Source organism: Patella vulgata, chromosome 9, assembly GCF_932274485.2.
Source record: "Patella vulgata chromosome 9, xgPatVulg1.2, whole genome shotgun sequence".
NCBI classification, from domain to species: domain Eukaryota; kingdom Metazoa; phylum Mollusca; class Gastropoda; family Patellidae; genus Patella; species Patella vulgata.
In genome coordinates this window covers 5294240-5345992 of record NC_065887.2, presented here as the reverse complement: position 1 = coordinate 5345992, position 51753 = coordinate 5294240, and the positions used below count along the sequence as shown (strand labels likewise).

General features: G+C 34.6%; 2 protein-coding genes and 1 long non-coding RNA gene across 5 annotated transcripts in view; 2 read left to right on the top strand and 1 right to left on the bottom strand.

The window, feature by feature from the left end:
• Positions 1-3004, top strand: part of LOC126832217 (carbohydrate sulfotransferase 13) — a 13512-nt gene extending 10508 nt beyond the window's left edge. For both annotated transcript variants that reach the window (XM_050562939.2, XM_050562936.2), the window contains exon 4: positions 305-3004. In XM_050562939.2, the coding sequence (XP_050418896.1) occupies positions 305-1429 (1125 nt within the window). In that variant the 3' untranslated portion in view covers positions 1430-3004. The remainder of the gene's footprint in view (positions 1-304) is intronic.
• An 11358-nt stretch (positions 3005-14362) lies between these two features.
• LOC130014331 (carbohydrate sulfotransferase 11-like) lies at positions 14363-21049 on the top strand. Its single transcript, XM_056103378.1, has one exon. The coding sequence runs from the start codon at positions 15662-15664 to the stop codon at positions 16733-16735; it is 1074 nt and encodes a 357-aa protein (XP_055959353.1). The 5' UTR covers positions 14363-15661; the 3' UTR covers positions 16736-21049.
• A 2438-nt stretch (positions 21050-23487) lies between these two features.
• Positions 23488-30984, bottom strand: LOC126832224 (uncharacterized). 2 transcript variants are annotated; one of them, XR_008789289.1, is made up of 6 exons: positions 30805-30984; positions 28001-28631; positions 27180-27252; positions 25076-25199; positions 24210-24816; positions 23488-23773 (listed from the first exon to the last, which is right to left on the bottom strand). It is a non-coding gene; the product is annotated as an uncharacterized LOC126832224 (long non-coding RNA). The 2 variants fall into 2 exon arrangements; XR_008789290.1 differs by lacking the exon at positions 28001-28631 and having other exon boundaries at positions 24729-24816; positions 30805-30967.
• Positions 30985-51753: the final 20769 nt, after the last annotated feature.

The following is a 51753-nucleotide window of genomic DNA, read 5'->3' as shown; positions in this document are numbered from 1 at the left end:
GTGTTTTTTCAGTGTATAAGAGTAGGCCGTAGTGCCGCTGTCCGGGCAAAATTTCCCTTATAGCACACTACTGTATGGCGTATCCCCGTCTTCATTAGCCTAGTTTGGAGCAGAACAGTAGGACGTTAAACCCAAATCATTTCAATTTCAGAAATATGGGTCCCGATTAACTCATATGAAATGGTAGCATTCTTCCTGATCAACATAGACACCATTATGATTTTTCACATTTTCTTTTCCGTTGTGATTTTACATCAATTTTCTTCCCGAAATTAAAAAAAATATGATTTTTCTTTTCATTTAGTCCAAACCAACAGATTACATACAGCTGGAATTGTCAGAAAGAAGGAATAATATGAGTAATTTCTGCCATCGACAAGTTTCGCAAAACACCACGAAGCGCACAATGGAAAATATCAAAAAGAAATTACTGTATTCTCCAGAGAAGAAGTTTTTATATTGTCCAGTGGAAAAAGTTGGATCCACATTTTGGCGACGTTTGTTCTTAATTGTGAATGGCGTCTCTAAAACAAATAACCCATTTAATGTTTCAACATATATGCTTTACAGTAACCGTTACAGCGCAATAAAAGCGGAAACAACAGCAATACGAAATTCTTTAAAGTTTGTTATTGTCCGTGAGCCATATTCTCGTCTTTTGTCCGCTTACGCCAATAAACTGTTTGACATAAATCCAGTTTATTGGTCAATGTACGGACGAAAGGTTATCAAAGCTGTACGGAAAAACCCGAGTAATAAAAGTTTATCTTGTGGTCATGATGTCACATTTCCAGAGTTAGTTCGTTACGTCGTAAAACCACTTGCCATGAAGGATATTCATTTTAATCCTATTTCAGACAAGTGTAGTCCTTGTGACGTAAAATATGACATCATAGGTAAAATGGAAACATTTAAACGGGACACTTTGCATGTTCTAAAGAAACTAAACTTGACCCACTTAGTAATGTCTAGGGCACTTCAAGAAATGGAAGAAGGGGTGGACATTGATACTATCAAAAGCAATACGAACAGTTTGATGAATTACCTCTCGCAAAAAAGAACACTGAAATGTGTAACCCATGAAGAGGCGTTTAAAAGAAAATGGCGGAATTTGCAACTTAGGGGAATTATAGGAAGTGACGTCGAATACCCTTTCAAAGACGGCGAAGAGGAGACAACAACTCACAGTCAATTATTAGCAGTGTTTCTAAATGCTTCTAGACGTTCCGGAAGTCGAAAATCGCGTCGTAAAAACCGGGAACTGTCTTTTTTAGAAGCTTACAGCAAAGTTGAAAAGAAGTATTTAATCCAGTTGAGCAAATACTTTAAAAATGATTGTTCAAGTTTTAGTTATGACTGTAGACCCACAAACATCTTTGAAAAGAACCAAAAACCACACACTAAGTTTTTTGATACAGGGGGTTTATAGGTTCCATATGGAAAGGTTTTAGTTTTGATATATCCCACAGGTTTGAAGTGATTAAAGAAGTGATGGTTTGTTTTGATTTTTGTTTGGAGGCGGGGGAGAGGGTGCGGGTATTTTGCTATTTAGGTTGGTATTATTTATTTTATTGGTCGTTTTCCTGTACAGTACTGAAAGCAAATTGAAGAAACCCCGGAGAACGCTAGATCGGCGACGGTCCTGCACATATGACGTCATATCCCTGTTTCCATCTCTAGACTTTGACGACATCTGCAGGTCCTAACCCGTAGCCTAACCCACAATCCACATATGACGTCATATGTTCTAAAATGTACAGGACCGTCGCCAATCTAGCGTTCTCCAGAAACACCGCGCGGTGGAAGGGTACTTAGCTCTGTATGAGTGTTTGTCAGGTGATTTCGTTTACGCCTGTTTTAATCCATATAAACGTTTTGGTGTTTTCTTCACTATTATTTCCTTTCGTTTGTCTTCTGTGATATATTTATATTAGTTCATTACAAAGAAAGCTCATTATGTTCTAAATATTGGATATTGGGATCCCACATTTTCACGGTAAAATAACAACAATATTGATTGGAATGGACCAATATTGTAGCAAAGGCTACATCTGCCTATTACAGATGCCATCAGATATATCCGATATTATGTAGACTAATGCGGTTCAGTTATATTTCGATTTAATTTTAAACTGGAGGAGCCAGATTTAGCTTCGAACAACCGGTACGTTGGTTGCAATTAAGGCACACGTATTGTCAAACCTTCAAAGGCTGATATATTCACTTGCAATAGAGTAATGTGAATGAAATTTTCAAATTATTGATTTTACATTATCTATTTTCGAACTATTATAGCACGAATGGCCAGCTCTTTATCTAAATCTTACACAATGTATCTTTAATTTAGAATATTATTGAGTTGGGGGTTTAGTTCCTCTATGTTTTGGAAACTTGAAATAAACAAAAATGGCTCTAAGACCCCATATTAATGTAATATCAAGTAGTAAAATAGGGCACTTGGAGGGGGTATTTCCGGTAGGGTTATCTTCCCCTGTTTTGTTTACCTTATCAACGTCAGAAGAGTTATCCCCCTTTTATTATGGGCGTGGTTGTTGACCCTAGTTACGATAGAATCACGTGACAACGACGTAATATGAACACCATGTCCGTTTAAATTTGAATTGTTGGGTGTGTTTGTGTTTGTAATGTTGTCCGCCTTTTTTTTAAAAAGTGGGGTTAACGGTTAATTGTAGTGATGATGGAAACCCGTGGCAACTAGGTAATATGAAGTTGTGAGTTTAAATTTGAATTGTGGATATGGGGGGGAGGGGGGTCACCGTAATGAGCGTGCGAAGTTCACCTCGAACCCACGCACCGCCCGCCCAGTCCAGCGCGCCCGCCCGCGGACGCTATGATCTTATTTTTATTCAATGTATTATTGGTGGTGTGAAACAAAATGTTTTATTTGTACCGCGCATGGGCCCCGCCTCGCCACGCCCCAACGTCTTTTTCGTCGTCGCTTCAACCCAAAGACCAAAACATGTCCTAAAAGACATTCCCGTCAATTGTATGGTTAATTGTATTTGTTAATTGTATTTGTTAATTGTATTTGTTAATTGTATTTGTTAATTGTATTTGTTAATTGTATTTGTTAATTGTATTTTTTCATTTAGTCTTGTTATTTCCTCATTTAGTTGATTATTTATAATCTAATTATTCATAATCTAATTATTTTTTTTTTCATGAATTCTTTTTCATGAATTCTTTTTCATGAATTTCTTTTCATGAATTATTCATAATTCAGTTATTTTTTTTCATTATTTTGTTTTATTAATTAATTTCTTTTCATTAATTTTTTTTTTCATTTATTCTTTTTTTTTCATTAATTTTTTTTTTTTCATTAATTCATTTTTTTTTTTTAAATTTATTTTTATTTATTTAAATTTGGTGAAATTATTTACTGGTCTGGCGGTAGTTCTCAATTTGATCTTTTGAATTTCACGACCAAAATTTGGTTTTAAATAAGAGAAATGAAACGAGTTTTAACGTCCATACTGACTAATAGGGACTAGATTAATATTTTGGAACTTGAATATTCTCAGATGTCACCAATCAAATAATTGTAGTCATTTGTAGTATTAAGTAATATATTAATTAGTATATTAATTGTTTATATTAATTGAGGTTAATCAAACTCGTGTACTTGTTTTAAAAAATACAAATTGTACATCGTTAAGGTATGAGAAATGTTTTAAAATGATAATTGTAGTCATTATCGCATTAATTAATATGTTAATTAGTATATTAATTGTTTTATATTAATTTAGGTTACTCTAACCCTAACGTACTTAAATGTTTTTATTTTAGCATTTGATAAAATATTTAAGAAAAATAAAAGTGGTTAGTTCTTTAAAAACCAGGTTAATAATATTAATATTACATTATGTATTTAACAGATGTTTTTCGGGGTAGTAGGTGAACTTTTGACCGATATTCTAAAAAATGCCATGAACCTTTTTAAATAAACCAATAACCTATATTCCTTCTATGCCAGTTTTTTTGGGGTTTTTTTTTCCGAGTTGTTAAAAAAAAACTACAAGCTGTATGCTGTTAACGCGTAAGAAAATGGCCTTAAAAAAACAAAAATGACCGGATAATTGTAGTAATTAACGTATTAATTAATGTGCGAATTAGTATATTAATTGTTTTATATTAATCGAGGTTAATTAAACTCACGTACTTGTTAAAATATTACAAGCTGTATGTCGTTAACAGATGAGAAAATGTTTTAAAAGTAAAAGTAGTATTAAGTAATATGTTAATTAGTATATTAATTGTTTATATTAATTGCGGTTAATTAAACTCATGTACTTGTTTAAATAAATACAAGCTGTACATCGTTAAGGTATGAGAAATGTTTTAAAATGACAATTGTAGTCATTATCGTATTAATTAATATGTTAATTAGTATATTAATTGTTTTATATTAATTTAGGTTAGTCTAACCCTAACTTACTTAAATGTTTTTATTTTAGCATTTGAAATATATTTAAGAAAAATAAAAGTGGTTAGTTCTTTAAAAACCAGGTTAATAATATTAATATTACATTATGTATTTAACAGATGTTTTTCGGGGTAGTAGGTGAACTTTTGACCGATATTCTAAAAAATGCAATGGACCTTTTTAAATATGCCAATAACCTCTATATTCCTTCTAGGCCAGTTATTTTTATTTATTTATTTTTTTTGCCGAGTTGTTAAAAAATTACAATCTCTATGCTGTTGACGCGTAAGAAAATGGCTTTAAAAAAACAAAAATGACCAGATAATTGTAGTAATTATGGTATAAATTAATATGCGAATTAATTATATTGTTTTATATTGATTAAGGTTAGTTAAAACCGACATACTTCAGTAAGATTTTTATTTTTTTATTTTAGCCTTTGAAATATATTTAACAAAAAATATAATAGGTGACCTCTTTTAAAACAAACTGACGGCTAACACTAGATAATGTACTTAACAGATGTTCTAACCGATGGCTTTTGATTTTAAACTAGATAAAACATAATATCGTGCAGTAAAACATTCCATCCACATATATGTGTGTTACATACAGTTGTGATCATGTGATCTGTTTAAAAAAAGGAGCGGCTTATTTAAAAGCTGATGACGAAGCACCATTCCTTTGTTCAATGCCAATCTTTCAGTCTTTCGCGTGGTGGGTGACCTTTGGACCGATATACTAAAACTTAATCTGGAACTATTTAAAATATGTCTATGAACTTTTGTAAACTTTTCCATTGACCTGAATTCGTCTAAAATGCAAATGACTTGCGAAATACACAATTGTGATTGGTTTTCTAGGTCTTGCATGAAATGGAAATTCACCGAACATGCAAATAATTTGTGACATACACTCCCTCATTGGTTCTGTTAGATGAACTTTATGCCGTCTGAACCGTATATGTAAATGACTTTGTTTCTGTGGTATATAACCACGATTCCATAAGACCTTCTTACCATTTTTCAAACTTGTGTATCAAAGGAATCCCTTCTATCCTTATAGATTTTTCATTCATTAGTTGTTTTTTTTCAATAAGTGATGTACATATGATTTATTTTAATTTGTTAAAATCATTTACCGATTATTTGTAGATATTGTTTTTTAATTTGATGGAAAGTTTGCATCTGTAGTCAAATGTTTGAAATTTGAACAATATTTCATCTGCTGATAGTTTTATATTTAATGAAAGGTTTTAATAAAATGTGGTGGTATGATGAATCTGTTCCAATATTTGAATTATGAAAATAGTATGACCAAGTTTCCATGACCGAAATATGTTCTTTATATAAATGGGTTTTATTTTCGTTACACAGTATTTTAGATTCGATTTATATATTATAGCGGTGGTCACAGTTATCTTGTATGGAGTTATGACATGTTTTAGCACCATGTAATTTAATATCTTTGAGAACTAAAGAAAATGTCTTCTGTAAAGGCAATTTGGTGACTATGTTTAATTAACTCCAGTCTTTTAGTTGTGACATATGTTTTAATCATCAAAATAAAAGTCAAGCAACTTGGTGTCATTTGATATTCTTGAGAACCAAAGAATATGTCTTTGGCGTGGGAAAGTTTGGCATGTGTTATATAACCAGTGTCTTAGCTGTGTCAGATGGTTTAGCTATCAAATTACAAGGCAACACGACTTTGGTGTCATCTGATATTCTTGAGAATTGAAGAATGCGTCTGTTGCGTGGCAAAGTTTGACAGGCGTTTTTATTGCCAGTGCCTTAGCTGTGCCAGATGTTTAAAATGTTTTCAAAGTATTTGCTTTTTTTTGACAAAAGATTTTGGACAAAGAAACTTTTACCTGTTTTTCTTTGTGTAGTACATATGCTAACATCAATGACTGGAAAAAAAATAACGAAACTGTAGAGAAACTTCTGAATCATTGAAAGTCTAATTATTAGGCCTACACATTGATGACATTGATATAAAAAAAAGGCTGATTTGTTTGTTGTTGTTTTTTTCTTTTACAGAAATATTAAGATTACATTTCAAATAAACAACTAACACAAAAGTTAGTATCTAGCTATAGTCCATGTCTGGATATACATTTCTCCTTTTTTTTGGCCCGAACGTCTATAAAAATCAAAGATGGCGGCCAATAATTGCAACCGGGCATTACTATAAAATCAAGACAGATTCTTACCTGCTGGTCCTAGTCGGGGGTTTCTTGCAATTATAAGTATTTGAACAACGGTGTAGCGCCGATTAGCTAATAATAATTAAGCACGATTTCAAAAAAATTAAGACAGATTCATTAGATTGCTGAATTAGCGGAACACTTTTAGAACACATCAAAAAAAATTTCTTTGTGGCGCCATTAATAAATAGAATTCCGGTGCAGTCAGTGGCAGTGGTTCTAAATCTGACTGTTTTAAACGAAACGAATTATTATATACATAGAAGCAATATATACATGCTAAATTAAATACACGGTTTTATTTTTTGTAAAAATTTACAAACCTGCGGTCTGGTATTCTATGTGACCATTATAATTTTTTTTTAAAAAATATCACGGCTAAAGCACTCTGTTGATGCTAACGTCACTACATCTAACTGAATGTCGCTGATATAATATCAAAGAAAGAATTTGTCGCAATGACTAAAGTATAGATACTTCTTCTTAGTTAGTTGTATTTTACGCCCGCTTCCACCGAAGTGATATCGCAGACAAAAAGTATAGATAACTTGGAGAACCATTATATCAATAAGTCGATTATGAGATACACGTGGATGATCAATTAAATTTGATTGGTTACTTTTCAGTTAACCAATACTGTCCAATTTCGATTACATCAACCAATTACATTATTAAGAGTTTTACTCATTTTTTTTGTTCATTGCACATTGAATCAATTTTCGAAAACACCAGGGTGCTGAAAATCACATGTACACTATATATTCATTTGGTCTATCAGTTTATTGGGTCAATAAAAAAAGACAGACATTTTAACTATATAGACCACTTAACACCAATTAACATTCAAGTCTGTCTGGCAATTGTCTGATTAATTGGTACTCACTCCCTTCCAGTGATTTTCGAGATGTGAATTAAGCCCTTTATTACTTTTCTTAAAACTTGACGACTCCCGAATTCAGACTTTGTATGGAGTTTTTTTCTTAAAAAGAAAACAAATCGTGGAAGGTACACATTACTTGTGTTAATGATATGAAAAAACACACAAGATTTTATAAATCGACACAAGTTTGTGTTAATGCAATGCAAAACAACACATAACTTGTGTAGTTTAGTTTTATCACAAGTACTTGTGTTGAGATCCAACACTAGTGTTTTTTCAGTGTATAAGAGTAGGCCGTAGTGCCGCTGTCCGGGCAAAATTTCCCTTATAGCACACTACTGTATGGCGTATCCCCGTCTTCATTAGCCTAGTTTGGAGCAGAACAGTAGGACGTTAAACCCAAATCATTTCAATTTCAGAAATATGGGTCCCGATTAACTCATATGAAATGGTAGCATTCTTCCTGATCAACATAGACACCATTATGATTTTTCACATTTTCTTTTCCGTTGTGATTTTACATCAATTTTCTTCCCGAAATTAAAAAAAATATGATTTTTCTTTTCATTTAGTCCAAACCAACAGATTACATACAGCTGGAATTGTCAGAAAGAAGGAATAATATGAGTAATTTCTGCCATCGACAAGTTTCGCAAAACACCACGAAGCGCACAATGGAAAATATCAAAAAGAAATTACTGTATTCTCCAGAGAAGAAGTTTTTATATTGTCCAGTGGAAAAAGTTGGATCCACATTTTGGCGACGTTTGTTCTTAATTGTGAATGGCGTCTCTAAAACAAATAACCCATTTAATGTTTCAACATATATGCTTTACAGTAACCGTTACAGCGCAATAAAAGCGGAAACAACAGCAATACGAAATTCTTTAAAGTTTGTTATTGTCCGTGAGCCATATTCTCGTCTTTTGTCCGCTTACGCCAATAAACTGTTTGACATAAATCCAGTTTATTGGTCAATGTACGGACGAAAGGTTATCAAAGCTGTACGGAAAAACCCGAGTAATAAAAGTTTATCTTGTGGTCATGATGTCACATTTCCAGAGTTAGTTCGTTACGTCGTAAAACCACTTGCCATGAAGGATATTCATTTTAATCCTATTTCAGACAAGTGTAGTCCTTGTGACGTAAAATATGACATCATAGGTAAAATGGAAACATTTAAACGGGACACTTTGCATGTTCTAAAGAAACTAAACTTGACCCACTTAGTAATGTCTAGGGCACTTCAAGAAATGGAAGAAGGGGTGGACATTGATACTATCAAAAGCAATACGAACAGTTTGATGAATTACCTCTCGCAAAAAAGAACACTGAAATGTGTAACCCATGAAGAGGCGTTTAAAAGAAAATGGCGGAATTTGCAACTTAGGGGAATTATAGGAAGTGACGTCGAATACCCTTTCAAAGACGGCGAAGAGGAGACAACAACTCACAGTCAATTATTAGCAGTGTTTCTAAATGCTTCTAGACGTTCCGGAAGTCGAAAATCGCGTCGTAAAAACCGGGAACTGTCTTTTTTAGAAGCTTACAGCAAAGTTGAAAAGAAGTATTTAATCCAGTTGAGCAAATACTTTAAAAATGATTGTTCAAGTTTTAGTTATGACTGTAGACCCACAAACATCTTTGAAAAGAACCAAAAACCACACACTAAGTTTTTTGATACAGGGGGTTTATAGGTTCCATATGGAAAGGTTTTAGTTTTGATATATCCCACAGGTTTGAAGTGATTAAAGAAGTGATGGTTTGTTTTGATTTTTGTTTGGAGGCGGGGGAGAGGGTGCGGGTATTTTGCTATTTAGGTTGGTATTATTTATTTTATTGGTCGTTTTCCTGTACAGTACTGAAAGCAAATTGAAGAAACCCCGGAGAACGCTAGATCGGCGACGGTCCTGCACATATGACGTCATATCCCTGTTTCCATCTCTAGACTTTGACGACATCTGCAGGTCCTAACCCGTAGCCTAACCCACAATCCACATATGACGTCATATGTTCTAAAATGTACAGGACCGTCGCCAATCTAGCGTTCTCCAGAAACACCGCGCGGTGGAAGGGTACTTAGCTCTGTATGAGTGTTTGTCAGGTGATTTCGTTTACGCCTGTTTTAATCCATATAAACGTTTTGGTGTTTTCTTCACTATTATTTCCTTTCGTTTGTCTTCTGTGATATATTTATATTAGTTCATTACAAAGAAAGCTCATTATGTTCTAAATATTGGATATTGGGATCCCACATTTTCACGGTAAAATAACAACAATATTGATTGGAATGGACCAATATTGTAGCAAAGGCTACATCTGCCTATTACAGATGCCATCAGATATATCCGATATTATGTAGACTAATGCGGTTCAGTTATATTTCGATTTAATTTTAAACTGGAGGAGCCAGATTTAGCTTCGAACAACCGGTACGTTGGTTGCAATTAAGGCACACGTATTGTCAAACCTTCAAAGGCTGATATATTCACTTGCAATAGAGTAATGTGAATGAAATTTTCAAATTATTGATTTTACATTATCTTTTTTCGAACTATTATAGCACGAATGGCCAGCTCTTTATCTAAATCTTACACAATGTATCTTTAATTTAGAATATTATTGAGTTGGGGGTTTAGTTCCTCTATGTTTTGGAAACTTGAAATAAACAAAAATGGCTCTAAGACCCCATATTAATGTAATATCAAGTAGTAAAATAGGGCACTTGGAGGGGGTATTTCCGGTAGGGTTATCTTCCGCTGTTTTGTTTACCTTATCAACGTCAGAAGAGTTATCCCCCTTTTATTATGGGCGTGGTTGTTGACCCTAGTTACGATAGAATCACGTGACAACGACGTAATATGAACACCATGTCCGTTTAAATTTGAATTGTTGGGTGTGTTTGTGTTTGTAATGTTGTCCGCCTTTTTTTTAAAAAGTGGGGTTAACGGTTAATTGTAGTGATGATGGAAACCCGTGGCAACTAGGTAATATGAAGTTGTGAGTTTAAATTTGAATTGTGGATATGGGGGGGAGGGGGGTCACCGTAATGAGCGTGCGAAGTTCACCTCGAACCCACGCACCGCCCGCCCAGTCCAGCGCGCCCGCGTCCGCCCGCGCCCGCCCGCGGACGCTATGATCTTATTTTTATTCAATGTATTATTGGTGGTGTGAAACAAAATGTTTTATTTGTACCGCGCATGGGCCCCGCCTCGCCACGCCCCAACGTCTTTTTCGTCGTCGCTTCAACCCAAAGACCAAAACATGTCCTAAAAGACATTCCCGTCAATTGTATGGTTAATTGTATTTGTTAATTGTATTTGTTAATTGTATTTGTTAATTGTATTTGTTAATTGTATTTGTTAATTGTATTTGTTAATTGTATTTTTTCATTTAGTCTTGTTATTTCCTCATTTAGTTGATTATTTATAATCTAAGAGAAATGAAACGAGTTTTAACGTCCATACTGACTAATAGGGACTAGATTAATATTTTGGAACTTGAATATTCTCAGATGTCACCAATCAAATAATTGTAGTCATTTGTAGTATTAAGTAATATATTAATTAGTATATTAATTGTTTATATTAATTGAGGTTAATCAAACTCGTGTACTTGTTTTAAAAAATACAAATTGTACATCGTTAAGGTATGAGAAATGTTTTAAAATGATAATTGTAGTCATTATCGCATTAATTAATATGTTAATTAGTATATTAATTGTTTTATATTAATTTAGGTTACTCTAACCCTAACGTACTTAAATGTTTTTATTTTAGCATTTGATAAAATATTTAAGAAAAATAAAAGTGGTTAGTTCTTTAAAAACCAGGTTAATAATATTAATATTACATTATGTATTTAACAGATGTTTTTCGGGGTAGTAGGTGAACTTTTGACCGATATTCTAAAAAATGCCATGAACCTTTTTAAATAAACCAATAACCTATATTCCTTCTATGCCAGTTTTTTTGGGGTTTTTTTTTCCGAGTTGTTAAAAAAAAACTACAAGCTGTATGCTGTTAACGCGTAAGAAAATGGCCTTAAAAAAACAAAAATGACCGGATAATTGTAGTAATTAACGTATTAATTAATGTGCGAATTAGTATATTAATTGTTTTATATTAATCGAGGTTAATTAAACTCACGTACTTGTTAAAATATTACAAGCTGTATGTCGTTAACAGATGAGAAAATGTTTTAAAAGTAAAAGTAGTATTAAGTAATATGTTAATTAGTATATTAATTGTTTATATTAATTGCGGTTAATTAAACTCATGTACTTGTTTAAATAAATACAAGCTGTACATCGTTAAGGTATGAGAAATGTTTTAAAATGACAATTGTAGTCATTATCGTATTAATTAATATGTTAATTAGTATATTAATTGTTTTATATTAATTTAGGTTAGTCTAACCCTAACTTACTTAAATGTTTTTATTTTAGCATTTGAAATATATTTAAGAAAAATAAAAGTGGTTAGTTCTTTAAAAACCAGGTTAATAATATTAATATTACATTATGTATTTAACAGATGTTTTTCGGGGTAGTAGGTGAACTTTTGACCGATATTCTAAAAAATGCAATGGACCTTTTTAAATATGCCAATAACCTCTATATTCCTTCTAGGCCAGTTATTTTTATTTATTTATTTTTTTTGCCGAGTTGTTAAAAAATTACAATCTCTATGCTGTTGACGCGTAAGAAAATGGCTTTAAAAAAACAAAAATGACCAGATAATTGTAGTAATTAAGGTATTAATTAATATGCGAATTAATTATATTGTTTTATATTGATTAAGGTTAGTTAAAACCGACATACTTCAGTAAGATTTTTATTTTTTTATTTTAGCCTTTGAAATATATTTAACAAAAAATATAATAGGTGACCTCTTTTAAAACAAACTGACGGCTAACACTAGATAATGTACTTAACAGATGTTCTAACCGATGGCTTTTGATTTTAAACTAGATAAAACATAATATCGTGCAGTAAAATATTCCATCCACATATATGTGTGTTACATACAGTTGTGATCATGTGATCTGTTTAAAAAAAGGAGCGGCTTATTTAAAAGCTGATGACGAAGCACCATTCCTTTGTTCAATGCCAATCTTTCAGTCTTTCGCGTGGTGGGTGACCTTTGGACCGATATACTAAAACTTAATCTGGAACTATTTAAAATATGTCTATGAACTTTTGTAAACTTTTCCATTGACCTGAATTCATCTAAAATGCAAATGACTTGCGAAATACACAATTGTGATTGGTTTTCTAGGTCTTGCATGAAATGGAAATTCACCGAACATGCAAATAATTTGTGACATACACTCCCTCATTGGTTCTGTTAGATGAACTTTATGCCGTCTGAACCGTATATGTAAATGACTTTGTTTCTGTGGTATATAACCACGATTCCATAAGACCTTCTTACCATTTTTCAAACTTGTGTATCAAAGGAATCCCTTCTATCCTTATAGATTTTTCATTCATTAGTTGTTTTTTTTCAATAAGTGATGTACATATGATTTATTTTAATTTGTTAAAATCATTTACCGATTATTTGTAGATATTGTTTTTTAATTTGATGGAAAGTTTGCATCTGTAGTCAAATGTTTGAAATTTGAACAATATTTCATCTGCTGATAGTTTTATATTTAATGAAAGGTTTTAATAAAATGTGGTGGTATGATGAATCTGTTCCAATATTTGAATTATGAAAATAGTATGACCAAGTTTCCATGACCGAAATATGTTCTTTATATAAATGGGTTTTATTTTCGTTACACAGTATTTTAGATTCGATTTATATATTATAGCGGTGGTCACAGTTATCTTGTATGGAGTTATGACATGTTTTAGCACCATGTAATTTAATATCTTTGAGAACTAAAGAAAATGTCTTCTGTAAAGGCAATTTGGTGACTATGTTTAATTAACTCCAGTCTTTTAGTTGTGACATATGTTTTAATCATCAAAATAAAAGTCAAGCAACTTGGTGTCATTTGATATTCTTGAGAACCAAAGAATATGTCTTTGGCGTGGGAAAGTTTGGCATGTGTTATATAACCAGTGTCTTAGCTGTGTCAGATGGTTTAGCTATCAAATTACAAGGCAACACGACTTTGGTGTCATCTGATATTCTTGAGAATTGAAGAATGCGTCTGTTGCGTGGCAAAGTTTGACAGGCGTTTTTATTGCCAGTGCCTTAGCTGTGCCAGATGTTTAAAATGTTTTCAAAGTATTTGCTTTTTTTTGACAAAAGATTTTGGACAAAGAAACTTTTACCTGTTTTTCTTTGTGTAGTACATATGCTAACATCAATGACTGGAAAAAAAATAACGAAACTGTAGAGAAACTTCTGAATCATTGAAAGTCTAATTATTAGGCCTACACATTGATGACATTGATATAAAAAAAAGGCTGATTTGTTTGTTGTTGTTTTTTTCTTTTACAGAAATATTAAGATTACATTTCAAATAAACAACTTACACAAAAGTTAGTATCTAGCTATAGTCCATGTCTGGATATACATTTCTCCTTTTTTTTGGCCCGAACGTCTATAAAAATCAAAGATGGCGGCCAATAATTGCAACCGGGCATTACTATAAAATCAAGACAGATTCTTACCTGCTGGTCCTAGTCGGGGGTTTCTTGCAATTATAAGTATTTGAACAACGGTGTAGCGCCGATTAGCTAATAATAATTAAGCACGATTTCAAAAAAATTAAGACAGATTCATTAGATTGCTGAATTAGCGGAACACTTTTAGAACACATCAAAAAAAATTTCTTTGTGGCGCCATTAATAAATAGAATTCCGGTGCAGTCAGTGGCAGTGGTTCTAAATCTGACTGTTTTAAACGAAACGAATTATTATATACATAGAAGCAATATATACATGCTAAATTAAATACACGGTTTTATTTTTTGTAAAAATTTACAAACCTGCGGTCTGGTATTCTATGTGACCATTATAATTTTTTTTTAAAAAATATCACGGCTAAAGCACTCTGTTGATGCTAACGTCACTACATCTAACTGAATGTCGCTGATATAATATCAAAGAAAGAATTTGTCGCAATGACTAAAGTATAGATACTTCTTCTTAGTTAGTTGTATTTTACGCCCGCTTCCACCGAAGTGATATCGCAGACAAAAAGTATAGATAACTTGGAGAACCATTATATCAATAAGTCGATTATGAGATACACGTGGATGATCAATTAAATTTGATTGGTTACTTTTCAGTTAACCAATACTGTCCAATTTCGATTACATCAACCAATTACATTATTAAGAGTTTTACTCATTTTTTTTGTTCATTGCACATTGAATCAATTTTCGAAAACACCAGGGTGCTGAAAATCACATGTACACTATATATTCATTTGGTCTATCAGTTTATTGGGTCAATAAAAAAAGACAGACATTTTAACTATATAGACCACTTAACACCAATTAACATTCAAGTCTGTCTGGCAATTGTCTGATTAATTGGTACTCACTCCCTTCCAGTGATTTTCGAGATGTGAATTAAGCCCTTTATTACTTTTCTTAAAACTTGACGACTCCCGAATTCAGACTTTGTATGGAGTTTTTTTCTTAAAAAGAAAACAAATCGTGGAAGGTACACATTACTTGTGTTAATGATATGAAAAAACACACAAGATTTTATAAATCGACACAAGTTTGTGTTAATGCAATGCAAAACAACACATAACTTGTGTAGTTTAGTTTTATCACAAGTACTTGTGTTGAGATCCAACACTAGTGTTTTTTCAGTGTATAAGAGTAGGCCGTAGTGCCGCTGTCCGGGCAAAATTTCCCTTATAGCACACTACTGTATGGCGTATCCCCGTCTTCATTAGCCTAGTTTGGAGCAGAACAGTAGGACGTTAAACCCAAATCATTTCAATTTCAGAAATATGGGTCCCGATTAACTCATATGAAATGGTAGCATTCTTCCTGATCAACATAGACACCATTATGATTTTTCACATTTTCTTTTCCGTTGTGATTTTACATCAATTTTCTTCCCGAAATTAAAAAAAATATGATTTTTCTTTTCATTTAGTCCAAACCAACAGATTACATACAGCTGGAATTGTCAGAAAGAAGGAATAATATGAGTAATTTCTGCCATCGACAAGTTTCGCAAAACACCACGAAGCGCACAATGGAAAATATCAAAAAGAAATTACTGTATTCTCCAGAGAAGAAGTTTTTATATTGTCCAGTGGAAAAAGTTGGATCCACATTTTGGCGACGTTTGTTCTTAATTGTGAATGGCGTCTCTAAAACAAATAACCCATTTAATGTTTCAACATATATGCTTTACAGTAACCGTTACAGCGCAATAAAAGCGGAAACAACAGCAATACGAAATTCTTTAAAGTTTGTTATTGTCCGTGAGCCATATTCTCGTCTTTTGTCCGCTTACGCCAATAAACTGTTTGACATAAATCCAGTTTATTGGTCAATGTACGGACGAAAGGTTATCAAAGCTGTACGGAAAAACCCGAGTAATAAAAGTTTATCTTGTGGTCATGATGTCACATTTCCAGAGTTAGTTCGTTACGTCGTAAAACCACTTGCCATGAAGGATATTCATTTTAATCCTATTTCAGACAAGTGTAGTCCTTGTGACGTAAAATATGACATCATAGGTAAAATGGAAACATTTAAACGGGACACTTTGCATGTTCTAAAGAAACTAAACTTGACCCACTTAGTAATGTCTAGGGCACTTCAAGAAATGGAAGAAGGGGTGGACATTGATACTATCAAAAGCAATACGAACAGTTTGATGAATTACCTCTCGCAAAAAAGAACACTGAAATGTGTAACCCATGAAGAGGCGTTTAAAAGAAAATGGCGGAATTTGCAACTTAGGGGAATTATAGGAAGTGACGTCGAATACCCTTTCAAAGACGGCGAAGAGGAGACAACAACTCACAGTCAATTATTAGCAGTGTTTCTAAATGCTTCTAGACGTTCCGGAAGTCGAAAATCGCGTCGTAAAAACCGGGAACTGTCTTTTTTAGAAGCTTACAGCAAAGTTGAAAAGAAGTATTTAATCCAGTTGAGCAAATACTTTAAAAATGATTGTTCAAGTTTTAGTTATGACTGTAGACCCACAAACATCTTTGAAAAGAACCAAAAACCACACACTAAGTTTTTTGATACAGGGGGTTTATAGGTTCCATATGGAAAGGTTTTAGTTTTGATATATCCCACAGGTTTGAAGTGATTAAAGAAGTGATGGTTTGTTTTGATTTTTGTTTGGAGGCGGGGGAGAGGGTGCGGGTATTTTGCTATTTAGGTTGGTATTATTTATTTTATTGGTCGTTTTCCTGTACAGTACTGAAAGCAAATTGAAGAAACCCCGGAGAACGCTAGATCGGCGACGGTCCTGCACATATGACGTCATATCCCTGTTTCCATCTCTAGACTTTGACGACATCTGCAGGTCCTAACCCGTAGCCTAACCCACAATCCACATATGACGTCATATGTTCTAAAATGTACAGGACCGTCGCCAATCTAGCGTTCTCCAGAAACACCGCGCGGTGGAAGGGTACTTAGCTCTGTATGAGTGTTTGTCAGGTGATTTCGTTTACGCCTGTTTTAATCCATATAAACGTTTTGGTGTTTTCTTCACTATTATTTCCTTTCGTTTGTCTTCTGTGATATATTTATATTAGTTCATTACAAAGAAAGCTCATTATGTTCTAAATATTGGATATTGGGATCCCACATTTTCACGGTAAAATAACAACAATATTGATTGGAATGGACCAATATTGTAGCAAAGGCTACATCTGCCTATTACAGATGCCATCAGATATATCCGATATTATGTAGACTAATGCGGTTCAGTTATATTTCGATTTAATTTTAAACTGGAGGAGCCAGATTTAGCTTCGAACAACCGGTACGTTGGTTGCAATTAAGGCACACGTATTGTCAAACCTTCAAAGGCTGATATATTCACTTGCAATAGAGTAATGTGAATGAAATTTTCAAATTATTGATTTTACATTATCTTTTTTCGAACTATTATAGCACGAATGGCCAGCTCTTTATCTAAATCTTACACAATGTATCTTTAATTTAGAATATTATTGAGTTGGGGGTTTAGTTCCTCTATGTTTTGGAAACTTGAAATAAACAAAAATGGCTCTAAGACCCCATATTAATGTAATATCAAGTAGTAAAATAGGGCACTTGGAGGGGGTATTTCCGGTAGGGTTATCTTCCGCTGTTTTGTTTACCTTATCAACGTCAGAAGAGTTATCCCCCTTTTATTATGGGCGTGGTTGTTGACCCTAGTTACGATAGAATCACGTGACAACGACGTAATATGAACACCATGTCCGTTTAAATTTGAATTGTTGGGTGTGTTTGTGTTTGTAATGTTGTCCGCCTTTTTTTTAAAAAGTGGGGTTAACGGTTAATTGTAGTGATGATGGAAACCCGTGGCAACTAGGTAATATGAAGTTGTGAGTTTAAATTTGAATTGTGGATATGGGGGGGAGGGGGGTCACCGTAATGAGCGTGCGAAGTTCACCTCGAACCCACGCACCGCCCGCCCAGTCCAGCGCGCCCGCGTCCGCCCGCGCCCGCCCGCGGACGCTATGATCTTATTTTTATTCAATGTATTATTGGTGGTGTGAAACAAAATGTTTTATTTGTACCGCGCATGGGCCCCGCCTCGCCACGCCCCAACGTCTTTTTCGTCGTCGCTTCAACCCAAAGACCAAAACATGTCCTAAAAGACATTCCCGTCAATTGTATGGTTAATTGTATTTGTTAATTGTATTTGTTAATTGTATTTGTTAATTGTATTTGTTAATTGTATTTGTTAATTGTATTTGTTAATTGTATTTGTTAATTGTATTTTTTCATTTAGTCTTGTTATTTCCTCATTTAGTTGATTATTTATAATCTAAGAGAAATGAAACGAGTTTTAACGTCCATACTGACTAATAGGGACTAGATTAATATTTTGGAACTTGAATATTCTCAGATGTCACCAATCAAATAATTGTAGTCATTTGTAGTATTAAGTAATATATTAATTAGTATATTAATTGTTTATATTAATTGAGGTTAATCAAACTCGTGTACTTGTTTTAAAAAATACAAATTGTACATCGTTAAGGTATGAGAAATGTTTTAAAATGATAATTGTAGTCATTATCGCATTAATTAATATGTTAATTAGTATATTAATTGTTTTATATTAATTTAGGTTACTCTAACCCTAACGTACTTAAATGTTTTTATTTTAGCATTTGATAAAATATTTAAGAAAAATAAAAGTGGTTAGTTCTTTAAAAACCAGGTTAATAATATTAATATTACATTATGTATTTAACAGATGTTTTTCGGGGTAGTAGGTGAACTTTTGACCGATATTCTAAAAAATGCCATGAACCTTTTTAAATAAACCAATAACCTATATTCCTTCTATGCCAGTTTTTTTGGGGTTTTTTTTTCCGAGTTGTTAAAAAAAAACTACAAGCTGTATGCTGTTAACGCGTAAGAAAATGGCCTTAAAAAAACAAAAATGACCGGATAATTGTAGTAATTAACGTATTAATTAATGTGCGAATTAGTATATTAATTGTTTTATATTAATCGAGGTTAATTAAACTCACGTACTTGTTAAAATATTACAAGCTGTATGTCGTTAACAGATGAGAAAATGTTTTAAAAGTAAAAGTAGTATTAAGTAATATGTTAATTAGTATATTAATTGTTTATATTAATTGCGGTTAATTAAACTCATGTACTTGTTTAAATAAATACAAGCTGTACATCGTTAAGGTATGAGAAATGTTTTAAAATGACAATTGTAGTCATTATCGTATTAATTAATATGTTAATTAGTATATTAATTGTTTTATATTAATTTAGGTTAGTCTAACCCTAACTTACTTAAATGTTTTTATTTTAGCATTTGAAATATATTTAAGAAAAATAAAAGTGGTTAGTTCTTTAAAAACCAGGTTAATAATATTAATATTACATTATGTATTTAACAGATGTTTTTCGGGGTAGTAGGTGAACTTTTGACCGATATTCTAAAAAATGCAATGGACCTTTTTAAATATGCCAATAACCTCTATATTCCTTCTAGGCCAGTTATTTTTATTTATTTATTTTTTTTGCCGAGTTGTTAAAAAATTACAATCTCTATGCTGTTGACGCGTAAGAAAATGGCTTTAAAAAAACAAAAATGACCAGATAATTGTAGTAATTAAGGTATTAATTAATATGCGAATTAATTATATTGTTTTATATTGATTAAGGTTAGTTAAAACCGACATACTTCAGTAAGATTTTTATTTTTTTATTTTAGCCTTTGAAATATATTTAACAAAAAATATAATAGGTGACCTCTTTTAAAACAAACTGACGGCTAACACTAGATAATGTACTTAACAGATGTTCTAACCGATGGCTTTTGATTTTAAACTAGATAAAACATAATATCGTGCAGTAAAATATTCCATCCACATATATGTGTGTTACATACAGTTGTGATCATGTGATCTGTTTAAAAAAAGGAGCGGCTTATTTAAAAGCTGATGACGAAGCACCATTCCTTTGTTCAATGCCAATCTTTCAGTCTTTCGCGTGGTGGGTGACCTTTGGACCGATATACTAAAACTTAATCTGGAACTATTTAAAATATGTCTATGAACTTTTGTAAACTTTTCCATTGACCTGAATTCATCTAAAATGCAAATGACTTGCGAAATACACAATTGTGATTGGTTTTCTAGGTCTTGCATGAAATGGAAATTCACCGAACATGCAAATAATTTGTGACATACACTCCCTCATTGGTTCTGTTAGATGAACTTTATGCCGTCTGAACCGTATATGTAAATGACTTTGTTTCTGTGGTATATAACCACGATTCCATAAGACCTTCTTACCATTTTTCAAACTTGTGTATCAAAGGAATCCCTTCTATCCTTATAGATTTTTCATTCATTAGTTGTTTTTTTTCAATAAGTGATGTACATATGATTTATTTTAATTTGTTAAAATCATTTACCGATTATTTGTAGATATTGTTTTTTAATTTGATGGAAAGTTTGCATCTGTAGTCAAATGTTTGAAATTTGAACAATATTTCATCTGCTGATAGTTTTATATTTAATGAAAGGTTTTAATAAAATGTGGTGGTATGATGAATCTGTTCCAATATTTGAATTATGAAAATAGTATGACCAAGTTTCCATGACCGAAATATGTTCTTTATATAAATGGGTTTTATTTTCGTTACACAGTATTTTAGATTCGATTTATATATTATAGCGGTGGTCACAGTTATCTTGTATGGAGTTATGACATGTTTTAGCACCATGTAATTTAATATCTTTGAGAACTAAAGAAAATGTCTTCTGTAAAGGCAATTTGGTGACTATGTTTAATTAACTCCAGTCTTTTAGTTGTGACATATGTTTTAATCATCAAAATAAAAGTCAAGCACCTTGGTGTCATTTGATATTCTTGAGAACCAAAGAATATGTCTTTGGCGTGGGAAAGTTTGGCATGTGTTATATAACCAGTGTCTTAGCTGTGTCAGATGGTTTAGCTATCAAATTACAAGGCAACACGACTTTGGTGTCATCTGATATTCTTGAGAATTGAAGAATGCGTCTGTTGCGTGGCAAAGTTTGACAGGCGTTTTTATTGCCAGTGCCTTAGCTGTGCCAGATGTTTAAAATGTTTTCAAAGTATTTGCTTTTTTTTGACAAAAGATTTTGGACAAAGAAACTTTGATTTTGCTTAAGTAAATCCATCTTAATAAATGATGACTCCCAACACACACACGCATGCACAAACACACACTCGGTTCCCAACATGCACACATACACAGATTCGCCAACCACACTCATAGGCTGCCACACCCACACACAACCCTCCCAACACACACACAGTGCTCAACATGCACACATACACAGACACACCCACTACACTCATGGACTGCCACACTTACACACAACCCTCCCACCACACACGCTCTAATTGACTGGGACACCGACACACAATCACCCACAAATCATCTTAACTGTCAAATATACACTGAAAAAAAACTTGTGTTGAAACAACACAAACTTGTGTTGTTTTCAACACAAGTAAGGTGTCTCTATTTAACAACACAAACTTGTGTTGAAACAACACAAAACTTGTGTTAAATGTTGAAACAACACAAAACTTGTGTTAAAATTTATCAAACAACACAAACTTGTGTTGAAACTTGTGTGAAAATCTACACAATACTTGTGTTGAAATTTTTGAAACTTGTGTTGAAATTTTTGAAACTTGTGTTGCAATTTCTGAACTTTGTGTTAAAATTTCTGAAACTTGTGTTGAGATTTCTGAAACTTGTGTGGTTTCATACAAACTTGTGTATAACCATCCACAAAAACTTGTGTTGTGTTTTTCCCCAATTTATATACAGTATAGCAACCTTTCTATGCAGGACCCATCTCTTTGCTCTGTTAGACCTGTAAAGTTTGATAAAAGAAGGAAACAAAATTTGTTTTTGTTTTTGTAAGATTATTATTTATTCATAAAATCATTGGAAAAAGTAAATTAATACATCAAAACTAAATAGATATTTGAAATGTTAACAGAAAAACAGAGAATTCTAATACTAATTATATTGTGTTATATATAATGACCCCCCTCCCCCCCCCCCCCCCCACACACACACACCCCACTTTACCCATCACAAAATATAACATAGCTATTTAAATTGTTCTTAACCCCACACACTTTACCTATCACAAAATATAAAATAGCTATATAAATTGTTCTTTACCCCAAAACAAGAACTGAGAATATAAAGATATGTACACAGTATCCCTACCCCATACTCCAAAATATATAATTCAAATAATATCTAAATTTAATAACATCCAAACCAAGCACTAAGATTAATTATGCACTAAATTGAAACAATTTCAAAAACTGAAAAGTGCTACAAAATCACACTACAAGTGATTTGTGAGACATATAGAAATAACTAATATACACAGAAAACTAACAAAAGAAAAATGCACTATTTTGCAGGAGTAATAAAATGATGTAAAACCTTTTCCTCATTAAAAAACCCCAAACAAAATGAATATTTTGTAAATAAAAGAAGCAAAGCATCAAGATTACAGGATTGAAATAAAAAAATATCATATGTACAAAAAATTTATATACAATCACAAGTCATAAGCCACAGTGGTTCAGTGAGTATAAGGTGTTGGCCGAGAAATTTCAACTGGATTTTCCGGCATAGTTCCCACTTGTCAGTAGTCTTGGATATGGCAAGGGATAATTGGGTACAAGCCCGGAATCGAAAGAGAGAGAGAGAGAAATGGGGTTTAACGTCCACTTGACACAAACTAGGTCATTTCGGGATTAACATATGGTTTAATTTTATTTCAATAATTCGTTGCGCATAGGGGTCTTTAGCAGTGGGAGGAAACCGTAGGTCCCGTAGAAAACCCTCAAGATTGGACAGGCGACCCTACTCCTTGTCACGTACAACCGGGGATTCGAAACCACGCCAGTTGACTCAATGACAGGCTGTATGATACCGCACGCACATGCTTACCATTCGGCCATCCACCACCCCCTCCCCCATTCCCGGAATCGAAACCATCCCCACTGCGTTCACTTAGAAGAAGCCTTGACAATTGAATTATTTGACTCAATGACAGACTTCCCGATCAAATGTGTGCGTGTTAATCATTGCCCCCCCCCCCGGGTTCCCGTTAAAGAACCCTTGACAGTTGAAATATTTGATATAAGAGTAGGGTGTAGGGCAGAATCACTCTAAGAACACAGAAAAGTAGGATACTAAACCGTATTTCATTTCATAAGCAAGGGAAAGTCACCTTTATGTAGGTCAAGGTTTTTTGTAATTCTGGGTGTATTTGATCTACATTTGGTTTCTAGTAATGCCTATTAAATACTTTATGATTTCTGACCAAATTCTAAGTGATTTATATGCCACTTTACTTGCTATATTATACATACATTTCTGAAGAGAATTAAAATCTAATTGTGTTTTGGAAGAAAATTTAACATTAATAACAAAAAATAAATATTCAAAAATTGGGTCAAATGCATTCTTTCCCAGAAGTATAAAATAAATTGATGCTTGGGTTTTCTTGTTGTTATCATACAGCAAGTACTCTTTCAATGGTGTTCCAGCCTAAAAAATAAAAAGTAGGAGATAAGAATACTTTCTATGGTTCACAATGTTTAAATAAACAATTTATTTTTGCCACATCGAGACCGAGTCTCTATTTGGTTTCAACTTTGCGTAATGTCTAATTATTTTTGGACCCATTCTTATTTTATTTCCATTGACAACAAATTGGATATTACCCTTTAAAATCTACTGAAATCTATTTGAAAGTAAAATACTGTCCATCATTATTTTACTGCTATTTACTGTAAAAATACACATACATGTAGGGCCTATCGCAACTTGAAGGAAATCAATGGATGTGATTGGCAAAAATCAAGCATGCCAAGTACTTGAAACAGCAGAGTCCTAGGCATTGCCCCAAGAAGAATAACTAGATTACCAAGCAAGTGTATAGAAGTACTTCCTGATTAAAAATACAAATATATATGTTACTTACATTTTGCGTGTTTTCCCCTTGTCAGTGATACAGGACGGAGGACCTGACAAGGACAGCTGTCTAGTTGTTCGGATGGGACGAAAAACCGAGGTCCCGTGTACACATTGGCGTGCACATAAAAGATTCCTTGGCAATTGGAATTCGATATAAGAGTAGGCTGTAGCGCCGCTGCCCGGGCAAAATTCCCTTCATAGCACACTGTATGGCGTATGCCCGTCTTCATTAGCCCAATTTATGAGCAAAACAGTAGGATGTTAAACCCCATTTCATTTCATTTTCAAAATTATAAAATAATTTGATGGCTTAATATTCAAAAGGTACAGTCCTTCATGTTTATAAAATTGTACGGGAGCCATAAAAAGCTCCTGATACCTTGAATATATGCAGTTTAAAAGTAAACAAAAATCTCAATATTTAGGAGAGAGAGAGAGAGAAATGGGGTTTAACGTCCATCCAACCCCCCCACCAAGTGTATAGAACCAGTTCCTGATTTAAAAAGCAAATATGCATGGTACTTACATAGTCTTTGTCTGATAAGCAAGATCTGTGAGAAAACGTCTCCACAATATCAATAGCCCTTTCCAACTTGATCTTCCGAGGTGGGTAACTGAAAAAAAAATGTCAATGTATTAGTTGGCTTAAATTGACTAGACAGTTTTGATTAATTAAAAAAATGTTACTTTAATTACATTTGTTTTGTTTCATGTGTTGGTTTGCTTTGCCACAGATGAGACAGTGATATCTACATATAACTAAGATTCTGTCTCTGCTCATACATGACGTGTACAGTTTTACTATACTAAACTGAATTTTAGATTTCAAAATAGCATAACAATCTTTTCTATTAGAATTGAAAAGTTACCCACCAAGAAAAAGCTGCTCTATCATCATTTTTTCCAGCCATTTCTTCTTCCTTTTTTTCTTTTATAATTTCTTTTGTTATTACATGAGCTTTTTCTGGGTGATTTGCATATACATCCAATATTGAAACTGAAAAAATAAATACATGATATGTAATTTACGATTAAAGCTACCTTACCATATATACAAACTGTGTGATATGAAATTGAAACTAATGTATCTATATGTATCAAAAGTTTTAATCCCAAGGAACTACCAAGCCGTAAAAGTCTATCTTAATAATCCTTGTTTGTCACATGGTTTCACTGTCGCAGTAATTAGAAGACGGCCATGGTGACTGAGTAAATTAGGTGCTGGCACACTAGCATGGAGGCCACAGGTTATCTCTTGGGGTTGACCGAGAAAGCTCATCTTGATTTTGCAGAGTGGTTTCCCCTGAGATCCAATGTACACATTGGCGTACACATAAAAGTTCTCTTGGCAGTTTGAATTCGGTATGAGAGTAGGCCATAGTGTCGCTGCCCAGACAAACATTTTCACTTAGCACAATGCATTAGACCAGTCGGAGCTGACCAGTAGGACGTTGTCTTTAAACCCCATTTCATTTCAGGTAATCTAGTATTTTTCTAGTAAGATTGAAGTCTCTCTACTTTCTTTATATGTAAATATCATATTTGAAATAAGTCATACTTTTATTCGATATGGGGTGGGGCTGGGGGGAATGGTCTAGTAGGTAATGCATGCGCATGAAATCACAGGGTCTGTCATTGTGTTAAGTGGCATGGTTTCAATTTCAAGGAGTAGAGTCGCCTGTCCAATCTCTTGAGTTTTTTCGCTGGGTCATTCGGTTTCCTCCGTTTTCTAAATACAATTCAATATAAATCAAACACGAAAATACTTTAAAACAGTAATCATGATGCAATATTAGACTTTTTAACACTTTCATCGAAAACCACACAGTTTTTCTCTGTTAACGTAGTTTCAAGTGCCAAATTGTGGTCAAATCTAAAATGTTGAAACATGCAGTGCCTATCAATTTTAAAATATCTCCTATATAGCTGTATTTCCATAGGATAAGTAAGTTGAAATAATCTGATTATGTAACACTACAACAGCTTTTTCATCCCTACCCCCCAGTTTGGAATCTGATAATTTAAAAGCACATGAATTTTGAATTCCACAGAACATTTTTATTTTTGAACATAAATGCATTCTTCAAAAAGATGAGATGAATTCAATATAAATCAAACACGAAAATACTTTAAAACAGTAATCATGATGCAATATTAGACTTTTAACACTTTCATCGAAAACCACACAGTTTTTCTCTGTTAACATAGTTTCAAGTGCCAGATTGTGGTCAAATCTAAAATGTTGAAACATGCAGTGCCTATGAATTTCAAAATATCTCCTATATAGCTGTATTTCCACAGGATAAGTAAGTTGAAATAATCTGATTATGTAACACTACAACAGTTTTTTCATCCCCACCCCCCGGTATGGAATCTGATACATTGCTGACCAATCATAGGTCGCCCCGTTCACTCGGGCGTGTCAAATGATTTACAATGGCGATGGTGCCTACAACTTTCCTGACCAAGAGATATGCACAACCGTCGATCAACACACAAGCCATTAATGTTATCTTCCAATATGAGAGGCCATGATAAACACACAAGCGTCCTTTTCAAGCTCGGAAATTAAGTCATCACCAAAAAGCAAAGTTTACAGAGGTCCTCGGGGCTGGAACCCAAACTGATTACGATTTGCCCTCCACTTCCACCACAGGTGTCATAGAGATCAGGGATGAAATTGATATGCATCATCGTTCTCCTAAAGCAGTCCAGGAAGAGATCAGGTTTTGAGATGTAGACCTGAAATGTTAAATTTGGATGAGAATGAGAATTCTGGGGCGAATACTATCCAGGGAAATGGTCATTGACATCCAGAAAATGGTCAAAATGTGGAATTCTGTCATTCAGTTAAATGTCAAGGGGAGAAGACAGGCCTGTGCAGTACCAAATTTCCAGCCCATTACTATTCGTCAGCAGAAGTGGGGATGAGGTTGGATGTACTTCTTAAAGTGTATGAAATGCACATTTATCTCACCTGTTTTGCTTCTTTTTTTTTAATACTTGTGTTGAGGTCAATCATTCCACTCTATGAAACATTGCCCTGGCACCTGAAATAATAGGAGGCTGGGGATAAATATGCAATAAAAAACAGTGAGAAAATAAGAAAAAAATATGGTTTCAACTGGAAATAGAAATAAACCTCTTTATTTCTCGCGAACAGCCCGTCACTGGCCCTCCAAAAAGAAACCAGTTAACAATCAGTAAAAAAGTAAACCTTGAGTGTCACATAAGTCTAAGCCAATCTCAAAGGTAGATGCCATGTTTTGAGGTTCGGTCTAAATATTAAGGCCAACTGCATGTTTGGTCAAAAGTCACACAGGTGTGAATTTTGGAGTGTACATGTTAACATTTCATTGTATGATATCAAACCATGTTAGGTCTAAATGTTAAGGCCAACTGCAGACTTGGTTCAAGGTCACAACATGTAAATAGGGTTAGGGCACATGATTTTTTGACACAATTGTGGGTTTGGGCTAGGGTCAGAACTAGGTCTTGGCTTAGGCCTAGGCTACATGCTTTTTGACAAGATTGTGGGTTAGGGTTAGGGTAAGGACTGGGTCTTGGGTTAGGGTTAGGGTCAGTCTTGTTTACATCTCGTGACTTTCGACCAAATCTGGAGTTGAGTTGGCCTTAATATTTAGACCTAACCATGTTTTGATATCATTGTGAACAAAATGTTACACATTTACAACCCAAAATTCACACTCAACCAACGGATACCCCCAATCATGGCTATTTTGATACCAAATAGTCAAAAAACTTACTGCTGGGCAATAAAAAAAGCAGTATTCTTACCATTTCTGACACTTTCCATTCAAAACTTCAGGAAATAAGCCGTTGAAAAAATATCAACATCCCGAGTCGGCCATGCTTCTTTATATCATCAGGAGTCAGACTAGCAATTATTTGCCCATTGATTTCAATGTTAAATGACTGTAACATCACAGGCTGTAGCTTTTTGCTCAACATTCCGTTGGTTCCAATCTTTATAGGCACAATGGGGACAACATTTGGCAATCTCCTCATCATAATTTTGTAGGGGGTTGACCGTTTAGATTTTTTTGCTACACGGATTTGAAGTTGACAGGGGTGAAAATCTCACTTCCGACACAATGATTGCTCTGCAGAAAGACACTTTACACCCCCTATCCCTCCGCTGTAATATCATCAGTATTACCCAAAACTGCTATGAAATTGCAAATTTGATCCCTTTTCTCCAATTCTAGACCAAAAAGTCAACCCAAAAATGCAGGAAGAGGGGAGAAAAAAATTAAGGGAAAAATTGTCTATTTATAACTCGCACTACATTCGACAATCATGAAATAAGGGGAAATAATTACTAGTCTTAGTCCTGACTCCTTTATTAGGGTTGTCTTTCTTGCTTTTATCTTCCATTTATTTGCGTTTTTGTTGTCTCAGAGATGGACTATTATTTAAAAAAAAAAGTTGAAAATCGTAAAGTTTAGGAAATGTTAATCATATAATGATGAAAAAAAAATAAGAGCATATGATAATAAAAATGTGTTTGAAATTGAAGGCTCTATAATTAGCCTATAATTAAGGTATCATCAAAAACACACTTTTATGGATAACAATTACTATGGTTTATTTCACTGCGACGTTTCAACAAGGTTTCACAAGTCTTTATCAAGCATATATACAAATAGATAAAAAATGAGAAAGATATGAATATAAATACAAACATCAGTGCTAGTCTGGCTCAGAAGGGTTGATGACATCTTCGTCATGCTAAAAGAAGAAGAAGATGCGTTCGTCCTCCTGAATCACCTCAACAACCAACATCCAAGAATGAAGTTTACAATTGAAAATGAAACCAACAGCAGCCTTCCATTTCTTGATGTACTGGTAAGAAGAGAGAACGCCAATATCACCACCTCAGTGTACCGAAAACCAACACATACAGATCAGTATATCCACTACCAATCTAATCACCCCATCAGCACTAAAACAGGCATTATCACCACTTTAACCAAAAGAGCCAAGAATATTTGTGACCCTGAATCCCTTCCCGCAGAAATTCAACACTTGAAAAAAGTATTCACCCAGCACAACGGATACCCAGAACAAATGGTCAACAAGCTCATCAATGCCACACTTGCCGACCTACCAAAACCTGATAAACCCCAAAACGATAAACATCCAATTAGAATCTTCATACCTTTCCACGGCAACATCTCTCACCAAATCAGAAGATTATTGAAAAAGGAAGCGGATATTGAAACCACTTTCTTGAAGGGCACAACAACCAAAGACATAGCAAAAGCGAATGGAAAGTTGAACCCCACCAAACCCTTCTCACCAAAAGGCTGTGTCTACAAAATCAACTGCAGTTGCCAGCAAAGTTACATTGGAGAATCTAAAAGACCATTAGATATCCGACTGAAAGAACACATGTCAAAAGCCCCCACCAACCAATCTGCAGTTGCTGAACATCTGAATGACAACCCACGACACCGTGTCGATTGGACCAAAGTTAAAACGTTGGCTGTGAACCACCACAGCAAAAGAATCAGAAGAATACATGAGGCGATCAATATCAGAAGACATGAACCGAAACTGAATCGAGACCCAGGCGTCTATATCCCCAGAGCATATGACCGCATTATCAAATTGTAACACAGTCCCCCTAAGTAATTCCCCATGCAAAACCATATTTAGCTACTGGCATTTTCCAATACCGAATTCATTGTATATTCCATACCCACAACCCTCACATTTTATAATTCTCTGTTAACAATATGTAAAATTTGTATGTTTCAATTAATTTCTATAATTTATTTAGCTATTCACAGTATTTTATGTTATGTTATACCTCTCATATTTATAATTATAAAAAGGTTTCATCATAGGGCCCTCTGCTTAATTTATCATTATTTATTTATATTTTATTCAACCCTTTGATATATATTCACCTTGTAAATACATATATGCAACTTATTACTTAACTTTAAAACATAACCGTAAAATTCTATATTTCCTAACTGTTATAATCAATGTAAACATTATGGTTTGATATAATTCTATAAACCCCCAGTTTAGTAATCTTAGTATATACTGGTTTCAGTTATGGTACACTGTGTATGGTTTCAATATTTGTTAATCTTGGTTAATGCCCTGTTTCATCTTTTAATTGTACAATAAGCCAACTCTAATATATACGATTATGCACCTTTGTTACATCAATAGCTTGTTATTGCTAATCATGCTCACCCACCTTGCATTCCATTGGATAGTTCGCACTGATGTTTGTATTTATATTCATATCTTTCTCATTTTTTATCTATTTGTATATATGCTTGATAACGACTTGTGAAACCTTGTTGAATCGTCGCAGTGAAATAAACCATAGTAATTGTTATCCATAAAAGTGTGTTTTTGATTATGTTCCAATTACTAAATGCCATTCAAAGAATAAATTAAGGTATCAGTATGGAACGGATCGTAATCGTACGGTATTTACTACGGTCAGACTGATATTTAGGAACGTAAAGTTATCAGTCTGGAACGGATAGTAATCGTGCGGTATTCACTAAGGTCATACTGATATTTAGGAACGTAAAGAAGACCATTTTACTAACCGTCTCCATTTTAAGAAAGAGCAGATATAAATATATGATTATATCGACAGAATCTCCACACGAATCTTTAATTTAGTAGAAGAAGAGCAAGTTGATCATTGTCGCCATATTTGACCTATTTCTCTATTGGTTGTATATGCATTAAGGCGTGGATCTAACCAACCCGAGTAGCTCATTATTGAGCCGAGTGATTTATGAAATGAAATTGGGGTTTGATGACCCGCATTCCTTCACTATTCAGGCTAATGAACACGAGGCGTTCAAGCCAGCTCTTTATTCACAGAGCCGCCTGGCTCCCCTGAGAGACTTTCACTGACAACTAGTCATTGTCGAGACTAATGATTTTTATCGCCGCTGTTGATCAATATATATATTAAATAATAGCCCGAATTTAAGTATACCAAAAGTTAAAGAAATATAACCAGTTGTTGAGCCATTCAGATATGACTGCCAAAATTGTAATCAGCGCGCATGTTTTTTTAGGCTAAAGTCTAACCATAAAACTTAGTGTCCATACATAATAAATATTTTATTCCATTAATCAATTCCATTCCGCCATTGGTTTGTCTTAAACTCGTCATTTGTGTTCATGGGCATCAGGGTCGAGATGGCAACGTTATATGTTTTATTCGTCTAATTTACTATAAAACATCATTCGGTTTGCCTCACGGGTTAACGGCATATCAATAGCTTTATTCACTGAGATGGTTCCTTTACTTATAGTTTATTTTTCGAATTGCTTTTTGTATTTATTTAAATGGAAATATTTAGCACCTTCTTGTTAAACCGTTGAAAGATTTAAAGTTTGGATTAATGTTAAGAGAGTGTGGGTCAAAGATGCCGCTGGCAGAGTGTGTATAGGGTGTTAAAGTTTAAAAGTTATTCCCTACAAGGTGGATCTACGGTTCTTACCATAGAATTCAGCTGTGAAATAACACAGTTTCTTTCATTATGTGTACAACAATAAAACTAGTTCAATTGCAAGTTGTCTAAACCACGGTGCTGTGATGTATGCATCTAAATGTTTCGACGACCCACCAATCAGTAGTTGCATGATGATTAAATTTATCGGACATGGAATGTGAAAATGCTTTGGAACTTTCAACTGTAACACGTTGCAATAATTACTCAATATAAGCCAAAAGGATCCGCCTTGTTCATTTATAGTCCGGCCCTGTCTTCAGTATTAAAATATAAAATTGAACACAAAGTATATTTAGTAATCCGTATTGTAGTAATGGCAATCACGGCTTGTGTTTTTTTGTTTTGTTTTTTGTTGTTTGTTTTTTTTGCAAAATATAAAATAATTACGATGTCGTTTAACACTCACAATAACATATTTGGTTACCGGCCATTCAGCCATTCAGGTCGTACATGTGTCAAGTATACAGTCATATATACAAACGCCTAACTATAGAAGCCTACCATTCTTAATTTCTACTTTTCGCCCTCCAAAACACGAAAGTCGAAAAGTAGCAGTTACGACAAAATGTGAGGCGACAGCAACGCTATACAAGCCTAAATCGACTCGAAAATAGGAAATCAAGAAATAATACACTGCGATAATAGCGCCCCTCGTTTTTTTTCCTAATTTCTTATTTTCGACTTGCATTTTGGCTTGTATACCGTCTTGTTGACTTTCGACTTAGTCATATTTTTGTATTTATTGATGTCAGTAAGATGTTACTATGGAGAACGTAAATTTCAGATTATACATTCCAGACTTCGTAATTGTAAAAGTGCTCTAAACTTCCATAGATTTTTAATGCATATTTCACATAACCCGACATGCAGTTGTGGTCATACTCAAGAAGACAGCGACCATTATTTTCTGCACTGCCCAAATTATTCGTCTCCGCGTATCTCAACATTAAATACCGTCACATTTAAATCCATAAATACAAAAGCGTTCCTATATGGCGATACCAACGAAAGTAACCCGTTCAACAAAGTGAGTTAAAGTAAAGTTCACAAGTATTTAAAACTAAACAAGCGCTTTGAATAGATAAGGTAATTGTCAGGCGACGATGATTGGTGTTAAATAGTGATGATGACGATGATGATGACGATGATGATGACCATGAAGATGATTTATTTATATATTTATTTATATACTAGAAGAATGCCCGGCTTCGCTCGGGGGTCATAACTCCGAAACCGGAAGTGGTAGACTAACGCCACCTGGCCTATGTTACTCCCCGGTCCGAGCTACCCCTATACCCCAAATTTCAGACTCGGAAATGACAACGTGAATGATGGATCAGTCGAACGACAGAGTGAATGACAGGAGTTTTCCAGTCGAATAATAAAGATAATGACAACTCTGGTCATAGCATATCTGTTTATAATATATTTCATATAAATGTTTATACACGTATTTGAAAAATACATTTAGGTCTACGTGTAATGTTGAATGTATAAATTCGGAAATGTTTTGATCTCTTGAACTGTATTATTTAAAATACACGATTAACGTATTAAATTGTAAATAATGAATCAAGCCAAGACATGTATTAAATGTTTTAAATGTTTTATTGAATTGGAATAGAAACTGAAAACAGATTAACACCCTGTGTGAGATATTTCATTCAAATATTGTGAAAGGGTTGGTAATAAAATTAAAATTGTCATTGTGTCATTTTAATAACATTGAATCGTCCTATTCTGTTACGTAGTCGTCTCAACATATTGTTGTCATGGGTTACTTCTGCTAAACAACTCAATAGAAACGAGTAAAGTATTATAAACGAAATTATGTCTAAAGAGTTCTTCATGACATGTATTGACTGTAAGACACAAAGCGTACAGGATCTAAGTGTGATTTTAAAGGTCAACACGCAAATATTGAAATTGGGTATGTTCGTGGATTGACTTATAGAATGTTGTTAATATTTCCATTTAAATAAATACAAAAAGCAATTCGAAAAATAAACTATAAGTAAAGGAACCATCTCAGTGAATAAAGCTATTAATATGCCGTTAACCCGTGAGGCAAACCGAATGATGTTTTATAGTAAATTAGACGAATAAAACATATAACGTTGCCATCTCGACCCTGATGCCCATGAACACAAATGACGAGTTTAAGACAAACCAATTGCGGAATGGAAATGATTAATGCAATATATATATTTTATTATGTATTGACAATACTTTTCTGGTTAGATTTTAGCCTAAACACGACATGTGTGTTGGTGACAATTTTGGCAGTCATATCTGAATGACTCAAAAACTGTTTATATTTCTTTAACTTTTGGTATACCTAAATTCGGGCTATTATTTATGGTAGAAAGATATGTTGAGGCACCCTAAATTGAATTTGAAGCACCTGGGATAAATAAATAAAAATAGCTATAATGCATGATTTTATTGTAACTAGTGAACTGATAAATATTGTACAATTTATCTAAAGAGTACATTTATGAAAACGTGGTACTTTTCTGATATCTAGTTAAATTAACACTTACCCAGATCTTGGCATAAGCATGACTTAAAATGATCACGGCTAAAACACTTCCGTGCGAATCAAGAATTCTTTATGTAAGAATAGAGCTTTATAAGACCGTAAATGCACCACACATTATGTCTCCATAAGATGGTAATCCTTCAATCCAATCCCCTAATTAAGTATACCCCCACCCAATCATAAAAAAATAATAACATAGCAAAACGGTGTTTAATTCTGATCATCTAAATTATCAAACGATATTCGCCGAAGTAGTAACTGAGAAGGGCGTGTTTTAAGATATACATAATGTATCTTACTATTTTTCGCTTATATAATTTGATTTTCAAATACAAACCATTAATACTTATCTTAGCATTAAAACAATCAACCATTTGTGGTTATATTGAAATCTGTAAAAGACGCATTCTTTTTGAATATATTTTAAAAAAATAATAAATGGAAAAAAACATATTATTAACGCTTTTTCAACAAGCAATTGTTATACTCTTAGTGATTTGTAGAGCGTCAAATCACAATGTTATTGTACTGTTTTAAATTGTAGATTTTATTCATTCATGTAAAACATTTATTACAATCTTATAATAAAATGTATAAAACACTGAGTTCGAGATTCAAATCACAAATCCATCAAAGCTAGGATACTGCAAATCCGAATATTTTTGTTTATAAAATATTTACTTTCCATTCAATAAATATTCCAGTCATCTAGTTTTGGATTTGGGGAAATTCATTCTCCTTTTCCCATATATACAGATTGGCGTATTATTTAATAATCAAACCAAACAGCATGTAATCAAAGAACGCTTGTATCCGCCATATGTAATATTGTCACGTGACATTGTTATGTTTTGTTTCGCTCGGGAAGCGTTTATTATACATAATAGAACTCCAGTGTAGTAAGCCATAACTATGAACAATATCATGTCCCAAATAAATAATCTAATTTGTAGATCTGCAATTGGTCACATGATGGTCCGAACATTATTTGTATGGCTCTATTTGTTGACAGCAAATACCGCTAATAATTATCTTGGATAAAATACCTCGTTTAGTAAACGAGGCAATTTTACCCAGCCTCGTTCTGAACAAAATACCTCGTTCCAAAAACAGGGCAATTTAAATAAACCACGTTTTGGAACTCCAGAGAAACGAGGTATTTTTTTTACCTCGTTACAACGAGGCAAAATCGGGGCAAAAATTTTGACACGTTTTTGCCTCGTTTGGACAGAAATGCCGAACGAGGCATTCTGAGGTTTATAGTGATACCACCACTACGGGTTCTTCGTCGCAGAAGACACTAACGTCGGCATCGTCTGAGATGGAGGACTCCATAACCGGAACTGGCACATCGTATCGGGTTTCGGCTGTAAACGATTCTTCTACTTCCATAGGTTCAGTTGTTGGGACCTCCATAACTTCTTCTTGTTGTTCGTCCATATCTTCCGTCTGCTTATTAGATTTAAGGTTGTTTTTTGTCCCCCGCCTTTCGAAGAAAGCAGGGGACTATTAAAATGGGTTCGTCCGTCTGTCTGTCCGTCACACTTTTTGGGACACAATAACTCTCTTCCTAATTGAGCTAGAATGTTCAAACTTGGTGTATGTGTTTATTAGGTCAATACCTTGATGGAGTTCGAAGATGAGCATTTTCCGCTTAGGGTAAGCAGAGATAAGCAATTTGATTGGTTGATGCTTTGGGACACGATAACTTTTAATTGAGCTAGAATGTTCAAACTTGGTGTATGTGTTTATTAGGTCAATGCCTTGATGGAGTTCGAAGATGAGCATTTTCCGCTTAGGGTAAGCAGAGATAAGCAATTTGATTGGTTGATACTTTGGGGCACGATAACTCTCTTCCTAATTGAGCTAGAATGTTCAAACTTGGTGTATGTTTTGATTAGGTCAATGCCTTGATGGAGTTCGAAGATGAGCATTTTCCGCTTAGGGTAAGCAGAGATAAGCAATTTGATTTGTTGATGCTTTGGGACACGATAACTTTAGTTCTAATTAAGTGAGATTGATGAAACTTGGTGTATAGTTTCATTACAGTAATACCTTGAATAAGTTTGATAATGAGCATTTTCTGCTCAGGGTAAGCAGAGCGATACGCAATTTGATTTTTATATGTGTCCTCTAATTATTTTCCTATTTCGGCGGGGGACATCAGCCTCACTGTTGGCTTGTTTAAACATAAATTAGATTACAATTCAACTAACACAAAAGTGTAAAAAGATTTTTTTCTAGTCTGTGCCCGCGTTTATGTCTACTCTTGGCAAAATCGTTATAATATAAAAAAAATCATGAAACAAGAATCAAAATGGCCACCAATCGGGTCTCCAACGCCAATCCAACCTCCCAAGATTTATTTTAAAAACAGATTCTTACCTGCTGGTTCAAGTCGAACCGTTTCTGCTTTAATCATAATGTGATTCTGTAATGTAAGTATTTGAACAACATCGTAGCGCCGAACAACTAATGTTAATTAAGCATGATTTCAGAAAAATTGAACAGATTTGATAAGGGCCATATTATAAACATGAACTTCCGGTTTAAATTGTTGGAGTTTTTTTAAGGAAACGAAATACTAATATTATACAGAGAAAAAATATCGATGCTAAATTACATACATGGTTTTATTTTTTATATATAAATATTCACAAACCTGCGGTCTTGTATTCTATGTGACCATTAGCTTACATTTGTCAAACATATCACTGCTCCAAAATCATTTCAGCACGTTGTTAAATGTTAAATTAATTGTGTGAAATCACTTCATTTAATGTCCGCTTCCACCGAGATGATATCGCAGACAAAATGTAGCCTATAGTACGTTGATTTTATCAACCAATCACATTCAATAACAGTTTTACTTATTTTCTTGTCAACGCATTTGGAGTCAATTGTTAAAATCACACCGGGCATGAGCGCTCAACAGGCCTTTGATCTACCAGTTTATTGGGCCCAACTTTATTTTAACTACAGACATCTTAACACCAATTAGCATTCAAGTCTGTCTGGCTATATTGTCTGAGTAAAAAATACCTTTCTCTTACTTGTGGACCCCCGGATTAAGACTTTGTATGGAGTTCAAATTTAAAAAAAAAAAAATTTGTTGACGGTACACATTACTTGTGTTAATTATATGGAAAAAACACAAAATTTGTGTTAATGCATTAAAAAGAACACAAGTTTGTGTTAATGCAATGCAAAACAACACATAACTTGTGTAGAATAATTTTCACACAAGTACTTGTGTTGAGATCCAACACAAGTTTTTTTTCAGTGTATTTCATTGCTATGTATTTTATCAAAAATCTTTGAAAAATGTGTCTATAAGCACGTCTTTAACTTCTTTCGGGATAACGCAACACTAACAAAGTTTCAAAGCGGCTTTATGCGTGGAGATTCAACTATCTATCAACTCATTGACATGAACCACTTTTTTCTTTCTGCAATTGATAAAGGCAACCACACGAGAACGGTGTTCTGTGACATCAGTAAAGTTTTGACAGGGTCTGGCACGCTGGGCTATGTCAAAAGCTTGACGCCTCTGGTGTCAGGGGTGACCTACTTCACTGTTTTAGAAGCTATCTATGCAACAGACAACAAATGGTGGTACTGAATAGTGTCTCCTCTGACCCCAGGGAAGTAATTGCTGGTGTTCCACAGGACTCTGTTCTCGGACCTTTACTCTTTTTAATATATATAAATGATATTATCGAAAACATAGAATCAAATATAAAACTATTTGCCGACGATACGTCACTTTATGTATCAATCGAAGATCCGACCGAATGCGCGCGTGTTTTAAATTCAGATATTGAGAGAATACATGAATGGTCAAAGAAATGGCTGGTATCCTTTAACCCCCTCAAAACAGAAACCCTCACAATTTCAGTTAAGACACGGCACAATTTACCTCACCTTTTTATGGGGTTGGTACAAATTAAAGAAGTAAACGAACATAAACATCTTGGTCTTTTCTTACAGTCTAACGGCAAATGGGATTCACATGTAAATTCAATCAGTAAAAAAGTGTATATATAAACTCGTTAACTATTTTCGTTCATTGAAATGTCGGTTAAACAGAAAATCACTCAAAACTATCTACACCTCTTTCATATTACCATATTTTGATTATGGGGATATTATATGGGACGGTTGCACACATCACTTGTCCAATCAGCTTGAACATCTGCAGCTTGACGCACTCCGCACTATCTGCGGGGCTGTAAAAGGGACCAGCCATTCAGATCTGTATAGTGAAACAGGTTTCGTTACCCTTCGTGAGAGACGCAGGCGACATAAGCTAATTTTGATGTACAAAATTTTAAATAATTTAACCCCAGACTATCTCTTTGCTCTTATTCCATCTAGATCTATTTCCTATAATCTTCGTAATAACAATATCCCTGAATTCTATTGCCGAACTTCTCTCTTCTATAACTCTTTCTTTCCCTCTGCAGTCAGACTCTGGAATTCTCTACCTGATACGGTAAAACATTTACCCTCCCTTAGTTCTTTCAAGACATATCTCTCTAAATCTGATACTTTACCTCCAAACTATTTTGATCATGGCTCTAGAAAACATCAAATAATTCATTCCAAACTCCGCCTTAATATGAGCGATTTAAACGGTCACAAATTCCTCAGACATGTTTATCAAAATCCTACTTGTAATTGTGGACATCAATTTGAAGACAGCTATCATTACCTACTAGTTTGCCCCTTGTATTTGGATGAACAACGGATAACAATTGAGACTCTCCCAACACAGCAGAGAAACATAAAAATACCACTTTCTGGATCCTCCGAACTTACCAATGCTACCAACTACTCCATATTTTCAATAGTTCATAATTTCATAGAAATTACAAAACGATTTTAATTTTTAATAGGTTTAATATTATTTCTATGTATGTATGTGTGCGTATATATGTATGTATCTGTATATATATATATATTAAAGTAGATAAAGTACAAGTACTTCTTTGTTTACGGTGGATATATGTATATGTGTGTGTGTATATAGATATACATATGTATGTGTGCGTGTGTATGTATATATAATTATTATTGTTATTATTTAAATACCAATATTATTAGCTAACTTTGAATGCATGTGCAATTGACTGATTGATTGAATATAGTTATATTTATGTATTATATTGTAAATAGTGTACATATTTATTTTGTTTTATTACTTTACATGTTACAATTTTGGGGAGAGGGATTATATAGGCTTTGCCTGTTTCCTAATCCTAATATTCAATAAAATATTGTTTAAAAAAACCCAAAAAAAACCACAACCACAACTTATTCAAGACCAGAAAACAGGTTTATCACACGCGGCGAAGTTATTGTATTCGCTGGCTACGTTATTGTCATAATATAGCATTAAACACCGAGCAACAAGCTAACAAACCATATCGCGGTTAAGACAGGGTTGAATAACACTACGTACACCTCTTGTTATATAGTATAGTAACAACAAGCAAGACAGTCAGACCATGATTTAGAAAGGGATGTCATAATACTACAGCTCTGTTATATTATATTGTATAGTAAGTTGGACTAAGATGGCTTCTAAATATACCTGTTCTATTTGTTTAGAGAACTTTACTAATCCTAAATTACTACCCTGTCATCACACTTTCTGTCAACAATGTATAGATGATCTTATTAAGGCTCAGGCTCATTTCAACAAGTTCAACTGCCCAACATGTCGGCAGCAAACCGAGGTACCATCAGGTGGTGCCAGTCAGTTTGTCACCAACTTTTATCTAGAAGACGACGATGGTGATAAACAGTATTGTACAAAACACAAGAAAGAAGAACTTAAAGTTTATTGTCGAGGTTGTAGCAAACCATGTTGTTCTGTTTGTGTAATGGTGTCTCATACAGGCCACACATTGGCGGATTTAGATGAAGTAGACCAGGAAATGAGAGAAATGGTCATGAAACTAAAAACAGAATCTGAAAAGAAGATAAAACAGTTACAGAAACACTCTGACTTTCTGAAGACCAAAATATCTGAAATGAACAACTCGTGTAAGACAGCTTGTGATAAAGTTCAGAAACAAATAGACAATATTTGTGAAAAAGCCAAGCAGATTGGAAGAATAATTAAAGACGACATCAATAAAATTGGTGAAGATGAAAACAGTAAACTCACGAAACTAATAGAAGATGTTGACAATTGCTTGAATATTGTGACCATATATTGCAAAATAGATCTATAATTACCACTGTTGGTCAACATGGAATAGCAGAAATCCAGACAAAGACAGATTATAACATATCAATAAATTTACACAAACCTGTAGTCAGGCATCCACATTATTCTATGGTGGATGTTGATGTAGACTGTTTAAAACGACTACTGGGTGAAGTACAAATACCAACAACATTTACCAGTAGTTTTAGTTTGAACCAGATACTGAAGACAGGTGAGTGGTACTATAGTGATGATGTAATAATACAAGGATTACCATGGTGTGTATGTGTTAGACGCGGTACATCAAGACTATTTATTTACCTGGTATTGAAGGAAGTAGAAGATAAAACTATTAAATCTGTTACAGCTTGTTATACAGTAAAACTGTTAAATATCAATGATGAAAGTAAATCAGTAGTTGAACAAGGTACATATTTTCTTGATGTATTTATAGAAATAGACTTGGATAAACTACATGATGTGACAAACGGTTATATTGACATCAACAAGATGTTTACTGTACAGGCTTCTGTACATATAACTGATATAAAACGATAGGTGTCATGTAACGGATCCATTCACGTGATCAGATATATACCTTGGTAGGTATATCTTGTGTAATTTTTTATGTGTGGTCAATCTGGTACATACTAACAACAACTGTTCACTCAAAATGTGCGTATAAATCACGTGGTGTGCATATTTTATTTCTATGGCAACACTATGTGGGCAAGATAATTTTCGTAAATCCAATCTCTCATACCTAATAAAATGGTGTTCACAAAACGGCTGAATTTTTTATGTGATTCGGGTGATGTCCGAGATCCAGAATATTTTTTCTGTTTGGTTTAAAATTTTTACGTTTGGACCAAAACATGTGTGGAGTGCTAGGAGGGAACAGTGCATCTAACTATAAGTGTCGTGTACAAGGCTAGAACATTTTATACCACTTCTCATGAAGTTAACGTAGTAAAATATACAGTATAAAAGTGATAATTCTGCCCGTTACAGGTCTTTTGTTGTCTTCAAACGTTTTATAAGGTAATTAGGCATTATGAATCTGATAAGCCCATAATCAACTCTCTGGACAATCAGTTGGTTGTGATCATGGTTGACTTAGAACAACCGTGTCATTAAATAATTTAACATTTAATATGGATAATCAAGACTTTGTTTATTATTGTATCAATGGTACAGTCAGCTCTTTATATAAATCTGATATCATGTAACTTTAACCAATTGTTTCAATGGCATTTAGTAATTGAACTGGAATAAACAGGTCACAATTCTATGGAATGCAATTACTGCTTATTAGTGAGCGACGTTTCGACTAGGCTTCTCTAGTCATTATCAAGCAGTGATATTTAACCAGGTTAAATTGGTATATAATTTATCTAGATCTACACCATTATGGTAGAATTGTTCATATTATGTATCTTTAACCAGGTTACATTGGTATGTAATTTATCTAGATCTACACCTTTATGGTAGAATTGTTCATATTTATGTATCTTTAACCAGGTTAAATTGGTATATAATTTATCTAGATCTACACCATTATGGTAGAATTGTTCATATTTATGTATCTTTAACCAGGTTACATTGGTATGTAATTTATCTAGATCTACTCCATTATGGTAGAATTGTTCATATTTATGTATCTTTAACCAGGTTACATTGGTGTATAATTTATCTAGATCTACCTCATGTAGAACAATAACACCCATTCGGCAAACCTCGACAGACTCCGTTACCTTACATCTAACCTCGGCTGTATGACGAATTCATGTTCCCAGATTAAAAAGGGCGGCGCCCATGAAGAATGTTTTAGATATACAACCTTGACCATCATACAGAGCTTTCTATGTGTGAAACTTTATACGCCCACATTTTCATGTGGACGTATTATGTCGTCGTCCCTGTCCGCCCATCCACAATTTGTTTGTAGACACTCTAAAGGTCACAATTTTTATCCGATTTTGACGAAATTTAAAATATAGGTTTATCTCCCAAAGATCTCTGTCCCTTTCGATATTGACATGTATCGGACCATAACTTATGGATTATGGTCCCTGACTGTACGAAAAATCACGTTTTGAGCTTGTTGACACTTTAGAGGTCACAATTTTTGCCCGATTTTAATGAAACTTGACATGCATGTTTATAACCCAAAGATCTTGGTTCCTTTTGGTATTCGCGCATATCGGATCGTAACTTTCTAAATTATGGCCCCTGATTGTACGAAAAATCGCGTTTTTAGCTTGTGTTACCTCTAGAAGTCACATTTATTATCCGATTTAAAAAAAAATGTTTAAATATATCACCGTTACACCATAATGTTGGTTGAGTTGACGGAGAAAATGGTCACCCCTCGTACGCAAATGGTGTTAATGAAACTTGATGAAACTTGAAATATATGTTTATATCACCAAGATCTTGGTCCCTTTCGATATTTGCGCATATTGGATCGTAACCTCCTTAACTATGACGCCTGATTGTACAATAAAATCACGTTTTTAGCTTGTGGTCCCTCTATTTATCCGATTTGCCCCCCCCCCCAAAAAAAAAGCCCAAAACCCCCACTAAGATCTTTTTTTTTTTATGATATTCACGCATATCCGAACGTAACTTCCTGGATTATGGCTCATGCTTGTTCGAAAAATCGCATTTTTACCTTGCGTATCCTATAGAGGTCACAATATTTTCCCGATTCTAAAAACCGTTTAAATATATAATCATTTTACCACAATGAAGGTTGAATTCGAATTTCGGGAAAATCGAAATGAAACTGCCCAACAAAATCGCATTTTTACCTTGAGGATTCTCTAGAGGTCACAATATTTTCCCGATTCTAAAAACCGTTTAAATATATCACTATTCCACTACAATGAAGATTGAATTCGAATTTCGGGAAAATCGAAATGAAACTGCCCAACAAAATGGCCGCTCTTTGTACGCAAATGGTTTTTAAGTATGTAATACGAAGTGTCGGATATGAATTTTTATCCGTTTTGATATTTGCACATTTCAGACCATAATTTTCTGGATTATTGCCCCTGATTGTACAAAAAATCGCATTTGTTTTTAGCGTGTTCTCTATCCATCTCTTGCAACATGTGAGCGTATTCTGCCTGGCAGCCGCTGTTTTTATGGGGTTTTTTTTTCAAGTTTATCCGTTTGTCTTTACACAGAGGATAACTTGGCAATGAAAACCCTACACACCCGTCTATTCGAACGACGCCATTTTAAGAACTTCTTTCTAAAAGAGGCAAGTTTTCCTAATACGTAAATCGGTAGCCTCATCACCATTGTATGGGCGTAGCTACATATCACATACCGTCATTCAGCCGACGTCAGATGTAAGGGTACTATCACCCTCATCCCATCCCATTCAACTCCCCACCATCCCCCAATTCGAAATTCAAAAGAGCAGACGGACACATTAAAGATACATTGTGGGAGATTTAGATAAAGAACTGGCAGTTCTCACTTATAGTTAAAAAACTAGATAATGTAAAGTCAATTTGCTGACAATTTCAATCAATTTAGTCCTCTCTATACCATAAAATTATTCTAAATTTTAATACGCTTTGAATAATCCTAACAAGTTTAACCGAATTTACTTTCGAATAATTATGGATTTTATTTTTGTTTCTCTTCCTACCTCTACGAATATATATATATATTCCTGAACATGGTTGTCCAGATTTCTAGAGTTTCAGTGTGAACATACCGTAACATGTTTGTCCATATTTCTAGAGTTTCAGTGTGAACATACCTTAACATGTTTGTCCATATTTCTAGTGTTTCGGTGTTGACCTACCTTAACATGTTTGTCCATATTTCTAGAGTTTAAGTGTGAACATACCCTAACAAGGTTGTCCATATTTTTCGATTGATATATTTACTAATTTCAGTATTGCCATTTTTTAAGAAGTGTAATAAAATACGTGTTTAAACACGAAGATAAATAAAGAAATATCTTGATGCTAAGTCAAGCGTTTAACAAAACACGTTGGTAATCTACCTTGTCACTATTTAAAAACAAGCACACACCATAGACCGACATAGATAGAGTGATGGGTTAGAGATAGAAATCACACATCATAGACCAACAGAGATACAGTGGTGGGGTTTAAAGTGTATCTGACACCAACCAGGTCATTTAAAAACAATCACACATCATATACCAACAGAGGCGGAACGTCTACTCGATACAGACTAGGTCTTCTTCCTCTATTGAAGATAAACAATCGATTTACTCCCACTGTGTCAATTTTATTGTTTAGGGATTAATCAAATAATTAACGATACAACAATGGGGATTAGTTAGGATTTACCAGAGGATTAACAGTTTAATTTAATATTTTATTCCATTTTAAATCTACCCTTTTTTACACATTATTATACTAAAATAATATTTAATTTTTTTAGCATATAATGTACAAGTTATAATTTAAACATTTTATTTAATCAAACATTTTCCTATTAATAATACATCTTCAACAAAATACATCTTACAATCCAACTAAATGGGAGACAGCATCCCCGTACTCGATGACGGTGTAATGTCATTCATGGAGGCGCCGCTTTTCTTTTACCAGTCTGTCTTCCAACTGCCGGTACTTCCCTTTGCTGGGGGTTAGCACGCGCGCGCTGTATCATACGGTCTGTCATTGAGTCAACTGGCGGGGTTTCGATTCCCCGCTTGTGCGTGACAAGGAGTAGGGTCGCCTGTCCAACCTCGTGGGTTTTCTCCGGGTCCTCCGGTTTCCTCCCACTGCTAAAGACCCCTATGCGCAAGCGAATTATTGAAATAAAAATTAAACCATATGTTAGTCCCGAAATGACCTAGTTTGTGTCGAGTGGACGTTAAACCCCATTTCTCTCTCTCTCTTTCCCTTTTCTGGGTTTGCTAGAGGCACCAGCAGCAAGCTGTTCCAGGTTTACAGCGACGAATGCCTGTTCTGGCTTAATTAGATGGATAAAACGAAATATGTTGGGGTGGCTGGTTACCAGTTTGTTCATTTTCGAATGCCATCCTTCAACGTTGTTGGTTGTGCGTGGACCAGTTGTCTGAAAATGGTTCCACATATCTCGCTCACCTCCTTCCACCCACTGCTCAGTCACGTAATCGGTAAACTTGACTACTCCGGGATATTCCAAATCAGCTTCTTCTAGAGCATTCAGCCAGTAATCGTCTATGTCTCTTTGTCGTACCAGTGGAAGAGCTGCTGCTCTGCGCACAATCAAATTAACCATTGGATTTTCTGCAAAAGCCACCTGGAATTAATAAATAGATAAATTAGTCCACAGTGCTGCAAAACAGTATGCATCATTTACAACGTATAATTACTACTTTGCAATGCTTGTACATTTGAATAGTGCCGTAAAGGAATACCCCAAACAATCATGGAACTAGATACAAGTCACTGGGGTGATAACTTAAACTACCAAGGGCAATAACTTTGTGCATATTTATCCGATATCTGGCTTCGAGTTCACAAAGCATTCTCAGACTTAAGTTAAGAATTTACTCAAAATTGTTTGCTTTACTTAAATAAAATATAGCCCTTTATAAAACTTTTGTTGTTTAAATGTGTCAAATACATCAATAAGAAACTACGTGCAACGTTTTGTGTTTTTGGATCAAAGATATTTCTCATACACAGTGATTGAAAGTTGAGTAAATGTTTAACTCCGGTCTGAGAATGCTTTGTGAACTTCGGACCTGAACCTTATGGACGTAAATATGGAGTAGCCTCTAGATTGGATCCTTAGGGTTACGTGGGCCAGACTGCGCATGCACGCCATATCATCTACGGTAATTTTGGCACAACCCTCATAGGCCTACTACTTGTACCCAGATGTAAGGCCTTGATAGAGTCTATGAACTGTTATTAACACCACCACTGGATACTATAACTCAAAATACATCATTGCATCATTAAATGACTTTTCGGGCAGACGGGTAAAGTGAAAAGAAAATTAATGTATCGCCCGGTCGGCCAAATTGTGTGCTCGTCTGATTGGTATTCACAGAGGCGGATTTAAGGGGGGGGGGGGCGGGCCCTAATTTTCGACAATGCCCTTTTTTACTGCTGAAAGTGCCCTCTCTCAGACCCAAATATGTCCGTTCCCAACCCGTTGCAGGGATCGCAAATGACCCAAACCATCGATTCAAACACACCAGTCTGGTCAAATTAATGCTTTCACTTTCAAACGAATAGTTGTTGTTTAGCTGACGGTGCCCTAATCCTATAGAGTGGCTATAGACAGACATCTTGTGGAATCGGCGGCGTATACACTCATGCCCGTCACCGACGCGCATGAGTGCAACTTGATGTAGCATTGTTTCATGTGTGGACAGTACAAAGTACAAGTTACAATTTAAGGCTTAAATAGTGAAGTGGCTAGGGAATAGATTCGTCTTTTTTCCCATCATAATACCTCGCTCGCCATGACAATTTTCGAGTCGCATGTTCAACTGGCTTTTTTGCTCGATTTTAAGGCTATTTTTCAACGATTTCCGAACGTTTACTTAGACGAAAATATCAGCCAAATAGCTCTTGGAATGGCTACAGATGCAAGAAAATGACGGATAATTTTCTCGGGGACCCCCCCCCCCCCAAAAAAAAAAAAAAAAAATCCCCTCTCAGCGGCGTGCCCCGTCTCCGCGGTCAGTGCCCTCATTTTGCGCCCCCCCCCCTTTTTCAAAATTCCTAGATCCGCCCCTGATTCAGGTCAGCATAGCATCAGATTTCGCTTGCAAAACCATTGGGTTGCGTGTTCGTTCCTGACGTTGGCCGGGAAAAGTTGAGATTTTCCGACATCGTTTTCTCCTTGTCAGTGGTGCAGGGCGAGGGATCTGACAAGGACAGCTGTCTAGTCGTTCGGGTGGTAAGAAAAACCACATTGGCGTGCACGTGTAAGATCTCCTGGAAGTTGGAATTCGATATAGGAGAAGTTTTAAATCTTTTGAAGCCGCAGTGATTAAGTGAATAAAACGTTGGCTCGCTAACCCGGAGGTCCCGCACTCAATCCCAGTGCTGCCCGATAAAGTCCATCTGGGTAACCTCTGTGTCTCGGACAAATTAATATCTGATCATTTCCTGACAAGTTTTAAACTTAAGATCCAAAAACCACAACCAACAAGAAAGACTGTAAAATATCGAAGGTTTAAATCACTTGACACTAATAAATTTAAAGCGGTGATAGTCAACTCAGATTTCAATGACATTCCACGTATTCAAGATATACAAGAGAAAGCAGCCCAATATCACTCTAAGCTTGCTGAAATTTTGGACTGACTTGTGCCTCTTAAAACTAAAACATTTACTATTATTGTCCCAATACGCAGTTCTTTAAATATTCTATTCTAGACGCTAAAAGGGACCATAATAAGGCTGAACATCTGTGGCGGAAAACAAAGCTATATGTCCATAAACAGGTTTATAAATCTTAAAAAAAAATGTGAATAAATTAATTGAAAACGCTAAAATTAAACTTTACTCTGATAAAATAGAAAATGGAGAAAACAGACAAAAAGACCTGTATAAAGTTGTGAATTCCCTTTTGGATCATAATGCTGAGCGGACTATTCTCCCGGACAATGATAATGACACTGAACTCGCGAATTTATTCTCAGATTTCTTTCAAACAAAAATACAGAAAATACGAACCAAATTTAAATTCAACTATGGACTTTAACGCTCATGGTTTTGATAAGTTAGAAAATTCTGTTTATTTAGAAAATTTTAACTTGGTTAGTGAATCTTTTGTTTTAAAGCTAATTAAATCGTCTGCTCCTAAATCTTGTTGATTAGATCCTGTTCCGATTCCCGTTCTTCAGGACTGTCTAGACGAAGTTATTCCAGTTTTTACCAATATTATTAATTCTTGTATTTCATTTTCTACTTTTCCCAACGTTTTCAAACAAGCCTATATTACCCCTTTAAATAAAAAGTCTACACTGGATCCTAATGTTTTTAAAAATTACAGACCTAACTGAGGTTTTATTGCTAAAATATTAGAGATATGTATTGCTTCTCGGATAAAGGCCCATCTAGATGAAAACTGTTTGTATGAACCATTTGAAAGTTCTTTAACCCGGGTTTCAAAGGATATTTTAATTGTAATTGATAACAGAAAATGTACATGTTTAATTTTATTAGATTTATCTGCTGCTTTCGACACGGTGGGTGCTTCTATTCTTTTACGTAGACTTCATTTTAAATTCGGTATTTGTGGTTCTACATTACATCTTTTAGAAAGCTATCTTGTGAATAGAAAACAGTCTATTTTAGTTAATTGTAAATCGTCGTCTGAATCTGTTTTGTCATCTGGGGTTCCTCAAGGTTCTGTTCTTGGTCCAATTTTATTTATCCTTTATATGTCACCATTAAGTGATATTGTCAGAAGATATGGTCTCAGCTTTCATTTGTCCATCTTCTTTCCATTTATCGAAATTGCAACTTGAGAACTGTATTAGTGTAACTAGAAAATGGATGTCAAAGATCTTTCTAAAATTGAATGATGATAAAACCGGAAATTGAAACTATAAAAAGGCCAACAGTGAAGCTGATGCCCCCCCCCCCCTCCCCAAAGAAAAAACAATTAGATTACACACATATTTTGATTGCATATTTCTCTTTTTATAAAGTATCAATTATTCTGCTTATCAATTCTTAATATGAGCGGAAAATGCTCATTATTGAATTTAATTATGGCACTAATGTAATGATATACGCCAAGTTTCACCAAGATTATCGAGCTCTAAAGTCTCTACCAATTAAATTAATTATCACTCTGCACCAAGTCTGACTTTGTTGTCGTATTCCAAATACCGACCTGGAAAATGCTTATCATCGGACACAGTCAAGCCATTCGCCTCATAAACACTTACACCAATTTGGAACATTCTAGCACAAGTAGAAGCCGAGTTATTGTGTCCCAAAAAGTGTAACGGACAGGCGGACGGACCGGTCCATTTTAATACACCCCATGATTTCTGATTCAAGCATGGTTAAATGGACAATACCCCCCCCCCCCCTAAATACAATGAAATGGTTATCTCCTAATTAAACAGAGTAAAACATTATTCAACATCAACTTTTATTTTCGAATCCCCGGTTGTACGTGACAAGGAGTAGGGTCGCCTGTCAAACGTCGTGGGTTTTCTCCGGGTCCTCCGGTTTCCTCCCACTGCTAAAGACCCATATCGAAATAAAATTAATTCATATGTTAGTCCCGAAATGACCTAGTTTGTGTCGAGTGGACGTTAAACCCCATTTCTCTCTCTCTCTCTCTCTCTCTCTCTCTCAACTTTTATTTAACATGGACTGTTTTACAGATTATATAACATCAACTGTTTATCATGTATCTAAAAGAAAATATAGAAATAGATAAACTAAGAATGAACTTCTTGTCATTTTATAGTGTTAATATCAACATCGAAAAGATCCAAGTGTAATGAAATTAGTAAGTTAGGTTTCAGGGCCCTTATTCACGAAAACTTAAACTAAGATACAATCGAAATTTTAAGAAATACTGCAATTCGATTGGCTGATCAATATGCAAATTGGATATATACAAATTGATTTTACTGGTCAGCCAATCGAATTGCAGTATTTCTTAAAATTTCGATTGTATCTTAGTTTAAGTTTTCGTGAATAAGGGCCCAGTTGGGTATTTTTAGCCATTCCATTGGTTTATTTTTCTATTCTCATTCTTTGGTACTGCTTATTGTATTTAGCTCAAATGGGTCCTATTATTAAATGAAATGAAATGAAATGAAATGGGGTTTAACGTCCTACTGTTCTGCTCCTAACCTGGGCTAATGTATACGGGCGTACGCCATACAGTGTGCTATGGGGGAAATTTTGCCCGGGCAGCGGCGCTACGGCCTACTCTTATATCGAATTCCAACTGCCAAGGGATCTTTTACGTGCACGCCAATGTGTACACGGGACCTTGGTTTTCCGTCCCATCCGAACGACTAGACAGCTGTCCTTGTCATGCCCTCTATCCTGCATCACTGACAAGGGGAAAACCACGCCGGAAAATCTGAATGAACTTTCTCGGCCAATGAAGGGATCGAACACCCGACCTCCGGGCTTGTGAGTCTTACCCACTTAGCCACGTGATCCCCTACACAAGACAAACCTACGGACATGACACAATATATATATATATATATAGACACTTCAAACAACAAACGTTTATATCAGATCTGGTGAATGGATCCGTTACATGACCTCTACCGTTTTATATCAGTTATATTTACAGTAGCCTCTACAGTAAATGTCTTGTTGATGTTAACAAAACCATTATTTACATCATTACTGGTATGTGGACTTTGTACAATGTACTTTTTACATATAACCCATGGAAAAGGCATTATAGCAGAGCATTTAATATTGGCAACGATACCCTTCCATACTATTTGGGTGAGTGAATTCATCTGGACAAATCTAAATAGGTTGATAGAACAATAGAATAATTTCACCTTGACGCTGCACCCGACCATGGGCACGTTCAGAAACTTGAGCAGGGGGTGACAAAAATGGAGGCAACGTGAAGTTTGACCTGAGGTTTAGGGGATTACCTAACATGTATATGATTAGAGTGCATTGAGGTCAACACGGTGGCAAAACTTCGAATGTTTTATTATTCCATGTATAGGAAAATAAGTGTGAAGAGAGAGAGAGAGAGAGAGGTTAACGTCCACTCGACGCAAACTAATTCATTTCGGTATTAACATATGGTTATAGTTTATTTCAATAATTCGCTTGCGTGTAGGAGTCTTTAGTAGTGAGGGGCAATCGGAGGACCCGTTGAAAACCCACGAGGTTGGACATGCGACCCTAATTCTTGTCACGTACAGCCGGGGAATCGAAACCACGCCAATTGACTTATGATTCAACGTGCTCGCGCTAACCACTCGACCATCCAATCCCCCAAGTGTGTATAGGGATCCCGCTCCCACGGTATGAAGATCAACGCATAAAATAGATAATGCAATTTAACTGAAAAATGATACATATGCAATAAAGATAATTAATATCTACATTCAAGTTAAACCAACTGTGTCTATTTAGTTTTAAGTCTTACGTCAAGCTGAATAAACTATATGATTTATTACCATTAAACATCAAACGATGGTTAACAGTGTGTAATTAAAATGTATAATTTGATCTTTGTAGAAATAATTATATTAATTTATTTTGGGTTGCATATTGTTGTACATACCTCCCTGATAGCACAG

Bases quoted from the DNA above. Each gene is read 5' to 3' on its own strand.
- LOC130014331 (XM_056103378.1), top strand. From the start codon at position 15,662: ATGAGTAATTTCTGCCATCGACAAGTTTCGCAAAACACCACGAAGCGC.